Consider the following 66,544-nt stretch of genomic DNA (forward strand, 5'->3'; position numbering starts at 1 on the left):
AACATATTGAGACATATTGTACAAACAATTGATGGAAAAAGTACACGTGATTGTCCCGAATTCTAAACGATAAACATTAAAAAATAACCGGAGGTATTCATGTGGATAAACATTCAGGTTGAGTGGGAAGGGGTCAGCGAGGTTTTAGGGAAAGAAAGTATGTGAGGGTTACGAGAAGAACGTCCTTGAAGTTTTGAGGTGAAAAGGTCGGCAACTGGATCTCAAGTATTGCCCACACTTTGAATGGAAAAAAACATTTGCACCAGTTGTCCCGTTACTTATCACTTTGTCTCTTTTGTGACCTCAAATGGGTCAGGTGTTTTAATAATGTTAGCGTTTCTAATGTTTGTTGTATATTATGGCGCACAATGTGAAACTTTAAATTGAAGTATAACTAAATTTTCCTGTTAGGAATTACACTCGACTTTAATTATCCGCTGCATGGATACAAAAACAAGAACTCCGCGTATTGAAGCATTATACACCCAAGTCTGTGCTTTCATTATGTTTCAAACAGAATGGTCCGGGACCGGGCTATGCAAACGCTTAAAACGTTTTTCAGTATCGATTTTACTTGATCTTTTCTGAAAAACCATTGATGCTGTCGTTAGAAAATATACAGATAAAAAGAAGCGATCAGTATTGGGGAGTGTCACTGTGACTTTGACTTATAACAAGGATCATCAATTTGTCTCTACGGAGTTTCTTCTTGTTTCTTCTTAGATCATTGGCCTAATGGACAAGTCCTCAACTTGTCACTGGCAATGAATCTAGGCTTGTACATTCTCGAGTTGTTGATCGTCGGATTTTCTACTGTTAAAGTGTCACTATGGCTTCAATAGGGTCAGTGAGCAATGTCCTCATCCAGTTTCAACCTCAAAATAAGTAAGGACCATCATGTTGCCATGAGCAATACCCCTACCAAGTTTCAAAAGGATTTTCCTCTGTCTCCGCGATCTTGACCTGTGACCGAACAATTTTAAAGTCAATATATATTTATATGTTATCATGTTAAAATTGGAATAAATCACACCAACAAATAAAATGGCAAAATACAAATAACTACATGATATACAACAGAGCAGGATTCTGCAAGAAAGGACCGGATATCTCAAACCTACTTCTGCATCATTTAAATGACCCTTTAAAGGACAAACTAAGTATAATACCTGTGAAGTTTTGTTAAAATTTGTTTTGTTGTTAAAGAGGCGATGATAACGAATTTGTAAATAACGGCGCATTATGCTGTCACTACATGTTCCACACACCAGGAAGTGTTATTATTTGATACTGTTAGAAGCTTGTATAATTCCATGTGTTCTAAGTTAATGAGGTGCAAATTATTCTATGTTAATGGACAGTAAGGCTCCAACTTGTTCTGTTTAAGGACAGTAAGACTGCAAATTGTTCTATTTAATGGAAGTAAGATTGTAAATTGTTCTATTAAATGGAAGTAAGACTGTAAATTGTTCTATTTAATGGATGTAAGACTATAAATTGTTCTATGTAATCGATGTAAGACTGCAAATTGTTTTATTAAATGGAAGTAAGGCTGTAAATTGTTCTATTTAATTGAAGTAAGACTAAATTGTTCTATTTAATGGAAGTAAGACTGTAATTTGTTCTATTTAATGGAAGTAAGACTGCGAATTAAATGGAAGTAAGACTGCAAATTATTCTCTGTTAATGGACAGAAAAACTGCAATTTGTTTTGTGCTAATAGACAGGCAGCAAATCGTTCAAACAGTAGGGCAGCAATCGCATATGATAAGGTCTACAAGATACGAGTGCTAAGTTTGATTATGATGCATCCACATTGATGAAAGTCATATGTACCAGTATATATTGAATTACATTTTATACTTGAAGAAGTTACAGACTGGGTACAATCTCATATTTATATGACAAGTACAGTTTCTGTGACTTTGAAATTTGACTTAGGGATATAACTTGCAAGTGACACGTCAACCAATTTACGTATTCTGAACTCCAATTATGCACGAACTGAACGGGACATGAATTATATACTTTTTTGAACACTTACGAACAGGGATGACAGTAACACTTCTTGTCATCCCCTTCATTTTATGACAATCACATGATAATTTAAAATAGAACACTAACATGGAATTAATTCAGCTTCATATTTAATTGATAATGGATTTGGTACATGCAACAAACAAATACATATGCATATAATACAATGTATGTATAGGCAAAATTCCACACAACAAAACAAGTCAAATACAAGCATCAGTACAGTCTCAACTTACACCATGATTTATTACATGAATATCAAACTTAACAAAAAATGCCCTATCAGTAACAACCAGTAACAATATTTTTATGACATTTACCTGCAAATAATAATGTCAAGTCAGTCACACAGAAGCTTTTCAAAAGGACTAAATACAAAAGTTTTCATCTTTATTTTAAAATCCATCAAGTACAAGAAAGAGGATCAAAACACCAGGCTATCTGATTTGTACAAGGGGACATAACCCCAGAATAAAAATCAGGTTGCCAAGTGTTTTGAATTTCTTTCTCTTTTGAATCATACACACATTCACCCAGAAGAAAGGTACACAATGAAACGAGCACGACTGGATGAGTTTTTCGTATATGTTATCTCTTATCTGTTCATCAAATTTCTAAACCAACAAAAAATGGCTATCAATGAGCAGCTCATCTATTCCTTACAAGACAGTGTGACAGAGTTCGGGTAACTAATACCTGCTCTCCAAGTAACGCACTGTGCATGTGTGTGAATATGATTGAAATTTGACACATTTTCAATAGAAAAGTACAAGTACAGTTATGTACAAAAGCTATGTTTTATTACGAGTGAATTGTTAGTAGCATTATATGCTAACACAAGATGAAATTGTAATTTAACAAGATTGCAGCTTGAATCTTTCACCTTTATACATATAAAAAAAAAGATAGAAATGAAAATATGAATGGTCATAAACATGTAAAATATATCTAAGTTAAATATTTATTTGCACCATAATTATAAGTGTAAAAAGTACCTTATGAATAAGAAATTCAGATTTTTAAGCATGTCATATAAAACATATTAAACTAGAGATTAACAAAATACAGGTTAGTCTGTACACCAGCTGTACAATAAAATCTGTGACAGTGACTGCTTAAAATGAATAATAAAGTTTTATACTTGTAATTTTCATTTATATTACATAAAGCCCTGGAAGACAAATCAGTGAACATTTTGGTTAAATGATTCAACATTGGCTTAATATCAGTTATATTGTTTCAATGGTGAAAAATACCGGATATATGACCTACCATCAGTAAAATTATCAGTTATATATATATCAAACAGTGTACTTTGTTATATAACCTACACTCAGTGAAAAATATCAGTTTATATATAACCAACTTCAGCAAACATGACGGTTATGTTACCCACTATCAGTGAAAATATCAGTAATATGACCCAACATCAAGTAATCATATATGACCTAACATCAAGGTAATCATATATGACCCAACATCAAGGTAATCATATATGACCCAACATCAAGGTAATTAAATATGACCCAACATCAAGGTAATCATATATGACCCAACATCAAGGTAATCATATATGACCTAACATCAATAACAATATTGGTTTTATGACCTACCATGAGTGAATATATTGGTTGTATTTTGAAATATCAAACATGATCAACAAAGGTACTTTGTACATACATACTTTAAAGCCGATGATAAGAATTCATTGAGTTCCAATATGATTTTTAACTTTCATTTCATACAATGTAAATACTAAAACATAACTGCTCCACTATAATTCTTTATAAGCATGGTAACGATTTTTGCATCCTTCAATTAAACTTTTTTATACAAGATGTTGCAAACTATTTGAACACTTTAATAAAAGCAGCACCTTTCTCAAGTTAATTCTACACATAAGCAATGATTATCATTAATTTTTAAGAATTTTTTACCACTTTGTCAGTTGATTATTTTATACCAGAATGTTTTACCTCCAAACTGATTGTAAGAAGCCCTAATATCAAGATCTGTATCATTTTATACCAATAATTCTACTGGTTTAGACAACAGGGCTTCCAGCACAGAGCTAGGTACCAAATATTCATTGTTCAATCATCCTTACCTAATAATAATAATAATCACAGATATATCTATATAAAAGGCAAGAATTAAAAAATAAAACATGCTAAAGAAGCTTAAACTGTAAATTTAAATCTAAAATAGTTCATCAAATACTTAAAAGTGTATCAAAATGATACATTCAGTAAAACATTAAAGCATAACTATATGAAGCATGATATCTTTGCAAACATTCAACAAGTATACACAATAACTTAACAATGTGAAAAGAGTCTTATTTTATTTACTTCCAAATAGACATAGTTTATATGACATTCTGATTGTTCTGACTTAAAAAAACGATGGTTTGGTGTATTGTTTTGTGATGGGATTTCAGTTTCAATCTCAAAAACTTACCTAATAACAAACATTATTCAATGTGTAAGTACTAAAGCCTGTCTTAATTAATCAATGTTTAGTATTTCATATACATTTTAGTTCTCTATTACACTGCATATATATTACCTTTCATTCAATTGACTATTAAACATAACGGAGACATGTAATACTTCATACAATGTTGTTCTAACTAGCTTTGGTTATATATGTATTGAGGTAGACATATATTTGTAAGCAATAAAAGGCTTTAATCCATCAGTAAACTATATAAGAGTCGCGTCACGACAAAACCAACATAATGGGTTTGCGACCAGCATGGATCCAGACCAGCCCGGCATCCGCGCAGTCTGATCAGGATACATGCTGTTCGCTATCAGTTTCTCTACTTGTAAGAGAGTTGGTAAGCGAACAGCATGGATCCTGATCAGACCGAGCGGATCTGGATCCATGCTGGTCGCAAACCAAGTATGTGGGTTTTGTCACGATGCGGCTCATAATTTGATCATGGCTATTAAAACTACAATATACTGCACTTAACTCGAGTCACATTTTGTTATCATATTAAATCTGTTTTCTACTGGCACTTTAAAAGAAAATATATGCTTTAATTCTTTGATAATTAGTTAGATAATATCAGACTTTTGTCACAAGAATAAAGCCAGGCAAAAAATATAGTCTTCCCTTAATTAGAAATAGACAATTCTGCAAAGGACAAGCCTATTCCACTACTGGTACAGAATAATCATAAATCAATAATCTGTGTGCTAGAACTATTTCATAAGATAAATTGACCAGCAATGGGAAGGTATACAAGTATGAAGGAGTTTCAAAGCAATCTTTGTGCAGCCAAAATCATCTAGAATTATCAAAACTAATTTAGCAATCTATGAAAGAAGTATACCTTTCCGTGGATTTCATTCTCTTTATTTTTTGCGAAAAAAAGCATCACCATAGATAACAAAATAAAATATTATTATCAAATATTTCTACAATTAAACAAACAGATTGTCAAATATCTATCTAATATACAATAACCCCTCCTCATCTCATTAACTTGAGCATTGAATTATGGGAAAAATAAATTTTATATTTAAAATCTCATAAAATAAAAATCCTGATTAAGATGAAAAAAAAATTTAACAACTAAAATGCTAAGAATAAAAACTCACTGATAAATAACTAATTAAGTTCAATATGTACACAAAATTAATAATGTTCATGCAAATTTTATACCTTGAGATTTCCTGACCTTTATAACAAATATTGTTTATATGACAGTTATTGTGAACTTCTCCATTAGAATATGATTGGCAAACATTTACCCAATTGTGTAACATTGCTAGCAGAGACTAGTTAATATAATAATGTGACAGTGTTTTATAAAGATAAAATAATTACACTTAAAAATAAAATTAAAACAGTGTTATCATCACTTGTCTGTTTTAATATCCACTTTTGATAAAAAAATATTTGTCTGTTAAAATAAACACTTTACACTTTTAAAAAAAAATCTATGTTAAAAAGGGGCATAACTCCAAAAATATAGCTATCAGAATTAAGTCCCTTAGCAAGAACTTCAAGTTTCACGTTGATGACTCTTGGGAATCATGAGTATTTAAACAAAAAGAGATCTGTAAAAAGATTTAAATACACAAATTGGTGCAGCCTTAGCTCATGTTAATATAAATTTCTGAGCATTTCAGTCCCATGACCCATACAAAAATATTTACCTGGTTAATAATATAAATCAATAGAAAACACCTAAAAGCTTTCTATGTATGTATGTATGTATGTATGTAACATAATTATAGCAAGTATAAAACTGTATACAAAAGAAAGAAGCAATGTCCACATAATTATGAGCAAATAGCGTTCTATGACCTATTTAAAACTCTTCTTTTTGTTCTAATAATAGAAATATTGACATAAAATCTGACATTGTCAATTGGGACAATTTTTTTGTTTGAGTTTAAAATTGTGTACCTTTCCAAGAGTATGTCATGGTCTCTCTTGGTAACCACTTCTCTCTCCCCCCCCCCCCTCCCCCGGGAGTGCCAGTGGTACCTTATGTTCCCCTTAGAATTAATTCAACCCAACTCTATGTGAACTTAATGCAAAACAATCTTATCACAGGGATTTTCACTGTTTTGTGAGCATGTCAATCTCTAATATAACTTGTATACAAACAACAATATATTCTGTTGAAACATATGCTGTAAGTTTATAAAAATCCTATACAATAATGTGTAATATTAATAAGTGTAAGCTTAAATATAGGTGAGCCAACATAATGAATGTCTTATGTAGATGACTAGATCAGTATGTTGTGTAGTCTTCAACTTATACCTATACCATATTAATTACACTTCAATTAACGTATATCATTAAAATCTCTTAACCAAATAGTAGCTAAGCTAAATAATGTAGACATGCACTGAAATCACTCAGCTTCACATATATTAAAGCTATAAAATCTGTAAATGAAATAAACAACTTAAACATCTGGACATTCACAAATATCTAACTGTACATATACACCTAGTTCCATTTACTTTATATTCATTCAATATTTTTCAAAAATTTTCTTCTGGCCTATGATACAGCTGACCATATCATACAAATACACCCAAACAAATTCAGATTCTGGTGAAATTATACAACATAATACTAATTTAAAATGACAATAAAGGAGAATATATGTAACTATTTACCCTCCATAGTGAAGATTTATATCAAACAATTATATAGCACTAAACATGTTCCAATTATTATATACACAATTACAACATCTATTGAGCACCTTGTAAACTGTGATAAAGCAATGTACATGTATTAATTAACAAACAATTAACCAACAACCTGCAGGAGTTCTTAATTGGTATCGCCAATCTTCCATTATAGGAATTTTTCTTAATCAATTTGGGGATATATTTTTGGAACTATCAGATGTTAAATTTAAGCTGGTCAGTCAACAGTATAGAGCCTGGTCAAACTGCACATAATTACAGGCTGGCCTGGCTCTATACTGGTGTCAAAGGTTAGTCACTTTCAATATCAGCAGATTATGAGTTAAAACTTTAAACTTACAATTACAAAAATATTGACATCAGTCAACTTATTAAAAATATGTTAATATACATGTGCACCATGCTAACACGTTAACAATACATCTCACACTACTTTAGCAAATGTACAAAAAAAAACAACAATAAAACAAGTACCTGTACATGTACAATAAATGAATAATCTCAGCCATTCCAATTATCTAAATTGAACTGATTTCTTTAAAAAAAAATAATTTGAGTAATTTTGAACAATTATCTGAGACATTGTTGCTAATAACCCTCCTTAATAAATGAACAAAAATCAGATTTTCTACAATTTGCAACATGGAAATTCAAAGAACTATCCATAGACTTTAAGAATCTTATATTGGCTGCTGGTACAGATTATAACATTTGGCTTAAAAGTAAGTGTTAAAAGATGGTAATGAGGTTCTGGTAACCAGAGAGCTAGATATTGTAGTCTGTACTGGCAACCAGTGAAGCAGTGATTTTTACTTATTATTGTTTGGAGAAAAAAAACAAATATGCTACAGAGTAATATTTTCTGATAGTAATGTATGAATTTCAACATCATATAAAATGGAAGATTGAAATCATATAAAGCATATGGTTTAAATTACAACAAGTGAATCAAACACTAGAAATCCAGACATGCTATCAATGTAAAATCTGCAATCATCATACACTTTATACAGTGTTTGCTTTGCTAATTAACTTTTGCAGTTTTGGAAAAATAACATTACAAATCATGTGCTTTTTTTTGGTTTGGTTTTACTTCACATCAACACAGTATATGTTATATGGCAACTTTCCAGCTTAACTGGTGGAGGAGGACTTCAGGTGTCCTCCTTGAATCTTTGAATTATTTCAGGCACTAATGGGAACCTGAGTAGAAACGCTGATGTTCCTTAAGCTAGCTGGATAGCTTTCTCACATGAATGATCCAAAGACACGTGGCTCGAACCTACAAGTATGAGGTAAGAGGTTTAAAGCCAACCACCTCAACCACTCAACCAGGGATTAAGCCTAAAGTATAGCATCACTGTAGATTACAATATCTATATATTTACACAGAAATATTATATTATGTATATATATACATAGATTATAATGCTAATATACCTGAAGTCAAGATTTAAGAAATAAAAACAAGGTTTTACCATGATACTATCTATAATAGTCTACCTGTGTTATCAATATTTTCTTTTTACCAGTTGTGTTAAAATTAACTGAACTGATTTACTGACACGACCATAAAGATGACAGCATTATAAATCAGGATAGGAGTCACCTAACCCTCCAGTCAGTGAGTGTAACAGTTGACAATTTTTTCATATAAAATATTCCTATCTGGTAGACATTATACCGGTGTAATGGTTGACAATTTCATATAAAATATTCCTATCTGGTAGACATTATACCGGTGTAATGGTTGACAATTTCATATAAAATATTCCTATCTGGTAGACATTATACCGGTGTAATGGTTGACAATTTCATATAAAATATTCCTATCTGGTAGACATTATACAAAGTGATCATGATAAAACATTACCCGAACATATCAAAAATACTGGCAGGCCAAAATCATGAGCAAATAGTTCCATGAAAATACATAATAAATGCAATACAAACAAAATTTTAGAGCTGTTGATCATACATGTATGATACAGGGTACTGTAGAACATAACGGTAATTTGTAAATATCCTACATTATTTCATCTACAGTCTTATGCCTCTACATCAAAAATGTTAAAATATATCAGCAGAATTTTTTATAATAGTTAGTATTACATTTTTTACAGCAATACAATAACATAATTGAATTATGTGTAATAAAATACTGATAAAGTATGTGTTTTTAATTAAATCAATAATGTCTAAATATAATTTCAATTGTAAAACTTGTGCTTTTTTTTTGCTTATACATGACTGTATTTAACAATAAAGGAATTAACAGAAAATAACAGCAGAAAATCAAAAATAAGAGAATTAAACAGTCCGTCATAAAAGGTTTAACGTAAAGCCACTGTATATTCTTCATTATCAAAGTTCACATACATTAATTTCGCTTAAAGCCCCTATAACTATATACAGTGTCAATAACAAAATAAAGAAAACAATTAACAAAATTGACTTAAAGAGTAACCATGGGGACAGAGAAAGAATCTAGAATCTGACAATGTTTATTAATGTTTTAAAGGTTAGACAGCAATTACAAATTATCTCCTTGAACATTGAGTATCTTTTTTATTAAAAAAGAAATGACTTTTAAAGAAAGGATACATATACTTTAACCATAATATGTTCTGTTCAAGTTTAAACACCCAAACTAATTAAGAAGTTGAAAAAATTGATAAGTGTTAATGCACATAGGGATTGTACGGGAAATGAGGCAACATTTATCCCAAGCAGCCAGGTAGCTACAATGGTTTTGTTAAGGTACCAAAACAGCTCGTGAAATATCTAACTCACAGTGCAGAGGCATTTAGTAGGAATTTTAACATCTTACTAGAGATGTGATAGTCAAAGTCCCCGATATTCCCCAGGCAGAGGGCAGGGAATACTAATAGATACAACTGAATGATGCATTAGTGTTACCATAAGAATGTACTTTTAATAATAGGATTGAAAATCATGTACTGATAAAATATAATTACATTATAAATGTACAGTGTTTTTAAATTATGACACAGTCAAATCAAAACGTAACTGAAATCTCAATTGATAATGTACAGTAAGTTTTGGAAATTCTGTTGGCATACATTAAAGCTAATGTTGATACATCTATTTAATGCCCAAGTAATACAAACACAATATTACATGCTACAAATATCTGATTTTAACATTATTAACAAATAGCTGGTGTCTATGGTTAGAAAGTTAAGACTGTCAACCATTTATCATTAACAAGAATGTCATTGGTGTATTTGAGAACTTACAAATATTTGGTGTATTTATTTTTCAAATATGACTTTTGAAACCATGAAAGAGTAAAACCTTTGTTTAAACTCAAAAATTTAAAGTATTATCAATTTTACACAAAGTTATGACTCTTACAACAAAAATAAAAAAATTTCTTTATAACTTCACATGTACATGAGAAGTTAAATGACTAGCAGCTGGCAAGCTGATTTATTTTTCAAAACTGACCTATAAGTTAAATGTGTTTCTGTGAAGTTCCCTAATCAATGTTTAAAAAACTATAGATGTAAGTCTTAAACAACAAAATAAAGCAAAACATAGCACTAGATTTATCAAAAAATTTCTTCTGGTTCGTTGTCTGGACACTCCTGGTTCTCAGGATTTTGCCGTAGTGGGGTGTGTAGCACTTCTTCAATTTCGTCACCACGACGACGTAAACGTGGTGGTAATTCTTCCTCCTCCTCTTTACAGTACGTACAATTGATAACTTTATCATACACAAGTCCAAACTCTCGTGACATTGTCGCATATATTATTGGGCGTATTGCCATATCAAACATTGAGAGAATTTGAAGATATTCTCGTACGTGAATCCACACTTTAAATTTGTCTGTATCATTGCTTAATGCTTGCATCATATCTGTGTTTTTCACCTGGTAGAACCAGAGTAACGAGACCGTCTCTGACGGTAACCGGCACAAAGCAAAAGTCACAATTAAACTAGAAATCATTTTAGACATGCGCCTTTCCCGCAGTGAATAACTGTCCTCAAAAAAACGTTTACTCATGTAACCAGTGAACAAGTATATGATGATAATAAGAACTAATGGTAAGAAATATGAGAAAGCTGCAGATAAAATAGTGTAGCGCTCTTCAGCTACAGTGTCCCTGCTCTGTAAAGAGACTGGGTCCTTTTTTTCACCAAATGCGACAACACAACGGTTGGTATATGAATCGTGAATAGATGACGATATCATCGGAATATTTGCAAGCAATGAAGCCAGCCACAATATGGCACAAGTTATTAAAGCATGAATAGCTGTAGGCCCATGATGAGCTCGGTCAGTGAGTAAAATTCCCCTGAGAACACCTAAGACAACTAAGTGAAATGCTGCAATGTATTTACAGGAATTATACAGAAGGCCGTAAAACTTGCACCAAGTCTCTGACTTCAATTCTCCCTTGTCAGCCTGAAATATACAGAGCATAATTATAAATAATAAAAGTCTTAAATGAAGTGTTTCACAAAATCCATTCATAAAACTAATACTTATATTGAAGAAACAACATTAACTTTCATTTTACTCTTAAAATGTAATGCAAAAGACAGTTAGAATAATTTTATAATGTAAAATATTCCTCCTCATGTGCAATATTGGATCTGTTTTCAGTTTACGGTATGTTTATGTCAACCATCCACATTAAAAAAGAAACCTTTAAACTTTAAAAAATAAACATATGATTCTTTAACACATTTCGTAGCAATCAACCCCCACATGGAAAAAATATTCATACAGCATACCATAATAATAATGTGGGAAAAAAAATGGTATATGTCTTTTAAGAAAACAGAAATAACAAATGTAGCATTGTTTAAAACCTTATTTTGTCTCCTTTTCCTTTGTTTAATCAGAAAAAATCTATTATCAGAAATCAGTGATTTAGATTCTCAAGAGTACAGATATTGTAATGTTTAACACAGCTGTACCATGAATCCACTTTTTAATCTAGATATTTGACATTTCAAGACAGAATCTACACGATAATTTATCATCTAAATCCAATTGACAGAGGGAAAATCAGGCTTAGACTTGGTGATAAAACATTGAGTTCACTGTAAATGTTGTAATCAGATCACTATTGAATCAGAATATCATTTATTTTCCCCCAAGAATATATCTATTTCTCTCTCCCTCTTATTTTCATGTTTCAGATGGCTTTCAGAAGAAGAAAAACACATCATGACAATTTTTTTTGGTGAGTGATAAAAACAAATGACAAGATTTTCTAGTTTATTTTAGTCCACTTTATGAGATTCTCTTTAAGAAAAGTATTTCATGTGAAATATCAGTACAAAATAATCATTGAATTTTACTTTTTAGTATATTGAATATTTTTTTTATGTACACCTCTTACAATATTTGTTAAAGAGTTTTTGCTGATACAAGTATCATGTACTGCATGACTATCAACCTTCTTGATGCTAATTAATGAATTTATGGGAATACTAGTTTAAAAAGTTTACTTAATATTGTAATTTTACTCTAAATATCTCCCATCAAATAAAACTGCTTAGTGCCAAATGGTAATAACTCTAAATGATATGAAATATGAAAAATACAGCTGTTTTGTAACAAGTCCTAGCAATCAGTCCCTCTGACAATATCTCATTACATACAATCAAACAAATAATGTCTAGTAATTATGCTTGATAGCAGTTTCTGATTAAGTGACTTAATTAATATATGTCCCTTATGACAAACCTGAAATATGATCTGATCGGGGACATTCATCACCGCGACAACAATATCTGCTAGAGCCAATCCACCAATCACGATGTAGATTGTAACACGCAACTGTTTGTTGTACACTATCAACGTCCCCAGTGCTATTCCGTTTCCGACAACACTTACAAAGCCAATGACGCCCAGAATTACTATTTTTAGAAGCATGTGAACATTGGGACCAGCCTTCCCTTGATCAGCTCCTGGTTCCAAGTCCGAAATATCAGATGTGCCCTCCATTCTAGTTTTTGTCACAACCTGAAATACAAAAAGATCTCATGAAAATAACTTATATATGTAAATTTTTATCATAAACAGATGCTTCAAAACAAGATTAAAGAAAATTTCAGATTTCTTTATATTTCTTTGTAAATTTGAGTTTGAGATTTCTTATCTTTTTGTTGATCAAAATTATTCTAAAAGTGCAATAACTGGAACTACTCAGTACCAGACAAATTTATCATATTACTATAAATAACTGTACCAAAATTAAAACCAACAACCATCAATCATTGTTACTCAAACCTGATGGAGACTTGGTGGCCTTATGGACAGGTAACGGTTGTCTACCTCTTACCCCAGACATTTCTCAACACCTTGTATAACCCCAATACTGATAAGTCCAGGAAGTTAAGCACAAAATAATTTAATTCAACTATAATACATTTTTTGCCAAGAAAGCTAAAATAATAAATCAGACACACAAAATAAATATCAAAATTAATGAGGTGTTATCAACTTAATACTAACTTCTAAATGAAAATGTTTACCGCTGTACTGTCAAAATAAGAAAATTGTTTAAACATTTTTTACTATGCATTTTGAAAATACTTAATATTATGTTGAAAAAGGACTTTCAGTATATAATTAATCATGCTTAAAGTTTACATATTTTTGTATTGTTCTCAAGTTTTGCTTTTACACGTTTTTCTTGCTCAGTTTTTATCTGTACTCTTAACAATTTTGTAAAAAATAACTCATAAATACCAAAATTTGTGAACATCAATCTTAATGTACTTTCTACACCTAAATATAAGGCACTGTTAATAATTGTGGTATATATATAATAGCTGGCAGAGAATAATTAGGAAAACATAAAAAACAATTCGATGGCTCAGCGCAATACTGGTCTAAGTGACATTTTTACCAAAAATCACTTTTTTACATATTTTGATCATGTAAGGTCAAATACACATTCTGTGAAAATTTTAGGGTATTTTATGCTTTTTTTGCCTTTTTTATTTACATTTAAAATAAAAGTCTATCTCAGGTAGTTCAATTTTGTTAGTGCAATATAGGTCTAACTTGAGTTGGTCTCTTATTGCGATGTCAAATATATCAATTTTCCTCAAAAATCATTGAGTTAGACCTTAAATGTTTCAAATAAAAATAATAAAATAATATGCATATCCCATTGAAATGTGTTATAAAGAATGTGAGAATTCATGAAAACACTAGAAATTATTTGCCTTCATCAGTGCTTTGTATCGTTCGCAAAATATTATCCAATTGCATATCATGTACAAGTAACTGTAAATGAAAAAATTAATAATAATTTAGTGTCACAATTAAACATTTATTTTGTCTTTGAAGTCATTACATCATACTCATACTGTATTATTTGATATTTAACATTAAGTGCAGTTGAAACTATCATTTTTGTACAATTTAGTAAAAGACAGTGTTTCTCATGCACACATTTAAAATGGAAAATAACATGTGTTACACTAGCGGATTCATAACCTCTGATCCCCCTCTAAAAATTCATATTTTTTTTAGTTTGACCTTTGTTTAATCATATGCTGAGATTTCCTAATTCTTAATTTTACACTTTATTCATATTTATATAATGTGTTCTGCTTAAGATGGTGTAAGGCAGTAGACTGTACATGGTTTCACTGCCAAATCAAAGTTAGCCTGTAACACAATGAACAATTTCAGGTTTGAGGGCGTTCTTGGGTTTTTATTTTTAAATTATGTATCTACTTCTGTATCACTCTCTCTAATCAAGTAAAGTTATTTAAGAAACAATATATCCCAAACTGTGATTTTATTGCTCATTAACATCACTGTTTGGAGTTCGGATGCGAGGAATTATATCACGAGGGCGCAGCACGAGTGATATAATGATGCACATCCGAACGACAAACAGTAATGTTATCAAGCAATAAAATCACCGATTTGGATATATTATTTCGATTCTAACACGACATTAACAAATAAATGCTGCCGTACCTGATATTTAGCTATAATTTGCGCCTGATTTGTTTCCGTTCTTATTATCAGCGCGGTTACGTCACGTGTATAATGATTACGTCACACGTCTAAATATAGAACGTCAAACAGTGATTTTATAGCATAATAACACACACTTTCGGTTCTTCTATGTTCAAGGGAAAAATGCGGGTAGTGTTAGAAATATAAACTTTACACTATCAACTCAAACAATACAATAACAACATAGTGTCAACATGTGCAAATCACACTCTTCACAATACTTTTATTATTGATACAATATCTTTCTGATGTGCAGAAAAAATCAAAATATGCACACTTATACATTATAATGACCTTTTCAGTTCTTGTATTCTGATAATTTTTTACATCACACAGCTCCATTGAATTTTCGAGAGTGCAATTGTCAAAAACTCTTTGACTTATGTGGCAGAAACAGCTATAAGTTGATAAAAATGTTTCATTTTAGATCTAAAAGCCATTAATATTACCTATCAAATTTAATGAAATTAAAAATGTAATGACTATCAACTGCTTTTGGTATAGTATCAGTGTCAATGAGAAAATTCAAACATTTATCCATTCTAATTGTTTAGTGCTAATCTAAGGTGTGCACATGGTGCTTTTCAGGTGTGCGCCTTTTCATATCTGAATGAGTAAGTGGTTGCAAGTTAGTGTTTAAAGCACTTCTAACTTTACTAAAATGATTCTGAATTATATCATGTGCTAACAATACTTTGTTCAATGAATCCCTGATAGTGGGTTGTACAGCCTTACTTTTTTCTCTAAAATATGTTTGACAACCTCTTGTTATTTGGTCAAAATTTAGAGGTAAAATGACTTTGATATACAGTTGACTCTCGGTAACTCGAAATCCATGGGACTGGGTATTTTACTTCGAGAGAAACGGAATTCGAGTTACGTAGATCTGCGCCATTACGTTGACATTCGTAGATGTATATACATGTGCCTGATTCATCAGTAAAGTACATGTTTTAATAAGCACTCATGACAATTCATAACAATAAAAGCACAATAACAACATTTATTTCAACAATTTATCTAATATTTGGAGTGAATTGATCATCGGACGATTACGAAAGTAGCAACTATCATGAACCAGAAGTACATATTAATGTATGCAATATGACGGAACATTAATTATACAAATGTAAGTTACGTTGATAACACACAACAATACCTAGACTGTTATTTAACTAACACCCGAGTCAACTTTCTTAAAACCAATTAAGTCCTGAAACCGATTAAAGCCAGTTTTACGACGTGCTAATAATACATGATGACCAACAATTAAAATTACCATGAAACGTTTGAATCACGAGTGGCAACATTTCACCTTGATGTCGCCGACCTTTGATCAGTCGGCTGTTTTCACACTTCGACTAATTGAGATGACAATATGTTGGACTTTAACTGACGGGACCAAATTTTCTTTTCGACTAAACAGGAGTCTCGGTTAGTCAAAATTTGACCTAAGCGGAGTTAAAATACAATGATAAGGAAGGAAATTTGACGAGACTTCGACTTACACGAAATTTTGAGTAAAGCGATTTTGACTTATTGAGAGGCAACTGTATAAAATGAAAGTTTTCAGCAAAACATGTCATAAAATTTGCACATTACACTTTCAAAATATACCCTAAACAGTTGAGAAAGTGCATACAAAAATTGTAATAAAAGCATGGTCTAACAGCGGTTTTCATTTTTGAAAATATTTGATATTTATAAATGATTATATCATCAGAAAAGAGGACCACATTCATTAAATTCATTAAGATATAGCACATAACAGTAATATCGGAATCACAGCATTTAAGCACCAATGGTGGAAATGATGTGCATTGAGAAAATAAAATGTGTTTTCTTTGTACAAATGTGAGTTATACAAAATGTACATTCCCTGTTTGATATCATAATATATACCTGGATCGTCAGTCATCATTGTTCATGACTACTGTTCATAACACTATATGAATCAAAACTGTTTGCATTTTGTTTAGAATTCAAATTTATTGCACAGATAATCTGCAAAAGATCTTAAGTAAATCTGAATCTCAAACAAATTGAAAAAGGAGAAAGAAGTGTACTTTCATCTAAAGTCAGCTCGCATGATATATTAATAGAAAAATATTAAAGGATTTAGTCTTTGTAAAGTTCTTTTACAGACTTGCAAAATATTTTAAACAATGTTTAAATTAACAAAACAATGTTGTTCAAAATTTAAAATTTCATTATATCAGAATATTTAACATAAAACAGGTCTAACTCAAATATTTGTACCACTTTTACCAAATTGCAAGAGGGAATTTGAGTCTAACTCAAGTTAGTCTTGTATTGCACTCAGAATTTCAGCGCAATAAAGGTCTAACTCTAAAATACACAATTTGTAACATTTTAATAAAAAATTATATAAATGGCATTATTTCTTATTATAATTAATGTTAACATAGCAAAAAAATATTTTCTAATATAAGTATTTTTGAATAAAATCAGTTTTTTGTCTCTCCTGAACATTTTCAAAAATAGCAGTTAGACCAGTATTGCGCTGAGCCATCGAATTGTGCTGTAAAATCTGAATTTAGACAGGTCTGTATTCTTACCAACAATTCACCAATATACGGCTTCTAACTAAGGTACTTCATTCGTTGAGTTTCGGCATTATACAACAATTTGTTCAACATTAGAATTTTAAAATCCTAGTTATTACATAGTTCAAAGTAGGAAAACACTGTACCCTGTCTTGTAAGCCTATACAATTCAATGTGTAGATTACAAGCGGGTGTTACTCCGGATCACTGTACCTTACTTGGGAGTCTATATATTTTATCTTATACCTTTCTAGCTATAACTGGAAATAGATTTGTTTATATACTGTGACACTGTGGGTAAAACACATCACACATATTACAAAATTAGCCACCTCCATCACCACTGTGTCTTTATTGGGTTTAGTATTGAATATTAAGAAAAAATGTACTTATTTTGCTATATTTTAATGCTGTGCCTGTATGTAGTAAGAACTTTGTGGGTTTCTAATGATGATAATTCTAATCATATCAACTTGAGGAAATTAAAACAGCGACAGGTGATCAGTGGTTGGGATTTATAGCAAGCAACAGGGAAGTGGCTTAGTGCTGTCTATCATAAAAGAATTGTATTAATATATCATTATGATAATAGGTATAAAATTCTTTTCAACAAAGCTTCAGAGATTTTTTTTTACTTTTGTTAAATGGACTCCACTAAGGTTTACTGACACAACATAGAAAATGTTTTTCCAAATTTATGTACCATTCGATGAAGGCTTATTTAGTGCAGATTTTCAGATCATTCCCTCATCCCGTTTTCCAGAACAATTATCTTTATTGTGCAACAGCATCCAAAAATCAAATTGGGCTAAGAATTGCACAAAAAGATTGATAATCAATTCAATTCTAAGTATATTTCTTTATAATCCTTTGCAGATTTTTCTGTTTTATTTAAGTGCTTCATTAGATCTATGAAAGATTTTCAAATTTTATATTTTAGGCTTTTTGATGTCAGTGGAGTTCCTTTAAAGCTACATGCCTCCAGATAAGCCAAAATATTTCAATTGGAAATATTTTTTTTGCACATTTTTACCTCATTTTAGTAATTTAAGTGGGTTGTAAGTGCAGTTAATCAGGTGAAAATTGATTACTAGGTTAAAGTTTGTATATACAAAATTAAATTGGTTAGGTGCGACTGATTAACAGTTTGCTGATTTACCAAAGTAAATGTGTTACGATTCATTTAAAATAATGCAATCCTGGTCGGACAAAAAATAATTTCAAACACTAATATATGTTAACACTCATCTTTTTAAATAATTTCTTGAAAATTAGCTTAAATCTGGAGGCATGCTGCTTTAAGTTTGTTCTAATAATTATAAAATGTAATAAGCAAATTGTTTCTATTTACAACATATATCATCATATTACAAAGAACACTGAATTTTTTCTTTGAAATTAATTATAATATATTAACAATAAAAGATCATATATTCTAAACATTTTTTCTACACTTATCAAATCTTTTTATACTTATAATAAGCAAACTTGTTTTTATCTCATTTTGCCTGTTTTAATGTATATAATTTATTATAATAATAACTTTTTTTAATGTTAAAAATTTGTTTAGAAAAATTTTTTAAGTTTAACAAAATTTTTGAAAAATTTTAATTTCATTTTTTTTAAATTTAAAATTTTCAAAAAAATTGTACATGAAATGTTAAAAAACTTGCCCCAGGCAAAATTTGCATATGTTTCAAAAAAAACTCGTAAAATCTATTTTATTTTTTTTAAATAAAAATTATTTTTATTCAAAATTTTGCAAAATTTTTTAAAAGGAAATACTTCCCTTGTTTTTTTTCCAAAAATATAAAAATAATTTATCACTAGGTTTTAAAAACAAAATTAATTTTTTTCTCAGCTTGACAAAGTTAAACTTCTTAAGATGAAAAAATTTATAAGGCCCCCAATTTAAGACTGTTTTTCACCCGGGAAAAAATTCCCCGTTTAAAAAACAAAAATTTTCCGGGAACAATGGTCTACTACTATATTACCTTCGCATGCAGCAGACTTGTAATAATCTGTTGGGTTTTTTATCCACAGAATTTCCTGACTATCTTTATCTTGTCTAACAATCATACTGCGGTGTGTCGGAGTGTCCTCTTTACATCAATACATGGGTTGAGGTAATCTTAGGTTTTTTCTTCTGAAAATTATACAATAAATAGACATCATGATTATAATTATCGTATTCACTATATAATTAAAATAATAAAAATAGCCGCACATTGGTATCATTTTTGAAGGAGTGAATGTAATTATAAACATCTAACACAACATAATCACAGGTCTGGTTGACAAAAATCATTGTTTACCTGTTTGAGATTTTCCTCTTAAAAACAACAGCACGCCTCCAGGTAAAGCAAATCTTCATAAAAAACAAAGGAATATCATGAAATGTTCAATTTTATTTAATAAAATGATTGCAGCTAATTTTTAATTAGGTATTATATATCATTAAATTACATATATTATGTACAAAAATTGAAAAAATATCAAATATAAAAAATTGTTTGTTTGCAGTAACGCGACCGACTCACGAAATTCAATGCCCGAACTATTTTTTAGGGTCTGGCAAAGCAAAAAATTTTTTCGCGAAAATCCCAGAGTGTTTTTGTTTTTGCTGTAGTTTATTTTTTTGCATTAATTTATTAATTCAACATGGCAGCGCCCATGGTAAAGCTGTCTTACAAAGACATTACAAATGCTATATTGGGTATTAGTGATCTTGTTTTGCTGTTTAGTCTATGGTAGTATATGTAGAGTTCACGCAAATGGTAGTATTTGTAGAGTTCATGCAAAAAAAAAATTAAAAAAAAAAAATCGACCTACCTACCCACACTGAAAATTTCTGAGTAGTGTTACTGCAAACAAAACAATTTTTAAGGATGGCCTAAGTATAGAATTTTATTTTTTTTCCAACATGGCAGAAATAGTAAGTTCATTTTCATAATATTTATATAATATAAATCTTGTAAAATATCAAATGAATACGTATAGTAAGGCTTATATGTTACTTAAATTGATCATTTAAATGTGTTTTTCAAAACTTTTTCATTAACTTTTTAATCTTTGCAAGTACATTTTCATATTTCCAGAGTTAATATTGTTGATGAAATTGGGTAAAAATTATATAAACATTTATATTTTGGTGTATTTTCAATATCCTACATTCTGAAGGCAGTAAAAAATTATTATAATTTATAACAACTTTAATCAACTCCATAACCTAGTAACTCAGATCGAGGTCAGTCAACAAATGTGTGATCAGTGATTTTTATCACACCTTAAGTTTCAGCTTCTATAATTATGTCAATGTTCTTAATGGCAGTTCTTTTGGAAAATGTGACACGATATAATAAATCTTGATCCATTTAACATGACTGTCTAAAATGACATTTAATGTTGGCACAGTAATAACTTCCTTCATATAAAAAACAAAAATACATTTAGTTTTTATGTTAAGGCAATTTGCGATACGGTAATGACACTTCAATCATTTCTTGACAGTTTACAGATTTCTTCATAAATAGAATTTCTCTAATTATTCCCATTTATTCCTCTTCAAACATTTTTATACAAAATATTGCTCCCATTACAAATAAAAACAGTTTCAAAGACATTTTCTGCCAAAACAATTTAATGAACTAAGAGAACAAGAGAGCCATGATGCGTCCTTTAATCCAGTCATCTGAGGATATTGTTTTACGAAGGACAAGACTTTCCATCAAACTCAGCCAAGCATTTAAGAAAAGTCACTTAAAAAGTCTTTTTTTCTATTTAGTATGCAATTCAGCCATCTTGTTCAAACAGACTGTAATTATTTGAACAATTTTTGTAAGTACCAAACTAAAGTATAAATTCCTAATGAATTTTAATTATATTGCCCTGAAGCCTATTTCTATCATTATATTATATACATAGATCTGTCATCTTGATAAGCAGACATGAGTTTAATTTTTTTTGTAAAAGATCACTATACAATCAGTTTTGCCATTAATATGAAGTTTCATCAAAATCTGCAGCATGACTGAAGAGATTTTGGTTAATACTTATAACTACTTTTAGCTCTGCACCCAATTGTATAAACGTTGGTTAAATTAACCCTGGGTTAAACGCTAACCCTGGGTTAAATTTAACCAACTTTGGTTAACTAACCAATTTGGTTAGTCACTTGTATAAACCGAGATAACCTAAAGGTTAACTAACCAAAATGGTTAAAATTAACCGCTGATTAAACTAACCAAAACTAATCCCGACATGCAATAAATTCTATATCCGGTTATGTTATTTTCGCGGAATATGTCAAAATTAACACATGGTCTATCTATCTATCTTCCATATAGTCAAACCCCTGCTGGGGACCTAGACTTGACGCGCGTCAACTGACAAGAATGTTAGTAAAAGAGTTGAAATAAAAGAATATAAAAGTAAAGGAAATGAGTATATTGTTAAAAACAGGTTAAAAACAGAAAAGGTATTTTTAGGGAGACGTATGTTCAATCCGGCTTACAGCCAGACTGAACTCGGGGCCAGACAAGTTTATGATTTCAGGTGGTAAAGCATTCCAGTGGACAATTGTTCTTGGGAAAAATGAATATTTATAGTAATCAGTTTTAGTTTGGACTTGTTGGAATGCATGGAGATGGGATGTTCTAGATGATCTTGTAAGAGGGACGATATACTTTGGGAAAGGAATAGCCACCTGGTCATGCAGGATGTTGTGAAACATGACCAACCGTTGGTCAATACGCCGAAGGTCAAGGCGCCTCCATTGAAGGAAGTCAACATGTCAGTGACACTTGACATACGGCCAAAGTCATGTTTGACCCACCTAGCAGCCCTTCTCTGGACTGACTCTATCTGGTCAATGAGAGTTCCTGTGTAGGGGGACCAGACCGTGGAGCTTTACTCAAGCTGGGGTCTGACAAGTGTCTTGTATGCGGTTGACTTTAACCTTTCTGAGTGAACCTTGATGTTTCGGCGTAGAAAACCAAGTGTTTGATTCGCCTTTGTTGTGATGTTGTTTATGTGTTTGTTCCATGTTAAATCATTTGATATTGTAATGCCAAGGTATTTTGCAGATGGAACTGTTTCTAATGTGGTGTTATGTAGGAGGTATTTTGTTGGAATGACTGTTTTTTCGTTTTGTGATTTGGATAACCTGGCATTTTGATGGATTAAATTGCATGTCCCATTTTGTTTCCCATTGTTCAAGTTGGTGTAAGTCATGTTGAAGTAAGCTAGAATGAGAAGCGACAGTCAGAGATAGATAGATGGCTGTGTCATCAGCAAATAGGCGGACCTTAGAGGATTGGACATATTCAGGAAGGTCATTTATGTATATAAGAAATAAGAGAGGTCCGAGGACCGAGCCCTGGGGAACACCGGAGGAGACTGGTATGGTGCTGGATGTGGAGCCATTTACCACCACGGACTGTGACCTGTTATCAAGAAAACCTTTGATCCATTTAAGAGTCTGACCCCTTATACCGTAGAAATGCAGCTTATACAGGAGTTTTTCATGGTTGACCATATCAAAGGCCTTAGAGAAGTCAAGAAGGATTAAGTCTACTTGGCTTCTCTGATTTACTGACTGTAGGATATCATCTATAAGCATTAATAATTGGGATTGGCATGACCTTTTTTCTCGGAAACCATGCTGCAAATCATAGAACAAGTTTGATCTAGTAAAAGTGCTTTGTTATACTGGAGGAGACAATGTGTTCCAGGGTTTACACAAGATACAGGTAAGAGAGATAGGGCGATAGTTGGCTGGGTCTGACTTGCTACCTTTTTTAAAGACAGGGGCGACATTTGCCATTTTCCAGATGTCTGGTAGAGTGCTGGACTGCAGTGATTTCTGGAAAAGTTTGGACACTATAGGGGCTAATTCTTTACTGGTATTTTTGAGCACAATGGGTCTAATTTGATCGGGTCCTGCAGCCTTATGGGGGTTGAGGTTTTTTAGAAGCTTCTCAACACCTTTTACAGAGATATCAATATCACGCATGGGGTTATGGGGGCTAAATGGTGTATGGTTTACGCTTCCATTTTTATTACAATCGAAACTTTTGATAGTAGAGTTAAAATCGGTTCAAATTTTCAATTAAGATGTTAATTTTCACCACACTAATTACATATCATCATTAAACAAATGTACAAAACTTTTACGTAGGATGAACTTTATGACCTCGGAACTGATGTCACGGGAATTAAATTTAAATTCATACCACGAATATTGTCGCTATAGATATTTGCCTATAAACATGGTTCGGAACGAATTTATTATGTTTTTCATGTAAAAATATTAGGAATTGTGATTATAAAATGATGAAGTAGTGAAATTAATTCGTATTTTTTCCATTTCTACCGACGGTTCTTGTCGGTAATTAGTGAGACCGCATGGTTGCTATGGGCTTTGTTTACAAATTAAAAAGTACTGCAAATGAGCAAATATCAAAATCATCCGTCAACTGGGACAGAAAATGGTTAGAATGTTAATAATTTCATACAAGAACCACTCGATGCAGAAGTATTGACGCATATATTTCCTATCAGATTCGTACCTAAAACGTTCGAACCCAAAATATTTTGTGTAACATCAGATGTAATTTTTGAATGATTTTTGCCCCAAACTACTCTCTGTAGTTTCACTATATAATAATGAAACTTCTGTTCAGTAACTAAATATCATATCAGTCACCTTTGGGAATCTTGCTGCATTTGTCAAAGCTATGTTTCATGATAGAAGAGCTTTACTGAAAGTTTACCATATTATAGCAAAAATAAATAATAGAATAAAGGTCTAGTTCTTGCTTATTAACCTAAACAACAAAAAAAAAAAAACAACATGAAAAATACATTAATGAAAACAAAATCACTTTGCTTTCTTGTGACTGTATGACTGACATCCTTTATTTTAAACATTCAACATGTTTTATAATTCTCACTTAAGTCACAGCACTGAAATGCAAAATCAACTTGGTTCCCAGCAGTAAATTTACTAAACAGAGAAAAAACTAAATGATCAATAATTATGAAAAAGAAAACAATAGTCATCTTAAATTTACCATAATTAATTCATGAACAATCAAAAATGATTTTTAATTTACCTCTACTTCAATTTTGTATTATTTTTATTTAATACCCCTACAATATTATGTTTAGGAATTCTTACATCTTATATAATAATTGTATTACTTATACATGTATTCTTGTAAGTAAAAATACTTAACACTTAAATGAATGATTGGAACCTGTCAGTGAGGCTGGCCAACATTATATTAGTCCAGTAGCTTTAGGAATAGGCTATATGTCAGGTAGCAAGACACCTCCCCCCCCCCCGACACTTCACCCCCCAAAATCAGTAAGACACTTCACCCCTCATCCAATTTTTTTTCTATAAAGTAAATAAAACAAGTTGGTCAACAACAAAATGCTTATATATGTTTATATTTATTATATGTCATTGAAGTAGGTAAACCAGGGTTTCAATATATGTACATATTTGTAATGAATAGTATATGACTGTTACCCAATAAACAATAAGTTAGCCTATATATACTTTAATAAGTGCATACATGTAGTCTATAACTGGTTTGAAAATTAAAAAGTGTCCAAATATGTTTTCTAGAATTCTATCTATTGTTAAATTATTATTATTTTGTAAAATATTCTGCATCTACATTGAAAGTCTGAATAAATTATTTAATAAATTAAAATACATCCTCATTTAACAATGGAATAATGGTCTAAATCTCTCTCTCCCTCCCTCTATTTATTGCTTATTTATTAACCCCCTCTCTCCCCTCTAAGAAATATCAAGAGTAGCAATGGGGATGAGATATTGAATAATATCTCCACATGGCCATTTCCAAGGTATAATGCTAAATATACTCAATAATGCTTTCATTCATCTGAGTTCAATCATAAATATTTACTTTCATTGTTTACATTATATAAAGAAGAAGTATTTTTAGAGTCAAAGCAGTTTATTCAAAATATTAATAATAAAAGATTTGGACATGAAATTGTAAAAACAAAATGTATTTCTGTTTGAGTACCGGTACATATAGAATGAAAGTATTAATGTTAAGAATTGCCTTTTTCCCATTCAGTACTATATTGTGGCACATTAAATCAGACCTAAAGCAGCTTCCTATCCTTAGAAAAGTAAAACAAGCTTTTCAATAATTCATGAGTGAGACCAAATATCTTGTTGTTCAGTTAAATTCTGAAGAATGTGTCAGTGTGTATGCCTAAATGTAGTTAATTTGAAAAAAAAGACCTTTATTTGGAAAAAAATGAGGCTATTTGGGGACATTTTACAAGTTGAAAGTTAAAAGGTTGATAAAATAACTTTATGATATATGCTTGTGTGTGAATTCATGATCATAATTAAGCTTGTAACTTTTTTTAAGAACTAAGTAAAAACAGTTTAATTTTCATCAGAAGATGACATTGTTTATTCTTCCCTGCTGCTAGAAATAAACAAGTTCTTTATCAACCTTTGATGAGAAGACAAATTGCCTAGGTCATCATTCTGGAAATTTTGCTGATCAAATTAGGTAAAATTTTTCAACAGGGAAATCTTCCTAATTTATAGAAAAAATGTATTGTACTCTACCAAAAAACCAACAACACACACATGCACACACAAACACATATGTCTGTAATGATACTGGAATGAACTTAATTAATAACAAACTTAATTGCTTTGGATAATTTGATTAGGAATCTTTTTAAATATTGGAAAAAATAAGCATGATTATATGTATTACAGTATTTGCCTTTTGAAATCTGTTTGATAGAGCTAAAATAATTATCAATGTATCATCAATATTCTTTTTGGAAACTATTTAATAAACATTTGATTTTTTCGACTAATTTTACACGAGATGAGCCAAAATATTTTAAGGACATTAGCTTAAAAAATGTACATTGTACTAGGATTTTAAGAAAAGTCAAAATTCAAGTTTTAAGTAATATTTTTTATAACAGTTGTGAACAATAAATTATTGATGATTGATTTTTCAGTATTTATCACCATATTTCTACTGTATTACTAACGCAATAAGGAATTTTTGCATATTTTGACCTCTTTCTACCCATTTGTATGGTTGCTGATATGTTACACTTTTGCATGTTGCGTTGTCGTTTATCGCCTTTTTTTCCTTGGCGCTACAAAACGTGCCAGACTGTGGCACTTTGTCTCCATGTCTCTAGGCTTATATCAAGGGAATGGCTTCTTATTGTGCTATGGCATGGCTCGAGTTGTTGTCGCCAGCAACAAAGCAGATGTCATGGTTCAGAACTGTTCACTAATTATGGGAGAAAATGTGTAAAAGGCCGGATAGCTCAGTTAGTTAAGCCGCGGAACGGTATTCCGAGGGTCCCGGGTTCGAGTCCCGGTCAGGCTGCACATTTTTCTCACCCTTTGACATTTGGCGCCCAACTGGGGACTGTGACTGCATATAGCTTAGAGTTTAATTCACATGTAAAAGAACCAAGGGGTCTATTCAATAAGAGCTAGGGACTGGTTCCCGGATTCCCTTGTATCTTAAAGCTGTTTCTTAAATGTATACAATGTATACCTGCCTGTAACACTCGTAAGAGGGGTTGGCAGTATCCAGAGATAGATAGATAGATAGACATTGCTCTGTAACTCTGTGAAATTCGAGGACGAATTACAATATAGCAGGGGAGTATGTCACGGTTCAGAACTGTTCACTTAATAGGGGAGAAGATGTGTAAGCGGCCGGATAGCTCAGTTGGTTAAGCCGCGGAACGGTATTCTGAGGGTCCCGGGTTCGAGTCCCGGTCAGCTGCACATTTTTCTCACCCTGTGACACAGATTTAAGCCCTAATAAGCTAATTCTTCCATTTGAGTTGAGGGACAATGTGTCATCAGGCCACACACTGCGAGACAACCTGCCAATTGGCTTGTTTCGCTAGCGACATGACAACATGATGTCAAGGCCTGACAACAGAGCAATCTCGACTTTTTGGTGTAGGAATAACAATTGTTTAAAAAGCGGAAGCAATTATGCATGAAATATGGAATTAACAAAATATACTCTTTTATATGACTTCTTTCTTTGTTTTGCCAACTTTCATATCAGATAATGGTTTTATACACAAAACGCAACAAAAAACAAAAAAGTCATGCAAACTGTTTGTCAACTGCATGGTAGTGTCACAAAAAGTTAAATGCATTATCATACCTTCTTCATAATCATAATGATAAGTTCAGCAAGAGGATTCTCTAAGGTGATATATCCTGTCAGTCTGTAAACCTTTAATAATTCATGTTGTTATTGACAATTACACGAAAACGCACACATATGTGTTGATCGAAACAAAATTTACTGATCAATCACAAAGTATACAGCCTCATGTTTGTCTTTGCAGGGATCTCCCGCTGCGTACTGGTCCAGAATGACTTCGTAATTTAACTCATAAATTGTCCTTCAAGTCTATCCTCAGTATGATCTTCATTTAATCGGTTTAAAATGACATTTTGTATCATGATTTATCCGAATTATCCGACACTGACAGCTGATTTTTAAAACTGTTTATTTCCGGCTCTGGAAAAGTTTGTTTCCGTTTCCCGTCACTACGCAACTTATAGAAATATCGTTGCCATCATATACAACGATAATAGTCTATTTCGAAGCAAAAATGAACAAAAGTTGAGAACGAAGCGTACAAACGGCAGCCATTTTATTTCTGGTTAATGTTTGGTTAAATTTAACCCACCTCTATACGTGGGTTAAATTTAACCCAGAAATTTACGCTGGTTAAATTTAACCAAAATTTTATACAATCGGTTAACCAAAGTTTAACCCAAAAGTTAACCTAACCATGGATTTAACCCAGTGGTTAAAGTTAACCAACGTTTATACAATTGGGTGCTGGTGTTTATAGCAGTTTCTGATATTCTTTATAAACCCTAAATGATAATTTCTTATAACTTTCATAAAATCTTAGCTCTAGTGGCCTTCTTTGTTCAATAGACCGAACCATTTTAGAAATATCTGACATGAAGGACAACCAAATAACTTCATTAATATGTGTAGTAATTTGTGGACAAGGAGATGCCATTTAAAGCATTTTTTGTATTTTTCTTTCTGTTGCTTAAAGATTTTTCTACTTTTAGCTATAGCAGCTATCTTATTCAGCAGACTGGAACCATTTGAGGAGGCACAATAGAAACACCAAAGGTAATTATTTCATCCCCATTGGTCAAAGGTTTAGGTGAGCAACAAACAACAATACCAAGACAATTATTTACTTATGATAACAGCACTATCTTTTTACAGATAATCTTAATCCTTATAAAGAAATTGTAACTGTTATAAGCATGAGACAGAGGTGTGATCATGAAATCACGATAAAATCACGATACTCATTGTAGTCACCACCATAAAAAATTACAATAACATTTGTTACTTAAGCAAACATGATACAAAAAGTGGCCACTGGCCATAAAACCTTTTAATAGAATTAAAACTGCGGTTAATATTTAAATAAACAGAAATAGTAAAAAAATACAATGTTAACATATTTATTTTTACAGGCTGACAATCGATACAGTTAATATGAACAAGAGCACATCATAATGTAAACATATCCAAGGTCATTATTTCACACCTGATTACAGTAATCATTCATCATGGGGATAATGGTTGTGGAGAAAAAAAATCCACAGATGGCCAGAGCTGGTTTGATGCACTATACTTTCTAATGATCCAAGCCTTGTATGTTTAAGAAATTTGGCAGATAAATTAAATCTACTTTGATTTTTTAAAATATCCGACTGTTTTCCTTCTTAAGGAACATCTGTTGAGACTCACACATACACAGTAACAGTGTTGACTATAGGACAGAAACAAATTTAGGCCACTCCATTTTTGGCATTGAACAAACAAAACTGTGCATTTAAATATTGGTAACATGACTACATAGACTACATTACAAGTTGTTCAATTTTAGTATAGAGCAGGAAATTAAAGTCTGAATAAATACAATGCACAGAAACTTTAGAATCAATAAAATAATGCATACTCATATTTCAATGTTTATAATATTATATATAAACCTTGAAATATGGATTCTTTCAAAACAGCATAATTATACAATATTGCATTTTATTTATATATAAATGATAAGTATAATTGTATATGTGCTGAAATTATGAGAAATATACTAATAACTTGGATTTAAAGACATTTTGAACTCCACGAGGGGAAGGAATTTTCAGAAAATTTGCACACAAGTTACTGGGTCAGACCTTCATAAAATAGTACAAAAATCACAGAAATTTTTTTTCCAGTCCTTCACGGGAGTCCCTTTTATGCATATTTTTCTTATTTCTACTATTTTATGTAATCTGAAGATTAAAATGAAAGTACAATGGTAGATTTTCTGTTACTTTCTCTATATATTGATATAATTATCAAACATACGGCAAAGTCTTTCATATGACATAATAAAATCTTAGTTTGTCTCTTGCATAACCTTATATAAAACATCAACTTGACTAATGTTAACTGTATAAGAGAGGATAGTCTCTCCTGTGAGATTACAATGACATAAATACCTCTATATTAAGTTTTATTTTCCCTATTTAAGGCTTCGATTTCCTCTCCTATCTTAGTAAATGACAAGTTTATGACTGAAATAAAATAACATGCCAACAGTTCTGAGCATGCAGACACACTGTTGTAAAAAGTTCCCGGTAACAGGCCATATAAAAAGTAAATAACAGTGTTTAGTTATATGACCATATTTGAGGGGCAATAATTCTAAGTTAATTGCCTGTCTTCATATAAAAAAAAAAACATTTTCAAATAATCAGAAAAAAGAATGGTACGAAGCAAATTAGTATTGTTTTGTTAGGCAAAAAATGTTTCCGTAGAATTATATTTTGACAAAATCAAATAAACTAAAAGAATCAAAGTATCAGTCTACATACAAATATACAGATCTTACAGTAATGCATTGAGAATATGAGATGCGCATAAAGTTGTGTTTTTTATTATGTAAATTGATGACCTGATTTTCACTTCAGCATAGTAACAGCTGTATTAGCTATACCAATATAAATATAGCACAGACGCCATTATCATTATACCGGTAGTTTATTATACACTGTAACAAATTAAACATTATAAACCTTCATGACAAAAATCTCCTACTGTTTAATAAAAATAATTCAATCAACATAATCTGAGTCTTATAAATCAGGAACAATGAGATAAATAATTTAGGAATCTACATAATCCCAATGTTTCCACATGCCAACATAAACTGACACAGAATACTAAAGATCTCACTTCATTCCTAACAACTTAACATTTTCTGTATTACTATATTTCCAGAGGACCATATTTACAGAGATATATTACTGCCAAGTCAAGGTTTAGTTCATGAACTGAGAAACTTTGATAGAAATTCATGAACTGTTCATTCATGTAGTTTATGAAATTTTCATCTGAGTTTCGTTCTTCGTATAGTCGAGCAAAAAAATTTAAAATCGCCTTTAATCAGTATACTGTGATAAGCTTTATAGATGTCGTAGGGTTCCTCTTTCCTAATAAAGTAGGGGCTGTTTCGGCCTGTAATGGCACGGAAACAAATAAACAATTTACTAAGGATGCAAGAAGACGCAAACACAGCTACTTCGTGGCGCAAACCAATGGAAGTGTATTCAATGTGCAAAATACAAAATGCAACACGCATGTCATTTCAATAATTGAATGAATACATTACGAGTAATAAATAACAACCAAAATTACCTGTAATGGCACGGAAACAAATAAACAATTTACTAAGGATGCAAGAAGACGCAAACACAGCTACTTCGTGGCGCAAACCAATGGAAGTGTATTCAATGTGCGCATGCGTGACTTCCAATCCGGGTGAGTAAATGTTAGGAGGCCCGTCCAGAAGAAATTAGTTGTTATGAATTATATAGAATGACATTAAGTGGTACATGTTGCAATGAATGAAAAGGATGAATGAAAATGAGAAAAATATGGGGGATGAATAGGACAAATATATAGGACATATACATATATGATATATAACAAAATGACAAACGTACAGGGAATATATAACGACACAATATATAAGACATACATACAAACAATAAATTATACATGTCGGTATATTACCCTCGTGACATACTTCCCCACTTCGGGAAATGTCGTCCCGACATTTAAATAATTTATGACATTACCGTTAAGTAAAGCTGAAGAAATAACAGAAGTGCTTTAAAATTTACAATCCAAATTTACTATGAAATGAAATTAACTCAATATGTAATAAAGGCACTTCAAATTCTTATTAAGTACATAAGGGCTCTTGCTGAACTGTTAGGCATCAAACAAAGCTGCCCGATGACTGTACACATGATTAAACCATATCTTTAATCAAAATTGAGGATAATATAATACTGTAAAGTATCTATATTTGAATTATAGGCGTGCACTCCAATATAATTCAAATAACCACATCTATATGTAATAGATAAAAGAGTACATTAGTACCCAATAGTACATCATTAGTACATTTGTACTAAAATGTTTCTTTCCAAATTGTTCAATTTATGAACAAAACTTAAAGGGGAACAAAGTAAATAAAATGTTGGATAATAAATATTTGTAATATTTGCTTTATTTAAGATTTCTACAAAATATAGAAAACTCAATTGCGATAAAATCAAATCAGTCGGTAGAGCACGAGACTCTTAATCTGAGGGTCGTGGGTTCGAGTCCCCCGTTGGGCGCCAAATGTCACAGGGTGAGAAAAATGTGCAGCCTGACCGGGACTCGAACCCGGGACCTTCGGAATACCGTTCCGCGGCTCTACCGACTGAGCTATCCGGCCGCTTACACATCCTCCCCTAAATAGTGAACAGTTCTGAACCGTGACATACTTCACCACAATATTGAAATTCGTCCTCGAATTTCACAAAGCTACAGAGCAATGCTAATTGAACTCTGAGCTATAAGCAGTCACGGTCCCCCCACACTGGCCACCAATGTCGTAGGGTTCCTCTTTCCTAATAAAGTAGGGGCTGTTTCGGCCTGTAATGGCACGGAAACAAATAAACAATTTACTAAGGATGCAAGAAGACGCAAACACAGCTACTTCATGGCGCAAACCAATGGAAGTGTATTCAATGTGCAAAATACAAAATGCAACACGCATGTCATTTCAATAATTGAATGAATACATTACGAGTAATAAATAACAACCAAAATTACCTGTAATGGCACGGAAACAAATAAACAATTTACTAAGGATGCAAGAAGACGCAAACACAGCTACTTCGTGGCGCAAACCAATGGAAGTGTATTCAATGTGCGCATGCGTGACTTCCAATCCGGGTGAGTAAATGTTAGGAGGCCCGTCCAGAAGAAATTAGTTGTTATGAATTATATAGAATGACATTAAGTGGTACATGTTGCAATGAATGAAAAGGATGAATGAAAATGAGAAAAATATGGGGGATGAATAGGACAAATATATAGGACATATACATATATGATATATAACAAAATGACAAACGTACAGGGAATATATAACGACACAATATATAAGACATACATACAAACAATAAATTATACATGTCGGTATATTACCCTCGTGACATAGACATAAACATAGTTTTCAGAAACCAAGAACTAACAGTAACTTTCCCAATGATAGTCGTCCTTAGTCTAGAATCATTCCTGTATTGTTTCATCACAATTGGCCAAGTGGAATAAGAGGGAATGTTGTTTTATAATCAAAACAAATGTTGACAGCCAAAGACTGATCGAATATCTAGAAACTTTAGGCCACTTGGTCGCTCAAATCACCAAATTGAGAGAACTGTAACATAGCATTTCCTCGTCAAAATGCTTTTAGAAAATTAATTATAAAAAACATTAATAATTTCAATATTCATAAATAACTTACATTTTTAATAATCATTAAAAGAATTTCATTGTTGTATAAATATTTTGATATAAATTACTTTTAGATTCTTAACTGATAAATTTAACAACTCTAATATAAACATGTCATAGTGGTCAATAAGGAAATATTATCACCTTTTGATTTTAATACTTTATGGCTTAATTCTCAATTTCCTAGTCTTTTTATCAAACAAGCCATACTTGATTATCTTTTCACATTTATTGCTAATATAGCTTAAGGCTTAGTCACTATGACAACTCCTTCTTAATTTATATTGTTGATTTTTATATTTTAAATTAGTCTTATCTTGAAACTGGAACTTAGAACATCTAAGAGTCTTATATAGAATTTCGGACATATAACATCATGTATTAACTTAGAAAATAAATAAGTAAAATTAACTTAAGCAAAATTCAGGTGCTAGCTGTGAAAATATATTTGTGGACATTATTATATACTATTTTATATTTGAGAAAGATTCCATCACAATGAATATTAAACAGAATTTACTTGAAATTGGACATTGTGTTGTGTTATAAAATACCATCATTTTAACAAAGAGGATACTGAATAATAATAATAATAGTATCCCACACACACCTAACCAACCGAGGGTTTCCGTGTGGGGCGCTCACTACGCTAGCGAGTATTCCCCAAACGACCACAAAGCGAAGGCCCTGCCGGCGACCCTTGGCTACAGATTTTGGCGGAGAATACCGAGGGTAAATGATCCTGCCAAGACATGGAAAAGAAGAACATAACGAGAAAAGAAAATGGACTTAAAGTAAAAATAGTAAGTGGAAAATATTAGAAAAAAGAAAGATTGACAAAAGTAGGAAATTGGAAAATACATCATTAAAAATTATCAAAGCATCTTATACTGAAGGGAACTTTTTGAACAATTTCAAATTACTGAAAACAGAAGTGGGAAAACTATGTCAAGTCAACTATTGAAGGAAAATAAAACCAAAACTGAGGGAAAAACCAAAGAAGGAACCAAACAAAGGAAAACCAAAGAGGGAACCAAGAAGAACCATAGATCAACAAGGAACATTGTGCCATGAACTTTTCGTAGAAAATTAAATCAAGAAACAAAAATTTTGAAGTTGGTAAGTGAAATTTTAACATTCAGTGCTAAATTATATGTTATATTGGGTGGCTGCTACATTCTAATATTTATTATTTTTGTTTATCAACAAACAGCATATTTATTATCTACATTTTGAATAATTTTTGTTTAATCAAATAGATTTTTGTTTGGTTATTTTTCAAAATTTCATTTTGACAAAAAAAAAATACCTTTGTAAATTTTTGTTAAATTACAGTATTGCATTGCAACTGAAAAAAAAAATACTAGTAGCTTAATTCCTGAAATATAAAAAGGTCACTAAACCTGTTATGTTAAATTTTTACCAATTTTGATTGTATTTTATTTGTTATTTCTTGTTGACCAAGTGCTAAAATATTTTATAACATAAACAAAGAAAAAATGGCAAGTACTTCTTGGCAGTGCTCAAAATCTATGTGCTCATCAGTTCAGTATAACTGTCCTGAAAAACCCTCTATCTCTCTGGTTTCTTCTTTAGATCAAAATGGCTTTTCTTATATACAATTTCAAGATTTTCAATATAAAGCTCTTTTTGACACTGGTGCTAGTATATCATGTATTGGCAAAAATGTTATTGACAGACTTTTCAAAAATCCTGTTCTAGAATCTACTAATATACCTAATGTTTATGGTGTTTGTGGTGAAATTCATCCCATTCTCGGAACTATCTCCCTTACTTTTACTATGGATGGTCTCCCTTTTGAACATACTTTCTATGTATTTTCTAAACTACATTATCCTGTTATTATTGGGAGAGATTTTATGCAAAAAGAAGGAATCAAACTTGATTTTCAGTCAAATTGTATAACATTACAACAAGACCCTTCTATCATTATTGCCATGGTTACCGACCACCTTTCAAAAACAGCTTTTGCTAAAACTGTCTCTACACATATCATTCCTCCTCATTCCGAGTATATTTTACCTTTACGTATCCAAAAATTTAAAGATGGTGATATTGTATTTTGTGAACCTCCTCAAACTTTGTTAAAAAATGAACTTGTTGGAGGAAAATGCCTCTCAACTGTCAAAGAAGGTAAAATTTTATACCGTGTAATGAATCCTACAAGTCTACCTGTATTTCTGAAGTCAAAGGCCCAAGTTTCAGTAGCAACTGAAGTTAATCTATCTACTCTACATCAGGTCACAGACAACTATCCTTCTGAATCAACTGATTCTTCACATTCTGTCAACTCCTTAAATACTGAACCCTTGTCTGATGCCAAGTATATTGAACTTGCAAAGGAGCTTGGCATAGATCTTAATAATTCTGATCTCACAGAGGAACAGAAAACCAAACTTTTAATTTTCATAGGCAAAAATAGGAAAACATTCTCAAAAGATTTGTCTGAATTAGGGGTTACACATCTTCATTCGCACAGAATCGAAACTGGTGACCACAAACCTATTAAGAAACCACCTTATCGTCAAAGTCCGGAAATGCGTAGGGAAACTGAACGCCAAGTAGAAACAATGCTACAAAATGGCATAATTGAAGAATCTGACTCTCCATGGAATAGCCCAGTTGTACTGATCAAAAAGAAAAATGGTGAATGGAGATTTGCTGTGGACTATCGAGAGTTGAATAAGGTCACAGAACCCATGTCTTTTCCGCTACCCCACATTTCTGATGTTTTTGATGCCATAGCAGATGCCAAAGCTGAGCTATTCTCAGTTCTTGATCTCAAAAGTGCTTTCTTTCAAGTCCCCCTTTCTAAAGACACAGCCCATAAATCAGCCTTTGTCACTCATCAATCTGTATATCAGTTCACTCGGTTACCTTTTGGTCTCATGAATTCACCACTAACATTTCAAAATCTTATGACAAAAGTGCTCAAAAATCTAAATTGGAAAGTAGCTCTAGTGTACATTGATGACATTTTAGTCTACAGTCGCAACTTTAATCAACATCTAAATCACTTGTCACAAGTATTCACAAATCTCTCAAATGCCAATCTAACATTAGAACCCACAAAATGTAAATTTGCCACAAAAGAAGTTGAATATCTAGGTCATGTCATATCAAAAGAAGGAATTAAGGTAAATCCCAAGAAAACACAAGCCATTGATGACTATCCTCAGCCCAAAAACGTAAAACATGTAAAATCATTCTTGGGTATGGCCTCTTATTACAGAAAATTTATTCAGTCATATGCCAAAATAGCAAGTCCACTCACAGCTCTTCTAAAGAAAGATATTAAATTTAAATGGACTCAAGAATGTGAAGATGCTTTCAACACATTAAAACAAGCTCTTACATCATCTCCTATTCTAGCATTTCCCAAATTTGATAGACCTTTCATTTTAGCCACAGATAGTTCTGATTATTCTATAGGATATGTTCTATCACAATTAGGAGATGACAATAAGGAACACCCCATAGCTTATGGTGGTAGAGCATGGCCATGAAACGAGATGGCATATCACAGACAAAGAAGGGTTGGCTTTAGTTGAAGCCGTTGCAGCTTTCAGACCCTACTTAGCCAACAATTCTTTTACAGTGTATACAGATAACATATCTGTAAAGTGGTTAAAGCAGATAAAGAATTGCCAAGGACGTCTCGGAAGATGGGCTTTGTCACTACAAGGCTACAACTTCCAGATACAACACAAGGCCTCATCTGCTAATGGTAATGCTGATGGACTCTCACGTCGCATCTATGACATAGAAGCAGACAAGCAGAGTTCTAGTCAAGAGTCTAAAACCGAAGATGCAACAGTATGTCAAGTTGCCACAGATCAGTGCAATGAATTGACTTCTGTAACGCTCATCTATGGTCATGAACAGACTCAGACTCCATCAGTAGCACCAGCCACTACTAGCACTGAAGCAGCACCTGAACCCGAACAAGATAAGACTCGAAACGTAAACCCACTGAATTACTTTGACACAAATGAAAAACGTGAAGATCTAGTTAAATTTCAACATGAATGTAAATTTTACAAAAGTATAATCAACTTTAAACAAAATAAGGTACTCCCAGATGACAAAGAACAAGCAAAATTACTAGTTGCCCAATCTGACCAATATGAAATTCTTTCATCAGGTCTCCTTGTTCATTTATATACCCCTAGGACCAGAGGTGTCCCTAAAGAGGACAAACTCATATTACAAGTTTGTATTCCAGCTATGATGAGAGATGAAATTCTCAAATCATTTCATGATAGTATTGCAGGTGGTATGCATCAAGGATTTGAACGAACTTACGCAAACTTGCGACAAAAATATTATTGGCCCTCAATGTTTGAAGACTGTAGAAAATACATTCAGTCATGTGAAGCATGCCAACAAGTCAAACGTGACATACATGGTAAACCACCCCCATTACAACCCATGCCTGTTGCCGATCTTTTCCAAAGATGGCATATTGATATTCTTGGTGGACTGCCAACTAGCAAAGAAAAATATAAATATGTACTTCTTGTAGTTGACAGTTTCTCAAAATGGTCTGAAGCATTCCCTTTGTATACTCAAGAAGCAACTGAAGTCGCTTCTGTCCTTTTTCGAGAATGCATATGTCGATACGGTGCTCCCAATGTGCTCGTATCTGACAGAGGTCAAAACTTCCTCTCCAAATTGGTCAAAGCTCTTTGTGAATTATTTCAAATCACAAGATATTATACCAGTAGTTACAGGCCCCTTCTAAATGGATCTGTAGAGCGCATGAATTCTGTTATTCTTCAAGCTCTCAGAACATATTGTAAAGGAAAACAAGATGATTGGCCAAATTTGCTTCCTTCGATTATGATGGCATATCGAAGTACCCCAGCAACTCAGTCAACTCAATACTCTCCTTTCTTTTTACTTTATGGCCGTGAGATGAGACTTCCTATCGATACTGCCCTCACTCCGAAAACTACCTTGTCAACTGAATTTAGAACTCATCTTGCACAAGTTTTACAGCATTTAGAAATTTCCAGAAAAATAGCAGCTGAAAATATCAAACTTGCCCAAGAGAAATACAAAACACAATATGATAAGCGCAGTCAACCTGCTGACTTTAAACCAGCTGATAGAGTATGGTTATATTGTACCAAAGTGCCAGTTGGTATGGCACCCAAACTTCACAAGAAATGGTTAGGTCCATACTATATAACATATAATGGCCCTCATAACACATACAAATTAAGAAGATGTTCTGACAATCGTGAAGTCAAGGTCATGGTCAATGCAACCAGGTTAAAACATTACTTTGATCCTTCAGATAGGCCAACAAATCCACCACCAGGTTATGAAAATCTGACAGAATCATTAAATGCTGAAGAAATGCCCCAGATTGATTCTGAAACCCCTCCTACACCTCAATCTAGAAATCAAAATGAATCAGTTACTGAAAAGGAGAAAATGACCGCCAAAAATAAGAAATCCAAAGCTAAAGAGACAAATAAAACTATCCCTAGATCTGATACTGTTAACAAACCCCAGGAACAACAAGTTCAAGGTCAAAGTACTTCTTCAGATAATTCAAATAATCAGCCTGATCCAACACCAAGTACATCAACAGAAACAAGCCCATCTGATAATCAAACTCCAACCTCCATATCCAAATCCTTTTCTGTTGATGAAATAGATAAAATTATTTCCTCCCAACGCAGCAAAAATATCCTTTACTATCGAATCAAATGGAAAGACCCACAAAAATCTAGTACATGGGAATATGCCTCTACAATACCAGAAGTCTTCATCAGAGACTATCATGTAAACAGAACTATGTCTGGTAAAAAGAGAAAGAAGCCATTACAACATACACATCAATTTTTCAAAACTTTGCCTGGCATAAATCTTCTTTCTTATGATAGGAAACATAAAACTGTCCGTGATAGCTATGTCATAGGTTACACAGAAACTTATGATCTATCAAACCAACGTCTGATTTATAATGAGATTGGTAAAGATCTCTCACACAGTGGTATACCATTCAAAATTTCAGAAAGGAAACGAATATTGCAACCCTACCTCAATATTTTATATGACCAATTAAAGCATGTTGATTTTGCCAATTGGCATAGCAATGTTGGTATTTTGAACAATGGTCAAGAAATTGAAGGGAAAATGATCAGAGGTGTGATTACTTATGACTTTTCACATCCTCTTGAAACTACTTATTTCAAGGTCTACCATACAGACTCCACACAACCTGTTTGGCTTCCATTTTCCCAAGCACCTGTCAAGTTAGTACGCCAACATTTGTTTAGAATTTCATCAAAAATCAAATGCACTGGTCAGCTTTTCAAATCAACAAAAGGTCCAATATGGAAACAACCTTAAAAGTATAATTTGTAAATGCAATTATTGTAAACATATTAACTAAGAAAGAATTTTAAAGATGATTCTAAATCATAAATGCTCTATTTTTGCATATTTCTAGTTAATTTCAGTCAAAAGTATATATTTTCTATACAAGTTTGTAAAAAAAAAAAAAAGATAAATATTGTATTTAGAATTATTTTGTTTCTATTTTACCATAAAACAAGTTATGTGGAGATTAATAATGCTGTTTAAAACATTATGGTTTGATAAAGCAGCAAACCAATGTACCATGATAATGTACCAGTGAATGTTCGAATTTCACATTACCATTGTTAAAAATAAATTTAAATGTGTTGAATTTACAAATGTGTTAAAAAGAAATGACATTGGACTACAAAAAAGGATTATGTGTCAAACAAATAAAAAAAAAAAAAAGAAGCGTTTATTGCAGGAAAGGATGATTATACAGGACGTCAAATATGAATTTAATACTAAATAATCAATCCAGAGACATACAAATTATTGTTATAGCATTTAAGCTAAACAAATTGTGTTGTGCAAAAAAAAAATTTTATCATACTATATGGAGAGTTAAAACAATGTTGCATAGACAATACTAAACCTCTACCATAATAAATGTTACATACAAATATATTACATATGATAATTGATTGAAAAAGAAATTTGTTAATACTAAAGTGGCTGACAATTTTTGTTGCGTATGTTCATATTGAGTCAAAGTCCACTAATGCATGTTGCATAAGAAATATATGATACAGAGTTGAGAAAACTCCTTAGAATAAATACTAATATGTGAGATTAGCAATGTTGCGTAACCATATAGGGTCATACTAAAATCTCAACATAACAACAAGTCAAATACTTATATATGAGTACAAAGGTACCATAAAGGAATTATTGTTGTATTTTATGCCGAAATAGGCATGGCTTATCAATTACAGTCGCATATGATATATTAAGATAATGCCAAACAATTATGTATTTTTGTGTTTTGAAGACTTCAATAATTCTATTGTTGTCGCAAATTTAGCATAGGAAATTTTTATTACATTGTCAAAGACATATTTTTCGTGTCTAATGTAAGATTTTCTTTTTGAGATAATTTAATTTTAACATAAAGACTTATGTTTTAATTATCAATAAAGGAATACCATGTTAATTGCTATTTCTTCAAATTCACAATGATTTTTGTATATAAATGTGCACATTGATGAAATATCGTAGTATAATTATGAAAAATATTATGTGTAACTTACATGTAAATATAAAAAAAATTTATATATAAAAAAAATAACAGGAAGATACATATTGTAACTGACAAAGTGCTACTCAAATAGAAGATTTAAAAAATGTACTTCCGAAAAAACAAAAACATTTTGAATACTAGTATGATCAATTTTGTATGTTTGTGTGTATAATTGAGGATATCCGATTTGTTTGTATGATTTTGTATGTTTCTTTTTATTGTATTCATTATGTTATATGACTATGATTGAGGACAATCATTTTATAAGGACAGGTGATGTGTAACATAGCATTTCCTCGTCAAAATGCTTTTAGAAAATTAATTATAAAAAACATTAATAATTTCAATATTCATAAATAACTTACATTTTTAATAATCATTAAAAGAATTTCATTGTTGTATAAATATTTTGATATAAATTACTTTTAGATTCTTAACTGATAAATTTAACAACTCTAATATAAACATGTCATAGTGGTCAATAAGGAAATATTATCACCTTTTGATTTTAATACTTTATGGCTTAATTCTCAATTTCCTAGTCTTTTTATCAAACAAGCCATACTTGATTATCTTTTCACATTTATTGCTAATATAGCTTAAGGCTTAGTCACTATGACAACTCCTTCTTAATTTATATTGTTGATTTTTATATTTTAAATTAGTCTTATCTTGAAACTGGAACTTAGAACATCTAAGAGTCTTATATAGAATTTCGGACATATAACATCAAGTATTAACTTAGAAAATAAATAAGTAAAATTAACTTAAGCAAAATTCAGGTGCTAGCTGTGAAAATATATTTGTGGACATTATTATAAACTATTTTATATTTGAGAAAGATTCCATCACAATGAATATTAAACAGAATTTACTTGAAATTGGACATTGTGTTGTGTTATAAAATACCATCATTTTAACAAAGAGGATACTGAATAATAATAATACACCAGTATCCCACACACACACCCAACCAACCGAGGGTTTCCGTGTGGGGCGCTCACTACGCTAGCGAGTATTCCCCAAACGACCACAAAGCGAAGGCCCTGCCGGCGACCCTTGGCTACAGAACCTTGTAAACAGATAAAGCTGACCTATCATAAGATTTATTAAACTGTTATATGCTCAGCAGAGCAACCAACATTTCATCTACAATGTTTTTGTTGTTGGACAAATGTAAAACATGATGTTTTCTACCTCCCAACAATTTCAACTAACATCTGTTTAAATAACTAAAATTGTTTGATACAGACAACATAAACATTAAGGTCACTTGTTCACAGGTTATCCTGAAATCCAAACAACATTATAAGATAGGTCTATCAAATGTAACTCTTGTTCAGTAGACTACATATTTCATATAACAGCATCTTTATGGATATTATCATGTGATGCCAACTGAGAGATCCCTACTGAGACTGTCCTTTATTTGAATAACAATAGTTTTAACCACGAACATTGACATGTGCTCTTTTGATAACAAATATGTTGTGGTGAAATCCTTATTGTAATCCACAAATCTGATAATTTGGTCAGGGATCTATGCATTTATGCTCTAGTACATATGTATGTTGCTGTGGCCGCTCAACACCCCCTCAAAAAAATTTAAGAAATTATCAAATTAAGAAATTATCAAATTATCCTAAATGATATTCCCCCCCCCCCCCCCCCAAAAAAAAGCCACTTCACTGTGAGTTTGACATATCTCTCACTATTTTGAAAACAATAATTTCGGCAATGCGAAGACAGAAAATAAGTAAAAATTCAGGGGGAGGACCCCTGGGTGTGAATCCCTGGTATCAGGTAACTTTATAAACTGTAATACCCAACAACAGTATGTGTACACATAAACCTACATTCATATAATGGCAATGGAAGTATTTGATCAAATAGTACTAGTCACACATATAGCCTTAATCCTTTAAGATAGGGTGTGTTATAAGTCTGTAAATAAAATGTACCAAGTTATGACAAGTTGAGTGGCTGAGTGGTTAATGTGTCAGACTAGTAATCTAAAGATCGCTGGCTTTGTGGTTTTAAATCCAGTCAGGAGCAATCCATTGTTTCCGTGAGCAAGAAACTTGCATTGCTTAGTACTGGTTGGTTCCAGAGTTTTGAGAATGTTTCAACAAGCCTATTATAGCTTCTGTACCCTTTGACATGAGATTATGTGGACCAGTCACAAGGACAATGACCTTTTGAGGCACTAAACTTAAACACATGTATATATTAGACTGCATGATTTTTCCCACATGAAATCCTAGACCTCTTAAAAAATTTAAAATGTCCAACTTAATTGTATCAGCCAGACTGAAGGATTGACTGTCAGATCAATGAAAATTATACCTACTTTATCACCCCACTCTTGTATTAAGATTTTTAAGAATCTTGTATGATGACAAAATATTTCCATCCAATTTGAAAACGATGTGACTTTGTCTCAGTAAAACACATTATGACAACAAAGAAGCATTTAAACAAAGCACATTGTTTCAATAAAGTCCCAGATTTCGTCCAGTTATCCAATGATCAGATTATAGCTGAGATGTATTATAGATGTCCTAGTTTAATATGACTGAAAACAGACGTCCAGGAAATGGCTGTTACATTATCAATTCTTTTGTTTGACATTTTCTTCTGCAACTAGAAACCAGTTATTTTAAGAGACTACAATGCCTGTATAGCACTCTATAATGTGATGTCATAAAGTATAACAATCTTTGTTGTGACAAGAAATTTTTTTCCTTGACACTTAAAATGACAATACTACTTAAAATGTTATCATGTCTTATTATATTGAAAATTACCCCATTCTGTCAGACAGATCAGCATGTACAACAATTATCTTTACCTTTGATACTTACCTACATATGAATTAAATATTTTTATTACAATATAACATATATACAGCTTGTTAGTACATGTACCGGTACATACAATTTAAATCCATTATATGAAGTTTATAATTAATCATGACATTTATGCCATGATCCATGTACTTATTTTTAAGTAAAACTATAAGTCACTATTTAAACCATTAAACTATAACAGACAGTATCTCGATAAACTTAAGTTTATAAATTAACTATTTTTGTTTACTATTAATTCACCCACCTAGTAAGAAGAGACAAAATAAGGTTTTTATACTCTTTTATAAAAAGTACTTTTTGAAGAAATGCTGACCTGGAAGATTGTCTGGGACATTAAAATCATATAACAGAAATGTTAACTACAAAATGTATTGTATTACCCTATAATTAACTTGTACTAAAGATTTGCCACGTCCATTACCCCACTTATGCAATTATATTAAACCCTACACCACAATTTTTCTAATTGATTTTTTAAAATAAAATGTCCAATAACTAGACCAATCTGTCTGTGATAATTTATTAATAGTCTGAATGTCAAATCAGGTCATTAGATAGTACCAATAAATTTAACTTAACCTTCAATATCTGGATAATGCCCAACAGGAATTCACCATGAAAGAACAAAAAATTCATGTTAATATGACATAACATTATACTACAGTACTAATGAATCTAAATCCTTGAAAATTTAATACAGAATAATTATATAAAATTTCCACCAGTGCCGGCCCCACACTTCTATACTCATTAACAAATCCAATATTATAATACATTAAACAATCACTGTTAACATTTCAAATTAAAATGCATGAGTCAATAACATATAAATGCATACAGTAATTGTTCACAAAAATAAGTAGGGTACCGGTTAACTTAAAATTTGTAAAATTCCACACAAAATGTAATCTTATATACATTGTACATGTATGCCATATTGACTTATCTTAGGATTAACAGACTAAAACATATGAGTAATTAAATCCAGCAAAAACAAAATTCAAGAATTTCAAACATTTACACATAACAACAGTTTACTTTAAAAACCTTCACATTTAATATTTCACAGCATATATTAATAGCAGTATTGTGTTACATTGAAATTCATATAGTATTATTGTATCATAGTTTGGGGACCTTTCTGTTGAAAAAGTGTCAGAGTTAAATCGTATACATATACATGCACAGTGCGGTAACTGGAGTGCAGGTATCAGTTACCCGCACTCCAGATAATGCCCGTTGATTGGTTCATTTTTGCTGGGGTTTACTTATTGTATAATTATTATCGGCAGAGAAAGGGAAAGGGGCAGAAATATCATATTCAAATGCTCGTTCATTGGTTAATTTTTTCTGGGGTTTCATATTATGACAACAGGGAACGTGCTGTCATGTTTCACTATGATACAAAAGAGAAAGAACACCAAAAGACTCGGCAATCTGATTTATACGAGGGGGCTACGCCCCCTCGTACAAATCAGATAGCCTCGTGTTTCGGTGCTCAACTTTCTATTACTTATTATATACCAGTACCCCTGCAGTAATTGTACCATTAGACTCTATTTTTAAATGACAAAGATCAAAACATGTACATGTAGTCAACTAAAACTAAGACCTGATATATAATTTACAATGAATCTAATGATGTATTGTTAAGTTAAAATTTATACAACTGTTAAAAAAAATCTGTTTGAATTTGACATTATGTACAGGTTTAATGTATTCAGCATTAATGAAATTAAATCTTTAAAGAGCGGTGCAATTGCCCGACAGATAAATGGAATTAATGCTTACTAAACAAACACTATTACCTACTTAGTGTTTAACATTATTTTTTGTCCAATAGGATTTCAGTATTTTAAATGAATCGCAACACATTTCCTTTGGTAAATTGGCAAACTGTGAATCAGTCCAGTAAATCGACTGTTTACAAAGATAATTTAAAACACTAAGCTGGTTTAAATTTTTTAGTACATATTTACAAATTGAAATTGGTCTTATGTTATTTATAGTGTAAGCTAGGGTATTATCTCATCTCACTGTTTGATCCGGGTTCGATTCCCAGGCGGTGCAGGCCTCTCACACTGTCCCTCTGCTCTGACATGTACAGAAGTTATAAGTTCCTTGCAAAAGTTAAGGCAACTTGTACTGGTAAAATGCTTAACAGACTGTCCATGAACCAATTGCGGTTGCTGAAATTCAATGTGGCTTACTGCGATGATGGGGATTGAAAACTTTCAACACCAGGATTATCTCAGTTCAGTAAAGCTAGATTCAGACAAATACAAGTCAGTGTATCAATACTTCAATAAATTAATTGGATTAAATTCCATATTATAGAGTAAAAGACCTACTCAAATAAGCCATTGATTGGGAATAAACTTCCTGACTTCCTCACATTGGCTATAATTAGTGATGTTCCGATTGTCGCAAGTTGCCGATAATCAGTTACTGTTATGTAAAGCGACAATAATCGATTCACATATATTTTTCCGCGATCGTCGTCGAAAATGTTTAAAGTATCAAAGGGAATTAATTCTGACGTTAATTTTCTTTTAGGAACACCTCGCCGATCGCAAAAAATTATCTCAGAGACTATTTGGAGTTGAATAGGATCAATACGTGATGTAAACAATAGATATATAATGTGATGTGAATGTTATTATTTGACAGCCATTGGAAAATTAAATCTACATGTATTTCTTAAAATTATAACTAACTATATCGGATTAAAACTGTAAAATGTTTCTACCCTATTTCTTTTTAACGCGACTTTAATCGAAAAGTTATCGATTATGTCCCATCCGATTGAACCGATGATCGATTGGGACAAATTTCATCCGATTTCCATCACTAGCTATAATACCACTGTATACAACCAACAGTAATTATCCTTGTCTATGATGTTGCTGTTACCCTATTTAACATGTTAATTCCCCTGACATTTATTGTCCTACAAATGTCAATCAATGGATGAGAATAGACTTTCCTCCAGCTACAGAATTCTACAATGCTACTAGCACAGTAGATTTTACACCCATTATATCTACATGTAAGCAACTATTTTTTGCACAAAAAAAAGGTGAAAATTTTATAAGATCTACTCTGTACTATATATCTGAAAATTTCTCAACAAAATTTGAGTTCTACCCCAAATAAATTCTGAGCAAGACATGAACATGACTGTTTATTCCAACATGTTACGTTTTTTCCCCAATGAATAAAGCCAGAATTATGCAAATTGACAATGTTTGTAAAAAACTTAACGGAAAAATTGCCTTATTAAAAAAAATATCGTATTTTTGCACTTTGATATGAAATTATTGTTTTACAATTCATATATATTGCCCATTATGGACTATTGTTGTATTATATGGGGTAAAGGAAACACAAACTACATGAAATAATGTTTGTAAGTTACAAAAACGAATTGCTAAAATCATTTTACAGCAACCTCAAAGATCTCCGTCAATAAATCTATTCGAAACTCTTAATTGGTTACCGTTCCTTGACAGATGTAAATACCACACGGCGGTGCTTGTTTTTAAAACTTTAAATAACATGGCACCGACTTATATGACAGAACTGATGACTTTATCCGACAACAAAATATATAACTTAAGATCTAGGTCACGAAAAGATATTGTATTATGGACAAGACCTAAAACAAATTATATTAAAGACACATTTTCTTATTATGGCATGAACATTTGGAACAATATACCATTAAATATTCGTAATGTTAATAATCTTAAATGTTTTAAAGAAAAATACAAAGCATATCTTGATGTTCATATGAGTGAATGAATGAATGAATAAATATATACGAACGAACGAATGATGCAATATACGTATATGTTTAAACAAATTGTTGAGTGTCTGTCGAAAGTATATGAGTTGTATTATTCTAAAAATTACATATTATACACTCATTTTTCTACCTATGCATATCCTGTTGTTGTTGTTGTTGTTGTTTTCTATTTCAGATGGCCACATTGGAAATAAGATATATATGATTGTTATTGTATGTTCTTAATGTGTAACCTTCTTTAAATAAAGATATTATTATTATTATTATTATTATTATGCATGCATGGGACACCTATACTGCCCATGATTAGACACCGAGGTGCAAAAAAAATATATATGTATAATAGGAAATAGCCTAACAGTAAAACATAATAGGAAACAAAGAGAAAAACTGACACACTGATTGACTTTTGGCTAATCCAGATTATTAGACCCGATCCATTATACCAGTACTTCTTAAATGTAAATTTGTCACATAACTTAAACCAAAATAGTGGGACAACACTAAAACACTAAAATATCAGAATCTGAGAATAACATGACAGATGGCAAATCAATTCAATGTCTGTATTGCCTAGATTGACCCACAATCTGTATAGACAAGTGTAATTTTTCCACAAGTTACTTTACAAATAGAACACTGTGAGCAAGTAAAGAAATGGTCCAGTAACAAGAGCTGACAGTAGGACAGCCTGCTTGAATATTCTACATGTTTGAGTCTGATAGTAAAACAAGAGTCAAGGTACCAACTTGCATACATCTGTCTGTGGATTGGTACTTTTCAGTATTTCAGTATGTTGTCTGATCATTGTCAAATAATGAAACATTTCCACAGACATATTTAGTTCCATCTACCAAACTGAATTTCCTGGATAACTTATAAACTAGTCAGTAATTATCAATTTCTCCCAAATGACCAACTACTAACCTCATATATGATTTCTAAATCAGCGGTCAGCGGTGAGAGACAAATGACCATTAAACTATAAAGAAAAAAATAACATTAAGACATCAATTTAAGTAATTCATTGTTTTGAACTTACCTATCTTGTCTGTATCATAATATCCTAGGTATAAAACTCAAAACTGACCTTATACATCCTCTCTCTCAATTAATATTCTATTATTCAAACTGGCAGTCGGGTAAAAAATATACCCGGGCCACTATAACAATAATAACAAAACATGATGCAACTATATAATCTACCTATTTAAGGCCAACAAAACTGCATCATTGTTTATCACACAACAATCCAGTAAAAATGTAATATGATCTGTGAATCTTGATATGAAGTTTACAATAGATTTATCTCTGTCATTGGTGCATTTTAATTTGAAAATGCCACATAAATTTGCATATTAAGTCAAATTTGAATTTTAATATATTATGCTCAAAATTGATAAATAGATCATTATTATTATCTTTATAAACGTTTAACGTTCAAGTGTCTATAGAGGATATTGAATGAGTGTAAGTTCAATACTGAATTTATTGCACGAGTTGAATAAAATTATATTATGCGAGCCTCTGGCGAGCATAATATTATTTTATTCAACGAGTACAATAAATTCAGTAATGAACTTACACAAATTTAATATTCTATTTATCACATACCAAAAATAAAGACCGTTTAAAGTGAAATAAGAGTCATTTTACGTTGACGCGCCTATAGTATAACGCTAACATTTAGCGCGTCTTTACACTATGTTTGTATAACGCTAATGACGTCACGTCAAAATATATGCACGGCCGTGCAATACCATATTTACGGAGTCGCAAAATCGGCACGGGTGTGTGATAAAAGTTATTATTCTAGCTGGTATATCGTCGGTGGGCTTCGAAAAGGCCCTATCTCAATTTTTGCGAAAATCGTTTTAGGTCATTTTCTTGACAAACAAACCGAGGCGCGCATTGTGCGAAAACACCCGTTTAGATAGCCAATCGGAAAGTGAATTTATTGCCATGTGAGAAAAAGACGTATAATTTTTGGATGAAAAATTTGTTCCGCGAAAATGCCCGATAATTTTTAGGAGTGAAATTAGAAAGTAAAAACGGAGAAAACTCGGATTTTCTTATGAAAGTTTCAAAGATCAGGTATGCTTTTTCTTTTTGACAGTGGAAATAATGATGTGTTTCGTGTAGTATGTAGTTATATGATACATAAAATCATCAATACATTGGGTAATGGGGATTTCACATACAACACTTGTCGGCTAGGTTAAATTTTAGCTAAGAAAACTATTTTTAACTTGTTTTTCTTAAACCTTAGATTTTAGTTTCATTCTTTACACCAAAATGTATAAAACTGATAAATCTGAGCTACATTAAAGCTGTTAAAATAACTTTTATAAGTAATAGGGCATTTTCGCATGCTAATTTTTTGGTAAGGTTTGTCTTATAAGGCATTTTCTTATATATTTTGTAAGACAATATTTATGTTCCTTATTTTCATACATCACTTTTATTTATATTTTCAGCATGTTTAAAGATTACAATCACACCCAAGACTGGTAGACATTTATTTTCTCGGAGAAATAACATATAGTGTTCTTTAAAAAGGTAATATTTACATAAATAAATATGCAACTACTTGTAAATTTAAATAAATAAATAAATAAATATTTAATTGTCTGAATACCACATAGATTTGCAATTATTTATTTTGTAAGGATTCTCATTAAGATTATAATTAAGAGTTATTTAAAGACCAGGCACGTACTGATAATCATCAGACTTAACTGGGATGTTATGTAAGATGGTTGCTACGTTCATTTTATAATCATTAAATTGTTTTCTACCATTTCACGTTATTACAGGTGTCTGATGACCACTATCTTGATAAATGTTCAATATTTCAATTTTGAATTATTGGACTATTTGATTTGTAACAACTGCAAAGTGATGACAATAACATTTAATCTATTTACAAAAGATGAGAAAAACTTCTGCCAGAAATCCTACTTTTGAAAGACTTCAGTGATCTCGTGTGGCTTAAACCGTAGGGAAAGGGCTTGCGGTTTTATCTTACGTGTCTGTTTGACTTCAGTCTAAATGCGACTGAGAAGGACACTATTTATTCTTTCAAAGTCCAGTAAATGGCCAAGGTCGTCAATCTACTGTAAACTCATTTGAAAAAGAGAAACCGGAACATTATGTGAACAATGCAAAAGTATCATGGTTTTCTTTAAAAAAATTCTTGGAGAACATCTTGACTGAAGACAATAAAGTAAAAGAAATAGTGATATAGATTTACAGGTGTTGCTACCAATACCAAAAAGTGACACTTGGAAATTCTTAGTAAAGACTTGCAAATATAACACAGAAGCTTATACAATAAGGTCAGGCTCAGATGGAGGTGGGCGTAGTTTATAGTCAAATTGAACGGAAACTTAAAAATCACACTTATATATTATCTTGTTAACTATGTTTGTTTGATTGGGTTTTACGTTACACCGACACAGTACAGGTCATATATGGCGATGTTCCAGCTTTACTGATGGAAAAATACTTCAGTTGCCATTCCGTTCATTATTTCAGGCACGAACGGGCACCTAAGTAGAACCACAGACGTTCTTTAAGCTATCTTGATAGCTTTCTCACATGAAATAATCCAAAGTCTCTGTCAGGATTCGAACCCATAGTGGTGAGGACAAGTGCTTTGAAGTCAACGGTCACTGACACTCACGGTTTTAAAACTGCTCGCGCGAATTACCCATATGAGGTTTAATAACAATATAGGCATGATTTCTTGAAGAACTTTACGATATCGTATGAAACCATTAGACAGGGAAATACTTGTTAGAACAATATGACTTGGTGCTTTTGATGTGACACTTCTAGTGTTTGCTTAATACTTTTTTGTATGTCATGTAGCAGCATATTAATAACATGACTGTTTATTATATAGAGAGTTATGATGAGAAAAATGCTAAATGCTTATTTTACGAAATGTTTTGTTTTTAATTGACAGTATATATCCAGATTCATGGTTATTTTCACTAAAATTTTGAAATGTTTTTTAAAATGTTAAAATACTGTGAAGTTAACAACAACAACAAAATGAAACAAAGTTCAAACAGCACTTTACATATCAAATAGAGAACAGAATATGAAAAGGTAGCACCTACTGTGTTAGTCATGCAATAAAATTTTGTAATAAAAATGTAAAACAGTAATTAATCGACCAAAAAAATGTAAATTGTTACTTAAATCATTATACTTTCCTTCAAATTGTTTTACATTTTTTAAAAATGTTTTGCTTATCTGAAGGCATGAAGCTCTTAGAACTTAAGAACTTGGTATTAGGATTGATGTTTTTTATCTGTATGGTAAATAATAGAAAAGGTAATATTGGTTGTTTAGGCAGTATACTTTTATTGGTGAAGCCAAATTGACTACATATTAAAAGGTTTTATGTTTCGGAATGTTTGTAGTTTTTCGTTTCATTTTTTAATATTTCTTGTCGTCTTAAAACATAATAACACTTTATTCCCAAAATCCTTGAATTTCTTTAGGAACATTGATGAATAGTACTGGTAAATGTGTCTCGTAATGCCATTATGAACCTAACAAGAGTATGTTAACGTGTGCGAAAGGGCCCTATAAGGCCATTTGAGACACGTATTTGGCAATGTTTGCCACGTCAAAAGGACGTATGAGCATTTTTTATGAAACGACAGGGTTTATCATAACCAAATTAAATGTATTTGAAATGAATTTAAATGTTCATTATTATCTGTTAATTTTATTTCTGTAGGTGTTTCCATACCAAACTAATCGTTTGTTTCCATCTCCTGAAAAGTAGCACTTTTGCAGATAGGGCCTTTTCGAAGCCCACCGACGATATGATGTAAAATTGAAAATACAAACAGTCTGCTCCGAACTTAAATAGAACTCCTGTCACATTTATAAACAGGGTCATCAGGACTTGGACCCCAGGTCCTTTTATATGTACATGTACAGACACATCTAAAACTTGAGCCCTATTATAATTATAGAATGGCATTACTATTAAGAAATAGCAATAAAACAGGAAAACTGTACTTGTCACAAACACTAACATTTAATGCTATAAATATTGACATTTTAACAAATTATACAATAGTAACATTGCCTTTTTTGTTATATATTTCTCAGTTGAATGTCAAACTGACCTAAGCACCTGTTGCTCAGGAGACAACCTGACATTTTCATAAGGACAGTTTCTGTATAATAAATACATAATGTATATAGTTTTAAATAGAAACAATATCATGGTTAAAAGTATGAAATTAAGAAAATATAAACACTATACACTAAATGTGACAAATAAACAGAATGCAACAGGTACAAGTACATAAATATAAGTACTATATTGATAGAACAATTATAAAATAAATATATATATCAACAAATTGGCATGACATACAGATACATCCGTATCATATTTATAATAGTTATTTATTACAGTCAGTGATTTTCCTGCTTATATTATAGACTCTGATAAAAGGCCTCTTCCCAATTGAAATTTTCTTTAAAATCTAGCTGTTTTTCCAAACATCTGAACTTAAACCTGCTTTTTATTTCCAAAATTAGCATTTTAGCGATAATTTTTCCCAAAATCAAGTGGCTAAGGCCTCTCCCCAACTTAGTGAGAAAAATCACTAACAGTTATTAATAATTTATTATCATATAGTGATATACACAAAAACTTGATCAAAAAAGCTTACAAAGATCATTATAGTGACCTTGACTTTTTATTTAAAATAAGTATGGGAAGTAGGACTTTCAAGGTTCATTCACAACGAAGTTACTTGGTCAATGCACTTTTATTCAATGGCCACTTTTTATGATTTGTTTTTACAAGTCCTAGTGACTTTGACTTTTTGACCTGTAAATAAGTTTGGATGGTAGAGCTCATCAAGGTGCATCCATGGTTTGAAGTTGCCCAGATTAATGCATTTTATGTCATGACAATAACACCAATTTTTCTTCAAAACATGGAGCTAAAACAATTAACTTGTACTGATTGTACTGGTTATTCAACAACTTTAATATCCTATTCCACTTAATATTTATTAAAAATAACTCATAACATTTGACCATGATAAAGATAAATAAATAAACCAGTTTACTTGATCAGGAAAACATTGAAATTTCTCATGAATCCTTATATGATTATGTTTGCAACAATGTTGAAACTTGTTCATTTAAATATACTAGCTTCAATCATGAATATATGCCAATATATTTAAATTTTATTGACCTAATTAAATTACCATTAATACTTTCATTTAATATAAATGCAAGACTGCAACAATCAAGTTTCTTTCTTTTTTTTTTAAACAAAGAAAGAAACAAATAAAAAACAAAGATAAGTTTGCTTGGCCTAGTAATTTTACTAAGGCAAACCTCAGTTTTCTTTTTATGCTTTTGATTACAAGAAGTTGCATCATTCGAGTCTTTCAACCACACTATTAAACAGGAATCATTCAGTACATTACTAATCTTCAATCTCCCCACATCAAATAACTACACACTAGTTTCTTTCAATGATGACTCTGATTGTTGTTTTAGTTATTTTCAACTTCACAAGGATATATTACCTTTGTCAAAATATCATCCATGTACATTGTATTATGGTAAAAAAACATGTTGTTAACACTAACTGAATAAACAAACCTCTTTACTGTATCATTTGACATGGGTATCCGGGTTTTGACTTGTGAAGATCAGCACACATTTGACACCTGATAAAGTCTACAGTAATCAGCTTTACTTTTTTGTAACATGAAGATGATTCATGTAGTCAAATGACACAAGGAAAAACAGATTTGGCTTCATGAAAATTTTGGCCGAGGAGTCTTTGTCTGGTGAAATTCTGACCTGATGATTATACCTAGCGTATGGTTAACTTATGATCATTTAGATTTTACTCCATACTAACAGTAATAAAGCTTATAATATTAATCAACAGCCCCTATTCCACTCTTTTTGAAATGATAGAAAAAGAAAACTGAGTTACCCAGGACGATAGAAGTTTGTTATAAATAAACGGAAATTGGAATAATTCTTAACACTTTTTGAATATAAATCCCAAGTGGTAAATTTATGTATGTAATGCAATTTTAAAAATCCTTCAATTTTTTATTTTTTATCTAAATTTAGTAGATAGAGAAATACTGCATGATTAATATCAAGAATATTTTTCTCTTTAAATCTCATGCAAATTTTTGAAAATATAAAAAGAATCGTATCGATTTATTCAGGGATAGACATACATGTATACACATACAATTTTATCACAGATATCAACTTGAATATAAATAAAAACACACACATAAATGCACAAAAATAATTATACAATTAATCAATAAGTATGTTCTATGTAACCCTAGGATTGCCCATTAAGCTAAAAGCTTATTTCCAATGGGGTCCATTTTCTGTAAAATTATTACACTAACTTACATAATGATAAATGAATTATAAAGAAGTTAAACTTAATGACAATTTTCAATAATCAAAACACATTTTTCAATATAATAAGAATATCAAATATTTTTTTGCATTATTACTTAATTAACAAACAAGTGGAAATTATCACCAATTCTCAATAATACAAAATTATATAATCCCTATCATGATATATTTAAATAAAGTTGGTTGTCAATTATCGGTAGTTAGATTAATCATTTTCTCAAATATTTTTAAAAACACCACAAATCTATGCCTGATATTTTCTTACTTTAACCTTTTCCTAAAGTTCAAGTGTTGGCGGCTTGTTAATATCCCTCTGATAACAACCATTTAAATTTATAAGTCTTCTTTCCTATTTTAATAACTTATAAAAGGTCATCAGATTTTTTTTTTTCATGATAACTCTAATAGTAATTTAAATAAATAGTCTCACTGTAAGAAATGACACTAAGCTAGTACTGTACACTAAATAAACCCTTTGCTTTTTATTAATTAAGGAGGTTTATAAATGGGAGTTAATTGGAAAGGGGGGGGGGAATGACAGTCCAACACTCCATCTTAATGATAAACAATATCTGCAAACAGTTACTGTGATGTAATTTATTTCTTTCAATGTTAAGACTCAAGTATTCATGATTAACAAACACTTTAACTCTTGAAGATGCCATGTCACAGTGTAGAATAATGTTCACTAATTAGGGGGAGAAATTTTGTAAGCGAACTGATGGCTCAGTTGAAAAAGTTGTTGAATGTTTATGATGACGTCCTAAAGCTGGATTCTGTGATTTTACTGTTCTGGTCAGAAATTCTCTCTAGAGGGGAGATATATATATATAATATATTAATAAATATCTTAATGCATATTATACAACGAGTTGGGACTATCAAATTATATACTGACTGTCCTCAGACTTACACATGTGGGTTTTGGATGCTGCAGCAGCTCATTCAGAGACTGCACATTTTGTCTTACTCCCAAAATCTCATGATAACATGATGCTCTAATACACTACTGAAAGCTTATTTGTACTTTTGGAAGTACTTTTCAGTTTTATCATCAGAACTTAATAGGCTCTAATTAATCAATTATCATTAATTGGTTTATTTAATGAATGTCTTCAGTGAATATGTGGTTGACATAAGTTAGTAATTTAATATTTGTAATATGAATAAATGACAGTATAAACATATATAATATATTTATAATAATTCTATTATAAAATAAATACACTAAAAATATAACCAGTGTTCAAATTATAACAACTTAATTAGCATGACAACTAACAATTTAATAAATATTTTGCGTATGAATTAAAACTGCACAAACATCCCCCCGATCCATATTAACGTAACAAAAAACAATAACTTTAACATAACGGTACATGTATCTCTATGATCAAACGCCGGATCAGTGAAGCCTTGGAAATCTAGGTCAACTCCCAATTTGTGTCAATTACCGCAACATTGTATGTCAGACAATTAGTGTGCACGTGTGCTTACAAAAAAAACAAACTTGCAAAGACAAAAACACATGATAACTTTAAACTTATCGCATAGAATATAAATCTGCTTCTTGAAGCTCTATCGCATTCCAGTTATTTTTTTTAAACACTCTTATTTAACTTCTAGACCCGGATCACATTTTCCACTGACTAGAAATCAACCAATGACTGTACAGGAAGTAAAACAATTCTCGTGTAGGCTGGTACCGAGGTTACACGCAGTTCACGGTTATGTTCATCGGTTTACAACTTTGTGCAGAGCGGAAACAAGAAGAAGTATCTTAAACAAGAAGTATCTTTCAAAAAGATACGCGGCCGAAGTTAAACAGGTTAACTAGCACTTAGTTTTCCATGCAAACTTATATAGAAATGTTAGCATACTGATAGCTTGCATATCAATGTCATAATAATCTCTTGTAGGGTTATCAATCTTGAAAAAATTAAACACTTAAAGATGTAGATGTCTGTGTTTCTTTAAAACAAACCTGTTGTGTTTCTTTAAGTGAACTTAATTTTTAACACCAACATGTACGCAGTCGGTAAGGCAATTATTTTTTATAAATATTTGATTATAATATACAATTTTAAACAAAAAATATAAACCAAGTGAACACATCAATAATCATAAAATATATTAGACACTTATTGCACATCATAAACCAAGGGTACCTGGGCAAATCTTAAAAACGCATATCTTGTGTAAAATAAATTCAGTGAGTTCTTACGTAAAATAAACTGCTCACAGAAGTATTGGTAAACAGAACTAAAATATCTTAGCAATTTAACTAGAAAGTTAAAGAACTATTACCTGTACATTTTATTTAAGAACTAGATCTATCCTTCATGAATTTATATATAAGTTTAGAACTATCTTAGAATGACAAGAACTATTATTTTATATTAGACGCGGGAAAATTATACTTATCCGCGCCTGCGTCAATTGTCGTTCTATTGGTTCCGTAACGTACGCTTATTGATAGGTCCAAAACAATTTTAAAGATTTTTTTTTAAAGTTTAACATTGGTTTTTAACATTTTCCTGTCTGTCAAATTCCCACAAATCACTTCGTCTTTATTCTCTCACAAGAAGATCCATGTGTTATAATTTTGTATTTATATTTTTATATGCACATATTGAGTACCTTCTCAAGTTGATTTTTTTAAAAAAACATGTTTTGTCGTTGTAGTTTTCTTTAAAAACTGACAATAGATAGGCAACATTTAGATCACAGGCGTTCGGCGTTATGGTAAAGTTATCATAAAACAATCTCCCGTTGATCAACAAGAACAAAATTACAATACATTACACGTTAACTATATATAATTTATGTATATGATATAATAGTAGTTTAAATTGGTATTTGATATTAAAGAGTAACAAATACGACATACGCAACAGCAATACAGGCAGACAACTTCATCATATATATATTCAATCTCCACACAGTGATCTCCCCTTAATTCTTCTGCCAAGGGAGGTAATCACTGTGAGGAGTTTGATATATATTGTCTCACAATTTGAAGACGAGTTACTTCCCTTGTTACGTTACATGCTTTAAGTACAACATGCAGCGAAAACATTAGTTGTTTTCAAATGTTGTTTAAAAAAGAAAAACAAAAATTAAAAAAAAAAGTCATTCTCTGTAATATTTTTAAAACATAAATAATTTACCTAAATGTTATCAATACAAAGTTACAAGACTGTTTATACTAACACAATTACTTATTGATTCCATCTTCATCTGCTTTCCACGCTTGTTTTTCATGATAAATTTGCATTGTAGAGTCTACCTCGGATATTAATTATCTCGTGAGATGTAATGATATTATAGGGCCTAATTAAAACTGAAAACAGTAAAAAAAATGAGTGAAAACATATAATATATATGTAAGAGGAAATAGAAACTGCAAAGTATGGTTATTTTCTATAAGCAGTTAGAACAGGAAAAAAAATGGAAGAACTTAAAGTGCCTCAAACGCAACTTTAAAGAGAGACAGGAAGAAGTCCTTTTCATTTAAAGCAGCCGGTCCTACAATTAACCAACGTTACTGCCGTTCGTATAATTACGGTAATCCTAGGGTGCAGGAATATTGTAATAATATAATACACTCATTTTTTTTGCTGAGCATCAAAACTTCATAATAAATTGGCATTTATCTATTTTGTATCAATGTTTTGAATTGGCAAGGCATAGTTCCTCTTCAGCGCTTCCTGATCAGGCAGTAAACGTCAAAATCCTTCCCGGTCAGGAAGTTTTTTTTGTCTATCTTGAGGCACTAAATGAGAAATGGGGTCTATCTTTTGGCACTAAAGAAGAAATGACCTGGGTTTTTTTCAACCTGCAGAAAAGATTTAAAGGTCTCACAAGCGCAATACATGTAATTCGATTTAGAATTTATTTAGAATTTAGAGTTTCAAGGGAAAAGCTGCTTACCGTTTTTGATACCTTGCCTCCCAATCTGGAAGAAAGACATATTATTTGGTAATAGTTAGTTTGCAAAATATTAAGCTTACAAAATCATCATTATCAAACTGTAGTATGGTGTAAAATCTGTATGTCATATGAGCCGCGTCCGCGCAGTCTGATCAGGATCCATGCTGTTCGCTATCAGTTTCTCTATTTGTAAGCAGCATGGATCCTGATCAGACTGCGCGGACTGGTCTGGATCCATGCTGGTTGCAAACGCACTATGTTGGTTTTCTCATGACGCGGCTCATATGTTGAACAACCGTGCAGTCGTATTCTACAAAGAAAGTATCAAGCTATTCTGATGAGTGTACTGTAATTTCGGTCATGCAGACGGACGGAGACTTACTTGTGGATAGTTAGAATAATTTCTTACTGTTCCGAAAAAAAGATATAAAGTTTATAATAAACCTTATTATATTGCAAGGAGACAACAACAGTGTTGTGCTCCAGGCTGTTGTTTTGTTCGCTTTGTTGTGAAATAACGGTGATCATTCTGCTGTACAGCTATCTTTTACTTCATTCACAAAAGCCATCTGTAGGTCCCAATCAAGGAAATGTAATAAAGTTATACACGTTTTAAATAACCTATTTAGGAATTGGCAAAAAAGAAAGAAATAATTATTTATACAGAAGGTTAATGGGACTGCAAGCGGCAAATAGGTCGAGGACAAAGTCCTTGTCAGGAGCCCAGGTGGAAACTCCAAGGATTTGCATTTAAACCCGAATTAAAGAACCTTACCATGTTATTTTGCAGACTCCTTTTCAAGCAACTGCAACCTTAGGCTTATTTTTTTAGCATTAAATGGTTATTTTCAAATCTTTTATAACTATTATGCACTGGCCAACAAATTCCTGTTTATTGCCCGATTGTGAAGCCCTGAAGGGAAAATTGTCCGATTGCTAAATGCCACAGGGATAGGACGCTTTGATTTGATATTATCCCCTACCGCCAATCCCTCCCCACTCCCCCAGTCCCTATTACAACACCCAGAATATGACTTAAAGTCAATTTCCACATTATCAGACCAAAGTGTCATATCCCTATGCTACATGCATGATGTTTTTAGGAAGGTCTCGTCATATGGTCACGGAAAGCTTGCACCCTCGTTAATTTGTTGTTGTTGTTGTTTTAGTGGTAGCAGAGACATATTTTGTCCTACACCGATTTTTGAAATCTATGATCATTCAATGACAGAGACAGCAGCAGCAGACCGATTCTTGATTATCCAGGCCCATATAGTACAGTTTGCAACGGCAGCACATTTTCGTCTAATCCAACTTATTTAACTTGCAAGAGACAATCAGGAATATTGCTGAGCACGAACGGTACGGAGTCGGTCAGTAATGATGTGGAAAAGCACCAGCTGGGACAGGTCGACGGCTGGACATCGTTGCGATACATAGAGTCAGCATACATCGATGATATGTTTTGACATCAAGGCTAGGCTGTATGCATGGGCAGTGGGCGACCATTACATTTTATTTGACGATAATGCGCGTTCCTACCTGCAGAGGGTTATTGGACAGATTGACAAGTCTGCACAGCACGAACACTCGATTTAAATCAAATTGAGCACATATGGAATGAGCTGCAGGTAAGGTAATCAGCTCACCAGGCGAGACCTAGAAGAACCAAGGGGCTCGAGGCGATGTTGGTGCAAGAATATGCCGCCAAGGACTGTTAGAAACCTCGATCATTGGGAGCACGAGAAGCAGTTGTCTTCAGCAATGCACAAGCACCCTACTGCGTACCCCTGTATCTCTTTTAATGAGTGAGTGTAGAAGAATTATGGTTTTGAATCACATGTGCCCAGCTTGACTTTGCCCGTCCTTTGTTTGAATATTCCTGATCTTGACTTGAACACCAATGTTCTTGTACCAGGGCTCTACTAATAAGTAGTGGACAACAGCGTTTAAATACAAAATGCTCATATATTTCACTGATTTTTGTTTGATACAACATTGCTGACAATTACACAGAACATACGTTGAATTATAAGACACTCACTTGCTTTGAGTCATATGTATCTCATTCAGACTATATTATCCCGTATATCCCGTCAGCTACTTGTATAACTAAAAGTATATACAAACGTGCCAACACCTGAACACTTATGTAAAGGATTGTTTAGCCTTATTCAGACTGGTGATAGAGACCATCAGGACTCTTAAGGCTTTGACTTGAACAACCTTTGAATATTCTTGAGTACCAGCCGGTGACGTAAACTTCTTAGCCCAAGTGGATGATACAATTTTAAGGTTTTACTACATGCATGTACATTTGGAGAAATTTTGACTAAATTTTGATTAAGATGAAAGCGCAAAGTTTGACGCAATTTTGATGCAGAAGAGGAAATTTTGAAAAGGAAAGCTATGCAGAGGACAGGGTAAAATTTAAGGAAACTGTGCAGAGTACAGGGGCAAATTTGACCAAATTTTGATTCAAGGAAAACTATGTAGACATTAACTACACAACGTTCATATCAAATATCAAGCCTTTATGTAAATGCCTCATGGTTTCTGCAAATGCAAGTGTATTCAAACAACCAATAAAAAATATCATTTGTGGAAAAATGCTATGATATCACATTTACATAACACTACAAAGTAGGAACAGAAGTAGATTTTTTTGTTTCTATACAAATGAACTTTGCCATAATGCAGTAGTGTCTAATGAAAGACAAATTCAATGTGCAAATGTGTCTAATGTTCAGATACAAAGACCATAATGCAATAATTCAAAATAAAAGTGTTCTTACTTGACAAATATTTAGGTATATTTTGTATTACATAGCTGTATTTAACTTTGAAGTATTATCTTAGTCACTTTTGAGTCCATCTCCTTGAGTAACTATTATTGGTGTTATATATATATATACATGTACAATGTACAAAATGATGTATATTGAAGTGATGGAAAGTAATTTTCAATAAATGGATTCACCCAAGAATTCTGGATAAATAAGTACACATGTTAAAATTTATTCTTACACTACCTGTCAATGATAATCTTAAAATGTATTTAAGTACATGTATATGAATAAGGCTCTTGTTTGCTGGCCTGCTGGGTATGTCTAATCTTTTTGTTTTGTGAGAAAACTTTCTGCCAAGGTGATCATGCCTGAAATAATGAACTGAGGGGCACCAGTAGTTTCCCTTCATGCCTCCAGCTGGTAAGTTACTATATTAAATTGACAATAATGCTTATTCCAAATCCACATACTGGTAAACTAATTTTACTTATGCATACTGGTAAAAGGGAGATAACCACAACAATAATTGCTTAGTTACACACAATGATTATGTCATCTTTAATAATTATAATTGCCATTTAATGGGTAGATGATGAGACATTGCAACGTTTAACAATTATATTTCTTTTTTGATTTACATGTGTAAGTATCTTTCATGGAATATTTTGTCAGCTTAAACTTAAATGTAACATACCGGTATTCATACTTGTGTTATTTACAAATTCCGTTAGGTAGGTCATTACCTTGTTATATTTGCAAACAAAAATTCTCTGCCAACTTATTGGAATTTATAACGCTTAACATCACATTATATTTGAACTGTTTGACTAGTGATTGTATTTATACAATATTATGTTGAATAAAATATATGTTCTGTTACATGTATGCATGTTAAACAAGATTGCATTTGAGAACAAGAGCTGTCGGTAGGACAGCACGCTCGACTATTCTAAGTGCTTGATAGTAAAAGAGCCTTGATAATGTTAAATTTTTTAAGTTCACAAAAGGGCTAATTTTTTTTTATAAATTCATGTTATAGGCCTTAATTAGAGAGAGTCTAATTATACAGTATTGGCTTGACTATTCGGAAAGTAATGTCGCAAGGGTGTTTTATTGAGTATAATAATACTAATTACCTATGAATACATAAATTTGACAGAAAAGGTACAAAGACTTGTTATTAAGATGCTTTATCAAGTAAATCACTGCTTTATTATTATGAATGCATAATATTGTCCCAAAAAAGGCACAAACCCTTCAGTAGTTATTGAGCTTACAGGCAAAACTTTACCATGAATTTCTAAGTTGAAAAAGGGGAGAAAATCAGCCTAAATGCAAGATAGAATTATGGATCTTTGTCAGTGACCTACAACTATGACCCTAAATGCATATGTGAAGTTTTAAATAAATATCTTTAATAGTTATTGAGATATGTAAAACTTGCATGTAAACATTAACCAAGAGACTAAGTAGAAAAGGGGATATGAATCAGCCTTAATGCAAGATAGAGTTATGAAACTTGGTCAGTGACATACAATTATGACCCTCCAATTATGACCCTAAGTGCATGTGTAAAGTTTCAAGTAAATATCTTTGTAGACCTTTAACAAAAATTTCTAAGTTTCAAAGGGGCAAATAATTCTGCAAATATTGCAGGCAGAGTTATGCAATTTTGCAAACTGATGTACATTGTTACTATAAAAAAGTACTTTAAATTTCAATTGAATATCTCAAGCAATAATTGAGATATTTGACTTTACAAAAAAACTTTAACCAAAATTTCTAAGTTCCAAAGGGGCATAATTCTGTCAATATTGTAGGCAGAGTTATCCAACTTGTCAATCTGATGTACCTTGTTACTATAAATAAGTATTGTAAGTTTCAATTGAATATCTCAAGCAATAATTGAGATATTTGACTTTACAAAAAACTTTAACAAAAATTTCTAAGTTAAAAAGGGGCATAATTCTGTCAATATTGTAGGCAGAGTTATCCAACTTGTCAATCTGATGTACCTTGTTACTATAAATAAGTATTGTAAGTTTCAATTGAATATCTCAAGTAATAATTGAGATATTTGACTTTACAAAAAACTTTAACCAACGCAGACGCTGACGCCGACGCAAACGCCGGGGCGACTACAATAGCTCTCATATTCTTCGAATAGTCGAGCTAAAAATGCTATGCCACCGCATGGTTCAAATTTCATAGCTGTACATCAAAGGACAAGAAAGTAGGTCACATCATCAAAATCTAGGTCAAAGTTCAATTTTACAACTAAAACTGTGCACATGGTCAAAATGTCATTGCTGTACATCAAAGGATAAGAAAGTAGGTCACTGTCCCCTTGGGCAAGGCATAATTTTGACCCAAGGGTTTAATAACAATCTTGATACAGGTCCACCAAACAACATTTCAAGTCAAATATCTAAGCTATAGCTTTCTCCCATTCAGGAAACATTTGTTTTATTTTCTGTTTTTACTATGTGTACATAATGAGAATCACTGCCCCCGGGCAGGGCCAATTTTTGACATTTGAACAACTTTGGTAGAGGACCTATAAATGATATTATATATATCAAACATCAAAGCTCTATGCCTTGAACCTTCACAAATTTTTTTTTTTTTTTCACTATTTGTACATAATGAAAATCAATAACCCCCGGGGCGGAACCAATTTTTACCCTAGGGCTATAATTTGAACAATCTTGCTAGAGGTTCACTACACAATGTTTCATGCAAAATATCTTAACTCTATCCTTTGTAAATTTAGAGAAGATGATTTTTTTAAGTTTTAACTATATACATATAAGATAAACCTATGGCTCCCAGGGGCGGGGCTAATTTTGACACAAGAGGCAAAATTTGAACAACTTTGGTAGAGTACCTTTAGATGATATTATTTAACAAATATTAAAGCTCTAAGCCTTGTACCTTCAGATAATAAGATTTTTTTATTTTTTACTATATGTATATATTGAAATCAATGACCCCCAGGGCGGGGGCAATTTTGACCCCAGGGCTATAATTTGAACAATCTTGCTAGAGTTTTACAACACAATTTTTCATACAAAATATCTAAACTCTAGCATTTGTCAATTGCTAGAAGAATTTTTTTTAAGTCTTTACTATATACATAAAAGGAAAACCAATGACCTCTGGGGCAGGCCGATTTTGACCCCAGGGCTATAATGCCTTATGCAAAATATCTAAGCTCTAGGCCTTTTGGGTTATTACAAGAAGGTATTTTAAGTTTTTACTGTATGTACATAGTGAAAATCAATGACCCACGGGGCCGGGCCAATTTTGACCCCAGAGCTATAATTTGAACAATCTTGTTAGAGGTCTACCAGACAATGCCTTATGCAAAATATCTAAGCTCTAGGCCTTTTGGGTCTTTACAAGAAGATTTTTTAAATTTATTCTTATAATTCCTTTTGGTTGCGATGGCAACCAGATTTCTGCATGGAATTAAATTCTTTGAACAACTTTGGAAGCCCTTCACCCAAGGAACAATCCTGCCAAGTTTGGTTGAAATTGGACTAGTGGTTTTTCACAAGAAGATTTTTTAAGTTCACTATATAATCTATATAACACACACACAAACACACACACATACACACAGGTGAATCGCTATATGCCACCGCATCGCAGATGCTGCGGTGGCATAAAAAGTATTACAATCATGTCACTGCGTAAACAATAAAAATATATCAACAAACAAAATATTTCATATTTTATTTTATTTAAAACAAAATAAATACTTCGGAACACCACTAACTGTTGTAGGGCTATAATTGATTAACATGCTTGCATAATTAAGAAAATTAAAATTTCAGATATACGTTACTACCAAATTGATATACCAAATACACTGGTATACCTTATACACTGGTATATATCACATACAAAGAGAATTTAACAGTCACAAAATACTTTGGACTAGTTTACAATCAAATAATGTGTATTTCAAAACAATAAAATTCACCTCAAAACAACATTGAATATTGGTCAGCAAAATGTGCCGATATTTTTTTCTTGTTTTACCAGAAACTTGCAAAACATGGTAAATTTTGTCATTAAAGGTCACACAATAAATCCAGACTTCCGTTCCTATAAAACTGGTCCTCTTTTCCATATTCAAGAAGTCCTGTACTTGTATACAAAAAAACAGGTACCAGCCAATTAATTTAACAGTACCAGTGAAAGACTGATTTCAATATATTTCATCCCACTTAATATGATAACAAAATTAATTAGCAGCACAGCTT

At 31.8% G+C, this 66,544-nt stretch overlaps 1 protein-coding gene and 1 long non-coding RNA gene across 2 annotated transcripts; one reads left to right on the forward strand and one right to left on the reverse strand.

The window, feature by feature from the left end:
- Window positions 1-7,767: 7,767 nt before the first annotated feature.
- On the reverse strand, window positions 7,768-19,939 carry LOC132759450 (neuropeptide Y receptor type 6-like). Its single transcript, XM_060751216.1, has 3 exons — window positions 19,812-19,939; window positions 12,953-13,231; window positions 7,768-11,659 (listed from the first exon to the last, which is right to left on the reverse strand). Exons 2-3 carry the CDS (start codon window positions 13,211-13,213, stop codon window positions 10,802-10,804), a joined length of 1,119 nt encoding a protein of 372 aa, XP_060607199.1. The 5' UTR covers window positions 13,214-13,231; window positions 19,812-19,939; the 3' UTR covers window positions 7,768-10,801.
- Window positions 19,940-49,913: 29,974 nt separating this feature from the next.
- LOC132759451 (uncharacterized) lies at window positions 49,914-51,415 on the forward strand. Its single transcript, XR_009629715.1, has 3 exons — window positions 49,914-50,187; window positions 50,571-50,652; window positions 50,910-51,415. It is a non-coding gene; the product is annotated as an uncharacterized LOC132759451 (long non-coding RNA).
- The last annotated feature ends 15,129 nt before the right edge of the window (window positions 51,416-66,544 follow it).

The sequence above is a fragment of the Ruditapes philippinarum genome, unplaced genomic scaffold (assembly GCF_026571515.1).
Source record: "Ruditapes philippinarum isolate M1 unplaced genomic scaffold, ASM2657151v2 ctg4894_1_1_1_1, whole genome shotgun sequence".
Classification (NCBI taxonomy): domain Eukaryota; kingdom Metazoa; phylum Mollusca; class Bivalvia; order Venerida; family Veneridae; genus Ruditapes; species Ruditapes philippinarum.

What these genes read in the sequence shown, in the direction of transcription:
- LOC132759450 (XM_060751216.1), bottom strand. Translation starts at nt 13,213, where the DNA reads ATGGAGGGCACATCTGATATTTCGGACTTGGAACCAGGAGCTGATCAA. An exon ending in CCGATCAGATCATATTTCAG is followed by an intron (nt 11,660 to 12,952) that starts GTTTGTCATAAG and finishes TGTATATTTCAG; the next exon opens with GCTGACAAGGGAGAATTGAA.